This window comes from Ostrea edulis, chromosome 4 (genome assembly GCF_947568905.1).
Source record: "Ostrea edulis chromosome 4, xbOstEdul1.1, whole genome shotgun sequence".
In the NCBI taxonomy this organism is placed as follows: Eukaryota; Metazoa; Mollusca; class Bivalvia; order Ostreida; family Ostreidae; genus Ostrea; species Ostrea edulis.
In genome coordinates this window covers 51,036,965-51,109,053 of record NC_079167.1, presented here as the reverse complement: position 1 = coordinate 51,109,053, position 72,089 = coordinate 51,036,965, and the positions used below count along the sequence as shown (strand labels likewise).

The following is a 72,089-nucleotide window of genomic DNA, read 5'->3' as shown; positions in this document are numbered from 1 at the left end:
TTACCAGCTGCATCTCGCGCAATTTTCGACGAAAAGTTCGATATAATATGAGAATAGACCCCTACCGTTTATAAGAAACTCTGTCAAGGTCTTCCCTCTCGTATCGTCATGGTGAACTGGAAATAAAGTTTATTTATCGGCTATAATCAACCGTCAAACAATGTCTACTGCTACTGCTTCTCAAATGCGACAAATCGGGAAAGGGAGATCGGAAATTGACATAATTTTGGGATAGACCTTTTTTCATTGGTCGATAAAATCATAAGCATTTTCTCTCCCGAGCGTTTTTCTGTACATTACCGACTTGTTTGTAATATTGCGATTAGTATGTTGGGTTTTTTTTAATTTAATTTTTTTTTTGGCCTTCAAACAATCAGTCCTAATGGACAGGAATGCGGTTTACAGCATTCACCAAAGTGACATCGGGTTCGTTGAACGTGTGATAACGTTGATGACTCGCGAATAACGTTTCTAACGTTATTTGACGTGGTATGGGGAATTATCTTCATTGTGTTCAGAATTATCTTGTAAATCGAACAAATCAAAAACAGTATTGTGAGCTCTGCATCTCCCATGTAACTCAACAACTGACATTCAAATTTTTGCTGACCATTAGAATACCATCGTTAAGCATTCTAAACATCAACAAGAGGCCCACAGGCCTGATCAGTCACCAGAGTACTAGTGAAAAAGTATCACTACTCCCAAGGGCTATGAAATCTAGAAAACATTTCCTGTTCTGAATATCTAAGCTAAATTTTAACATTCAGAAAAAGTATAAGACAAGATGTGTTCTTACAACTTCAATGCCCCCATAAGTGCATACACTGATGAAAGGCTTCACATGATACAATAGGTGTATTAACATTAAAACGTTATAAGATATGACTAATTTAGACCCATCCTAGAGTCAAAACCCTGTTTTGTGAAATTCATTATTTTTTGTACATCTTTTTCTGCTATTCCTTAGTATGCATTTAGATTTTATACAGTATCAGCAAACTTGCACGTAAACACTATTTACTAAGTTTGGCCCCACCCTGGGTTCAGAACCCCTACCCTGGGGATCATGAAATTTACAATTTTGGTAGAGGTTTTCATGCTCTACATCACTATGCATTTAGTTTTTCTTACATGTGTGCGGTTCTTGAGAAGATTTTTGAAAATTGGTCAATTTTGGGCAGTTTTGCCCCGCCCCTAAAGCCCCAGGGGTGCTGGAGTCCTGAAATTTACAATTTAAGTCCCCCTTGTCCAGAAGATGCTTCATACCAAATTTGGAAAGAATTGGACTGGTAGTTATCAAGAAGAAATTAAAAATGTTCAATTGTTAACGCATGACGGACAACGACGGACGACAACCAATTGCAATAGGTCACCTGAGTTTACTCACGTGACCTTTAAAAAAAGGGGAGGGATGGATAAGATTTGAAAAATTTCATCTCAAATCGTGTCCATGCCCCTTTAAGCGAGATATCTGAAAATTGATGGAAAATTGAGGGGTATCTCGAATCAAAATGTAAAAATAGCTGATACATCAGAATGGATGGTACATCAAATGAATGAAGGTCTGAATTCAATCCGAATCATTTTCAAAGGAAACACACAGCTGAAAATGTTTATTAGTATTTTACATTCAACGTTAAGTAATTGAGGAAATTTCAGCATGAAGTTTAGAATTTCATAGGACCCCTCGCCATCTTTAGAAATAAACCTGGGCCGGGTTTCACAAAACTATCTTAAGATTGTCATAAGATAGATCGTAAGAGAGTCTTAAGATCTGACTTATGATAATCATAAGATACGGCAGAACCGTTTCACAAAACTATCTTAACTTCAAGAAATCTTAAGATAAATCTTAGGACGCTGTTACATGTACTTGTATACTCGTTACATTGTAAAATGCCGCGTTTCCTTTATAATTTTTTAACTGCATGGATGGATTTAAATGTTACATGTAAATGAGAGATTAAAGTATACAAAAATATAAATAGGAAGTTGAAATATTGCGATTTTAGACATTTGTAATTATCTAATATATTTATAAAATTTGATACATTGTACTTCTCTTTTTAAATCATGTGACTTACACTTTATTTCGTATTTCAAAAGTTACCATCGATTTGTGTACTATTTGATTTCAGAAATTGTGATACAAAAAATAAATATTGAATGATATTTTTGTAGAAACACTATATCAAAGTCTGATAGATAATCATATTCAAACTCAGTAACCTTTATCTGGTAGCTGGCTATCAGTAATTATAACCTTTATACATGTATCTTGTAGTAGCTGGCTACTAGTAGCCAAGTTTTCTTACTTTAAGTAGCTGGCTACTAGTTAATGGCTACAAGTAGCTAACTTTTCCTGGTTCAAGTAGCTGGCTACTAGGAACTAATTTTTCCTGATTCAAATGACTGGCTACTAGTAGCCAATTTTTCTCTTTTTTAAAAGTAGCCAGTTACTAGTAACTGGTTACTAACAGCTAACACTACCGATCTCTAATCACTAGTGTACCGGACCGGTGTTGTATAGCAGCCTTTCCCCCTAGCCATCTTTCCCCCCGGAAAAATGGCTATATAGTAGTTTTTTCCCTTGGAAAAATGGCTATATAGTAGATCTTCCCCCACGGAAATGTGGCTATATAGTAGGATTTCCCCCCTTTTATAGCCAGATGACCCCCACGGAAAACCTACTATATAGTAGATTTTCCCCCTTCTTTTCATTCTGGTTATGTTTACGGCGGACCATTCCCATACATATTCTTTCCATTCTGAAATTAATCCTTTTCTGGCTATTCATTTCTTTTATATCCTAAATGGATAGTTTTAAAATTTCCGAATTCCCTTGATTGGGATTTTTGGAAATATATATTAATTTAACAACCATCGTTTCATTCAGTCAAATGTTATGTAAAACAATCATATAAGTATTTAGAATGTAAAATCAGAATAGTTCGTGCTTTTAAAATAGCACCTATTTAGGCAACTCAGAATTGGTTAATTAAACGGATAAGTATTTATCGTTCGAGGAATCAAAATTGACTCTCTCCAATTGATAAACACAAAAACTTTTTCATACAGATAGTGGAGTAAACTTGAATTGTACAATTCTGTTGGTTGCCTACCCCTGATTCCAAATTCCCGCTACTAAGGAATCAACTCGCTCTCTCGCTAGACATGATTCTTCACACCTCATTTGGGGAAGTAGGGGAAGTAGGATTTTTCAATTGAATTAGATGTTTTGAGAGGACCCCCCCCCCCCCCCAACTGTTCTCGGGTCATTGGTGGATTAATAGATGTGAATATGTTATCGATATAATCGTAATTATTCCAGGCAGTGCAACTCAGTCCCAGCTGTACCGTCAGTACTTTGATTTATACATATTCGTTTACATAATTTCTCCATAGATGAATTTATTTTGAATCAGACAGATGGACAACGTCATCATAGAACATCACACAAGAAGATATTGAACATACATCACAAGATATTGAACATACATCACAAGATATCGAACATACATCACAAGATATCGAACATACATCACAAGATATTGAACATACATCACAAGATTATCGAATATACATCACAAGATATTGAACATACATAACAAGATATTGAACATACATCACAAGATATCGAACATACATCACAAGATATTGAACATACATCACAAGATATTGAACATACATCACAAGATATTGAACATACATCACAAGATATCGAATATACATCACAAGATATTGAACATACATCACAAGATTATCGAACATACATCACAAGATATTGAACATACATTACAAGATATTGAACATACATCACAAGATTATCGAACATACATCACAAGATATCGAACATACATCACAAGATATTGAACATACATCACAAGATATTGAACACATCACAAGATTATCGAATATAGCAACGTTTTACATGCCATAGTCCTGCACATACATTCATGTGCGTTTCTCTCTGATTTGTGGATTTTATTTAATTTTGTTAATATTCTTTTACAAATAAAATGAAAAAGTTACTATTCTTGAATGTTTCAAACTCATTTCTAGAATGCAACTGGAAATCCTATAAATATTCATCTAAAGCTGAATATAAGAGATTCGCTAATTTCTTCCCTATTTTGTCTCCTTGTAAAATGCTAATACCTTGATACTCGAGGAGCCGTTTTTAGAACATAAATTACGTAACTGCTCTCCGATACAGTTTAAAGTCTTAAATGAACTTACTATAACATCTTATAAATATCATTTATAATAAACATTTTAGGACACCTGGGTCACTCTGGTGACCTATTGCTATTGGTCTGCGTCAGTCGTCGTCCCTTGTCCATCGTCCGTCCAGTGTTAACAACTTCTCAAGAACTACTGCACCAATCTTTACCCAATTTCATATGTAACATCTGTAGGAGAAGGGAACCAGAAAATGTAAATTTCATGACCCACCATCCCAATGGGCCTATGTTGGGGTAAAAACTGTAAAATTTATGCAATTCTTTGAAAATCTTCTCTACTCCTAGGCATATGGCAGACTAACTGAATATATAGTAATGATGAGCCAGAAAGTCTCTACCAAAATTGTAAATTTCATGACCCCGGGGCAGGGGTTCCTGTGTTAGGGCGTGGCCATATTAGTCATATAGTGACAATTCCTTCAAACATCTTCTCTACCACTAGGCAAATAACAGACAAACTGAGCATATAGTAATGATGGGCAAGGAAACCTCTAACAAAATTGTAAATTTCATAATCTAACAAAATTGTTATTTTGTAAACCAAGTTGCAGGGTTTCAGGGGGGGGGGTGTTAAATGGTCAAAGAGAGTTAATGTTTATAATGCTTAAAACCTTATGTCTAGTTCTTTTGTTGTTATATGAAAACTAGATAAATAAAAAGATAAAAGATGAGGTGATCAAGATGATGCCTACCCGAGTAATACTTTTGGGGAAAGGCTTTGCTGGAGGGGGTGGTGGTGTCTGAAATTCCGTCAATTAATCTGCCAAAACATATTGAAATATTGAACACTGAATGCTTTTGTAAAGAGGTCACATAATGTAGTCTACCAAATGTTTCAATTGTAAAGGCTTTTGGGGGATTGTGCATATAAGAGCCTTTCAGACAGATCCATGCATGCTCAGGTGGCTGTTAAGGCCTATTGGCCTCTTGTTAATTCAAGATATCGATATTAAGACTGCAGAACATCTGATTTATTCTGATACATTGTAAGTGGGCTTACTCTTTGTTTTCCACAAAATGCTTTTTATGAATTTATATATAATTTCGCATGTTTTATACTTTCTTAGTAATACCGTTAACTATATCTCTAAAATGTATCTCTATGAAAATACATATATCTACATTCAAACTATCGGCAACATACACTCTTCAATACTCAGATCTATGCAATATCAATATTTGTTGTACAAAGCCTGATTGACTTTCTATAATCTGTTTTTTTAAATCAAAACCAAAACCGTGAGGGGGAAACCCTACTATGGGGGAAGATCTACTATATAGTAGACTTTCCCCCTAGGGGAAAAGGCTACTATATAGCCATTTTTCCAGGGGATAAAGCTACTATGGGAGAAAGGCTGCTATACAACACCGGTTCATCCCACAAGAAGTTAATGGATGACCAGACACACAATGTTCAGTTAAACACACAGAAACACTGCATACCATACCATGATACCAACCGTCTATGATGGTTATAGTTGAATTTAGATCCTAATTCCAATTTTGTTTATCCTAATACTCTTTTGTGCCTACTAAATTATCCCTGCAAGTTTGACCTTCACCGATGACATTGAGATCAAGAGGCCTCTTCCTTTATCATTGGAAATATATATATAAATACTGTTTTATCTGACCCACACAGAGTGTGGTTACACATGTGTGTCTTATTGAATATCAACCCGTCACGACAGAAGCAACGCATGATAAAACTATAAAAAACAAGAGGCCAAAGGGCCTAGAATCGCTCTTCTGATAAATTGTACAACCCAACCATTTCTATTCTTATCCTCTTAGTATTCTAAATCTTTAGTTAAATCCTAAGAATTCAAAAAAAGTAGGTCAATGTGACCTACTTTTTGGTTTACACATTTTGAGAACCCAAGAAATATCAACTGACAAAGTTTGATGATTTTAAGCCAATTAGTATCTGAATATTGAAATATAGCTGTCCAATTCCAAAAGTAGGTCATGATGACCTACTTTTTGGTCAGCGAACTCCGAACATGCAAGACCCATCAACTGACAAAGTTTGATGACTGTAGGTCAAATAGTATCTGAAATATATAAATATAGCCGTCCAATTCCAAAAGTAGGTTAAGGTGACCTACTTTTTGGTCGAAACCCTTCGAACATGCAAGACCCATCAACTGACAAAGTTTGATGACTGTAGGTCAAATAGTATCTGAAATATATAAATATAGCCGTCCAATTCCAAAAGTAGGTCAAGGTGACCTACTTTTTCGTCAACACCCTTCAAACATGCAAGACCCAACAACTGACAAAGTTTGATGACTGTAGGTCAAATAGTATCTGAATTATATAAATATAGCCGTCCAATTCCAAATGTAGGTCAAGGTGACCTACTTTTTGGTCGACACCCTTTGAACATGCAAGACGCATCAACTGACAAAGTTTGATGACTGTAGGTCAAATAGTATCTGAAATATATAAATATAGCCGTCCAATTCCAAAAGTAGGTCAAGGTGACCTACTTTTTGGTCGACACACTCCGAAGACTCAAGATGCATCAACTGACAAAGTTTGATGATTGTAGGTCAAATAGTGTCTGAAATATAGTAATTTAGCTGTCAAATACCAAAAGTAGGTCACGGTGACCTACTTTTTGGTCGACACAAACCGAAGACTGAAGACGCATCAACTGACAAAGTTTGATGATCCTAGGTTATACAGTGCCCAAAATATGCATTTAAAATTGAAAATGTGAAATTTGAATATCTGCAAAATTCAAAAAGTAGGTCACTGTGACCTACTTTTTTTTATAAATATGTTTCAAGGCCTCAAGATGCATCAACTTACAAGATTTGATGATTCTAAACCTCTCGGTATTTGAAATAACAACTTAAAATACATCTATAAATGATAAGCCATAAAATTCAGAAAGTAGGTCATGGTGACCTATTTTTCAGTTGACGCATTTCAAGGTCCCATGATCCACCAACTGACAAGTTTTGATGATCATAGGCTTCAAAGTGTCCAAGATATGCATCAAAATTAATTTTAAAATAAATACCTGCAAAATTCAAAAAGTAGGTCACCGTGACCTACTTTTGAGACAACTTGACACAAGGTCCTAAGATGCATCAACTGTCAAAATTTGATGATCCTAGTCCTTATAATGACTAAAATATCAAAGATTTAAGGAAATATAAATTTAGGTCAACTTTGAAGTGACCTTGAGACCACGCCCTTTGCCCCAGGGTAATGCCTTGAACAATTTTTAATCTACAACATATCCTCATCCTTATGTGTAAGTTTGGTGATAATCTGCCCAGTGGTTCTTGAGAAGAAGATTTTTTAGCAACCACTACTTTTGTTTGTATTTTCCTGATTATCTCCCCTTGTTAAAGGGTCACATCCCTCTATTTAGTATGTATGAAAGCCCTTGGGCCAATGATACCCTGTAACAAATTGGCCAAGGGGTTCTTGAGTTATAGCCCTTTTTCTAAAAAGTTTACGCACACCGCACAAATGGCTATAGCATTAGCTCTTTGAGCCTTTGGCTCAGAAGAGCTAAAAAAAACCCACAAAAGGTTGTCTTTTCGTAAGTCACTAAAATGCATGTAGATTTATGTATTAACTCATGGCAAAGTGCAGTAAATGTCCAAGCGCGATTTCTTTCATACATACCAGTATGATATATTGTAGGGGATACTAGTGCTATAAGAGAGAGCATATCTTACAATTCAGACACCGTGTTATTGCTGGAATACTAGAATTCAGGAAGCATGCCACGTGGACTGAGTTGCTGAAATAAGATAAACACCATAAATGTATCTAATTTTTTTAAATGTTAAAATTCCAAAATGAATGCAACTGAATCCTATCTATGTAGACATATGTAAATACACGAAGTACATAATGGTAAAAATATTTATAATAATAATATTCTTGTATTTACAGGGCGCCAAATGAGACTGTTGTGATTTTGTACTCGAAATCCAATTTTGTGCAGACAAAAGTGAGTTTTGTCCAACATGAATAAGTTCAATAAGGTAGTACTCTACATCGTCATAATGGCTGACTTCCTTTAAAAACATGGATGCAAAAATCGATATCAGCAATATTTGACTTTTCCTTTTCCAGTTAGATACCTAGCCGAGTAGCTCAGTAGGTTAGAATACCGACTGCTGACCTGTAGGTTGCAGGTTCGAGTCGAGCAGGGGTTTTAATTTTTTTTTCAGATTACCTTCTACTAAAACTGTATTTTTTGACAAAATAAAGTAAATTTGAAAATTTTCAACTTCAAAATATTTTTGTACATATCCTCCACTTTTCATCTACATCAAATTTCTCTGGTGTAGCACACCTCCTTAACAAAATTTATTACAAATCGCAAGATGTGTTTGTGAAACACTGATGCCCCCAGATTACAACATTTTGGTGAATAATTTTCAAAGTAAGTTATAGGTCAATTTCAAGGCCATAAGGTCAACAAATTTGGTAACAATGGAAAGGTCTTCTCACAAGAATGCACATGCTAAATATGAAAGCAGAGCCTTACAGTTCAAAAGATATGGCTTACATTAGAATTGTCTAGAAGTGTGTCAATGTAAAGATCACCAGGTCAAAGATTTTGGTGCTAACGGAAAGGTTTTGTCACAAGGAATACACATGCCAAATATGAGTAAAAAATATGACCAAAGTTATTTTTTTTAAAGAAGTGTTGCATATCTCATGTTAATTTCCCTAAAGGTGTTGCATGAAAGATCGATAAAATTAAGTTATTCAAATATATGATTAAACCAATTGGAACTTATGTGTTGATTCAAACATTTTTGAAAATAAGTTTAAAAGACGTGTATTGACTAAAATTAGCCAAAATAATCAAGCAATAAGCGATTTGTATGATTTTTAGTGTCAAAATGGAGGGGTATCCCCGGATTTCTGAAGGAAAAAAACTGCCTTTGTAAAACAAAATAGACTTAGCATGAACATGTTCTTCGAGCTTTTCGCTAAAAAAAAAAAAAAAACCCTGTCGCTTGTGATGAAATTTTGTTTCACGAGGGCATTTTTGTAAATTTCAAAAATCGAAACGGCTTCACTGATATTATTTTCAACTTCACCTGTACGTTATTTTTTCTTCATTTACGGTATACTGCGTGGTTCAGTGGGTAAGGTCAACGACTTTTATATGTAGGGATGGTTTTTTTTTTCTTCTTCTTAAAACGACCGGGTTCGAATCCCTCACGAACATAATTTTTTTTTCATATTACGTTTTCCATCAACATATACATATATTTTTTTTCTTCATTGAAACACACTTATAGTTTTTATGTCAGACCTCAGTCTATTACAATGTGCCATGGTTGAAATAAGCTTCCAACCTGGACACTGTTTAGTTTGTGAATAGGACTCACAACACATGCCGAATACAGCATGCAATAACCTGTGTTTTAATAGTCAAGGTTACTAACGAGAACTTGTATGGGTTTTTTCTGAGTGAAAGGTGTTAACAAAGGCATGGCACCTTTTACGAAAAACCGTAGTGAACTTCGCAAAGCTTTGGAAGAATTTTTTTAAGGCCAAACAAGGTCAATAACAGTTTGAGTGGATGGATGAGATGATATGTATTACAGTAGCAAATCGCTATGGAGAATCAAGTGTTTTCAGGTGCATGTACAACCAAACGCATTGAAGTGGTAAATTTTTTCGTTTGTACGGAATGTTACGAGCTTTCTATTGGACGTTTGATGTTAAGCAATGACACGACCATTTTCACAGAACTTTTGGTAAACAATCTTCGGATAGACCCCTTATATCACCAAAGACCACGTGAAATTTTATGAACATTCAAGTCAACGAGGAAATATGTACACATATATGTAACTGGCGTAATTCCAGTAATGCAGGGGTGAGGGTCTCAAGTCCCCTTTAATGTGTAGATAAGCGTATCGTTTCGCCCACCCCCTACTCATTTTGGTCTAAACAGTAAGTAAGGGATGTTAAATATGAAACTACGGAAGCCCATTAGTGCAAACCAAAACTAAATAAAAAACGAAATTATTAAATAAAAAACGAAATTATTATATAAAAAACGAAAACTAAATAAAAAACGAAATTATTATATAAAAAACGAAATTATTAAATAAAAAACGAAATTAATAAATAAAAACGAAAATATTAAATAAAAAACGAAATCAAGAACAGTTTTTAAGAATATAATGTGTGTGTGTCAGTGGAGCTTAACAAGGAGGGAAACATGGCTCCTAATTCTTTGATTTACTGCGATTTCATCATCGCCAATGGAGTTTTACAGAAATCTAATGACATTACAAATTAGCCAACTTATCCATTCACTACACGTTTATCTACTATGTTCGCTGAAAGGTCCCAAACCTCGTGTATCGGATTACAGGATTTCTCCAAAATTACTTCAACACTAGCCCCCATAAATCTAGTAAGAATATATATGGCTCCCATCAGCCACATACCTCAACAATCACTTGACTCTACACTAACTTTAAAGTGTTTCGGCGGTGTGAAAATTGAGCAAATTGATTGGATTGATCGATAGATTGAAGTTTAGCTGCATGCAGATCCGCCTCATCAGAAGTCTATTTGCACTTCACAATTATCATGCAAGTTGATTATTCTGAAATGAAGGTGTGAGCATTTCCCTTAAATTTTTATTGCGTTGGTATGAACCACACTATAGGTACAATGTAGAACAGAGAAAACGTCTTTGTCTCTCTGGAGGGTGTGCCATTAATTTAAAAGCTTTTGCTTTTTGGTGGGTTGTATTTGGTGATAAAAACAAGGGGTATACCCGGTTTTTTGCTTTTATATACACCCAATAACAGAGGTGGCTCGATCCTAGTTATCAAGTACCACTTGTACTTTTTTTATTGATTTAATTATCACTATAGCCCCTCTTTAGAGGGTTTGTTCTGAAATCTTTAAGAATTTCTTCAATCATTTCAATTAATTTATTCACTCAAATCATTCATACAATGGTACACGAGGTACATAAATATATAAGTTAGTATTTAAACAACATTGGCAAGGGTACAAGTATATAACTAATACATACACATGTATGTGCATTAGCACAAAATAAAGGTGGAGGACATAATGCATATAATTTAATATATATACATCTTAGGAAGGACAGCAGACTAACTTATGGATATACATAGTTGCTTTTTTTAAAAACTGTTTTAGGTTTCATGTTGTCATTAACTCTCTACATTTCAGTGTATTTGGTACATGACAATATCTAGGAACCCAAAATTCTTTCCGTAGAGCGGATAGTAATTTACATTCTAAGATAAAGTGGTATATTCGTCGGCTAATTTACCAGTAAATATGGCAAATAGTTTCACCTTTTATAAATCCCTTATAAACTGAAGGATAATGTGCACTTTTTCAGATCCGTAAAGTTGGCTACTAGTAACCAGCTACTAGTAACTGGCTACTTAAAAAGAGAAAAGTTGGTTACTAGTAGCCAGCTACTTGAACCAGGAAAAGTTAGCTACTAGTAGCCAGTTACTAGTAGCCAGTTACTAAAGGTAAGAAAAGTTAGCTACTCGTAGCCAGCTACAACAAAATATAAAAGTTATAATTACTGATAGCTCGCTACCAGATAAAGGTTAATGAGTTTGAAAATTATCATCTATCAGATTTATTTCTAAAGAGGACGAGGAGTCGTATGGAATTTCATGCTCAATTATCCCCAATTACATAACGTTGCAATGCAAAATACGAATACACTTTTTCAACTGAGTGTTTACTTTAAAAGTGATACGGATTGAATTCAGACCTTCAATCATTTGATATACCATCCATTTTGAGATATCTGCTACTTTTACAATTTCATTCGAGTTACCCTGAAATTCCAACATAAGTGTGAATACCGTAAGAAACTTTATATTTGTATTAGATATCTGACGAATTTACGACTATACATATGGCAAGAAGTGATACATGGTGTTTTGGTACGCCACGAATTTTCAGATATCGCTCTTTAGGAAATCAGTTACTTATACATTTTGATTACCGGTAAAATGAAATTTCAAGATCCGTGTGAATACCACAAGGACGTCCGTGTTTATATCATATATTTAACTAACTTACAACGGTACGTATGACGAGTAGTGATATTGGGGGTATCGTGATATGTCATCAATTTTCAAATATCACGCTTAAGGAAGTCAGCTACATATACCTTTTGATGGCAGGTAAACTGAAATTTCAAGTTTTTCGCAAATATCTTAAGGAACTCTGAGTTCGCATTAGATATCTGACTAATATACAATTATCAAAGTGAAGAAAAGTGATATTAGGTATCTTGACATGCCATAAATTTCCAGATATCACGCTTAAGGAAGTCAGCTACTTATACCTTTTGATTCCTGGTATTCTGAAATTTCAAGTTTTTCAAAAAATCTTAAACAACTCTGTATTTGTTTTAGATATCTGACTAATTTACAACTATCTACGTGAAGAAGTATCATATTAGGTATCTTGATATGCCAACAATTTTCGGATATCATACTTAACGAAGTCAGCTACTTATACCTTTTGATTCCAGGTAACATGAAATTTCAAGTTTTTTTTATAAATATCTTAAAGAACTGTGTATTTGTATTAGATATCTGACTAATTTACAACTATCTACGTGAAGAAGTATGATATTAGGTATCTTGATATGCCATCAATTTTCAGATATCACCCTTAAGGAAGTCAGCTACTTATACCTTTTGATTTTAGGTACCTGAAATTTCAAGTTTTTCATAAATATCTTAAAGAACTCCTTGTTTATATTAGATATCTGACTAATTTTCAACTATCTACGTGAAGAAGTATGATATTAGGTATCTTGATATGCCAACAATATTTGGATATCATACTTAACGAAGTCAGCTACTTATACCATTTGATTCTAGGTAGCCTGAAATTTCAAGTTTTTCATAAATATCTTGAAGAACTCTGTATTTGTATTAGATATCTGACTAATATTAAGTTTTCCGTACACATCTTAAGGAACTCTGCGTTTGTATTAGATTTATCATTAATTTACCAACTCACATATGACAGGGAGTGATAATACGTATCTTATTATGCCATCAATTTTAAGATATCACGTTTAAGGAAGTCAGCTACTTATACCTTTTGATTCCAGGTAACATAAGGTCACATGGATAGTTGTAAATTAGTCAGATATTGAATACAAACAAGGAGATCCTTAAGATATTTATGAAAAACTTGAAATTTCATGTTGTCAGGAATCAAAAGCTATAAGTAGCTGACTTCCTTACTCGTGATATCTGAAAATTGTTGGCATATCAAGATACCTAATATCATACTTCTTCACGTAGATAGTTGTAAATTAGTCAGATATCTAATACAAATACACAGTTCTTTAAGATATTTATGAAAAACTTGAAATTTCAGGTTACCTGGAATCAAAATGTATAAGTAGCTAAATTCCTTAAGGGTGATATCTGAAAATTGATGGCATATCAAGATACCTAATACCATTCCACTTCACATGGATAGTTGAAAATTAGTCAGATATCTAATATAAACAAGGAGTTCTTTAAGATATTTATGAAAAACTTGAAATTTCAGGTTACCTAAAATCAAAAGGTATAAGTAGCTGACTTCCTTAAGGGTGATATCTGAAAATTGATGGCATATCAAGATACCTAATACCATTACATTTCACATGGATTGTTGGAAATTAGTCAGATATCTAATACAAATACACAGTTCTTTAAGATATTTATGAAAAACTTGAAATTTCATGTTACCTGGAATCAAAAGGTATAAGTAGCTGACTTCCTTAAGGGTGATATCTGAAAACTGTTGGCATATCAAGATACCTAATATGATACTTCTTCACGTAGATAGTTGTAAATTAGTCAGATATCTAATACAAATACACAGTTCTTTAAGATATTTATGAAAAACTTGAAATTTCAGGTTACCTGGAATCAAAATGTATCAGTAGCTAAATTCCTTAAGGGTGATATCTGAAAATTGATGGCATATCAAGATACCTAATACCATTCCACTTCACATGGATAGTTGAAAATTAGTCAGATATCTAATACAAACAAGGAGTTCTTTAAGATATTTATGAAAAACTTGAAATTTCAGGTTACCTAAAATCAAAAGGTATAAGTAGCTGACTTCCTTAAGGGTGATATCTGAAAATTGATGGCATATCAAGATACCTAATACCATTCCACTTCACATGGATTGTTGAAAATTAGTCAGATATCTAATACAAATACATAGCTCTTTAAGATATTTATGAAAAATTTGAAATTTCAGGTTACCTGGAATCAAAATGTATAAGTAGCTGACTTCCTTAAGGGTGATATCTGAAAATTGATGGCATATCAAGATACCTAATACCATTCCACTTCACATGGATTGTTGAAAATTTGTCAGATATCTAATACAAATACAGAGTTCTTTAAGATTTTTTGAAAAACTTGAAATTTCAGGATACCAGGAATCAAAAGGTATAAGTAGCTGACTTCATTAAGTGTGATATCTGGAAATTTATGGCATGTCAAGATACCTAATATCACTTTTCTTCACTTTGATAATTGTATATTAGTCAGATATCTAATAAGAACTCAGAGTTCCTTAAGATATTTGCGAAAAACTTGAAATTTCAGTTTACCTGCCATCAAAAGGTATATGTAGCTGACTTTCTTAAGCGTGATATTTGAAAATTGATGACATATCACGATACCCCCAATATCACTACTCGTCATACGTATCGTTGTAAGTTAGTTAAATATATGATATAAACACGGACGTCCTTATGGTATTCACACGGATCTTGAAATTTCATTTTACCGGTAATCAAAATGTATAAGTAACTGATTTCCTAAAGAGCGATATCTGAAAATTCGTGGCGTACCAAAACACCATGTATCACTTCTTGCCATATGTATAGTCGTAAATTCGTCAGATATCTAATACAAACATAAAGTTTCTTACGGTATTCACACTTATATTGGAATTTCAGGGTAACTCGAATGAAATTGTAAAAGTAGCAGATATCTCAAAATGGATGGTATATCAAATGATTGAAGGTCTGAATTCAATCCGTATCACTTTTAAAGTAAACACTCAGTTGAAAAAGTGTATTCGTATTTTGCATTGCAACGTTATGTAATTGGGGATAATTGAGCATGAAATTCCATACGACTCCTCGTCCTCTTTAGAAATAAATCTGATAGATGATAATTTTCAAACTCATTAACCTTTATCTGGTAGCGAGCTATCAGTAATTATAACTTTTATATTTTGTAGTAGCTGGCTACGAGTAGCTAACTTTTCTTACCTTTAGTAGCTGGCTATTAGTAACTGGCTACTAGTAGCTAACTTTTCCTGGTTCAAGTAGCTGGCTACTAGTAACCAACTTTTCTCTTTTTAAGTAGCCAGTTACTAGTAGCTGGTTACTAGTAGCCAACTTTACCGATCTCACTTTTTCGTTCCAATTTGTAGGTTTGATGTACGTTTTCAAATCTAGAATGCGAGTTGCCTCAAATCACTTTCCTCTATACACCGTACTGTCCAAGAAATGCATTTTATTTACAGATATTTCACACGTGAATTTAAGCAGTTGATGAGCAGAATTTGCTATAGCGAATAAATCATGGCCGGATTTCTTTTTCTTCACCATGAACATAATAAAATAAAGCCATCGTCATGATAACGCACTTGGTACGTTATGCGATGTTTACCTGGAAATCCTTGGTTATCTGATGTAGTCGGATATCGCATACAGATGGGGAGCATTTAGACCCTTATAACACATCCAAATATCTTACCCCAAATTTCCTGAAAATTCCACAAAAATTGCTGAAATATACTCTTATATTAAGTAGTAAATGGAGAATTCTGCATACTTTTACTATATTATGAAACTTCCACTATATAGGTCCCCAATAAATAAAATAGCTATTACCCACCAAAAAGCAAAAGCTTTTAAATTAATGGCACACCCTCCAGAGAGACAAAGACGTTTTCTCTGTTCTACATTGTACCTATAGTGTGGTTCATACCAACGCAATAAAAATTTAAGGGAAATGCTCACACCTTCATTTCAGAATAATCAACTTGCATGATAATTGTGAAGTGCAATTAGACTTCTGATGAGGCGGATCTGCATGCAGCTAAACTTCAATCTATCCAATCAATTTGCTCAATTTTCACACCGCCGAAACACTTTAAAATTAGTGTAGAGTCAAGTGATTGTTGAGGTATGTGGCTGATGGGAGCCATATATATTCTTACTAGATTTATGGGGGCTAGTGTTGAAGTAATTTTGGAGAAATCCTGTAATCCGATACACGAGGTTTGGGACCTTTCAGCGAACATAGTAGATAAACGTGTAGTGAATGGATAAAGTTGGCTAATTTGTAATGTCATTAGATTTCTGTAAAACTCCATTGGCGATGATGAAATCGCAGTAAATCAAAGAATTAGGAGCCATGTTTCCTTCCTTGTTAAGCTCCACTGACACACACACATTATATTCTCAAAAACTGTTCTTGATTTCGTTTTTTATTTAATATTTTCGTTTTTATTTATTAATTTCGTTTTTTATTTAATAATTTCGTTTTTTATATAATAATTTCGTTTTTTATATAATTTCGTTTTTTATTTAGTTTTCGTTTTTTATATAATAATTTCGTTTTTTATATAATAATTTAGTTTTTTATTTAGTTTTCGTTTTTCATATAATAATTTCGTTTTTTATTTAGTTTTGGTTTGCACTAATGGGCTTCCGTATGAAACAGTTCTTTGTATGTTAAAAAACTCCCTAGCAAGCAAATTAACACGAGTTCTTCCCGAGCTGTTCTCCATCCCGCGAGTACCGCCCGGTGAATGCTCGTATTGAACATTATGAACGACTAGTGACATTCACACTTATTTGTCGTGTTTACAGTGTCTATCTTGCCCCGCTTTATCTGATGTATTGATGATTTCTTGTAACACACTCAATTGAAAACGGCGAAAATGGGTACTAACTCATCGCGGACGATTGAAAAACACAAATGAATACTTTTAGAAACGTTATGAAAGGAACTATATGCAATGGAGAATATGTTTATGTACAAGTGGATTGAAAATCAACTTGGCAAATTTCTTCTGTTTTTATTATAACAAATGAATAAAAATACTTAGTTTTGCTCATCACTTTCTAACAATTTGTATATTGAAAATTGGAATTTTTGTAATACTAGTTTTTTGTCAAACGCTTGTTTACAGGCAAATGCAATAGGCGGATACTAACTCATCGCTGACTCCTATTTCTAAGTATTTTACATGAAATTCGATATTGTTCCAGAAACACCTCGAATGTCAGATATACGCAAAATATCAAATATGATATTAGTTTTCTTTTTTTTAATGGGCAGATCATTTTGTTCTTCTTCGGCACGTGTTGCTGCGTGTAAAACTCTTAATAACGCATGCATTGAAAGAAATTTCAGAAAGCGATATCAAAGGGTTTTACCGTAACACCGGATATATCAACCTTACTTGACAATTCTGTATGCGCAGTGTTATATATATTTTTGCATGGAAATTCTATATTCCTTGTGTTTATTTATACTCTTTTCGATCACTTTCCTTATCAGCAAAACTCACGTACTTCCTGTGGTTTCAATCGGAAAAGTGGGCGTGTCATTACCAGCGCTCCAAGCGTTTCATACGATAGAATTTTTTTTACCACTTCAATGCGTTTGATTATACTTCGAATGATGTTGAACTTTAATAATGCGTATTAAACTTCCCATATATTTTGTTTTGTGGTCAGTCAAGTACAGTTGCTAATTGTTGGTTGTAGAAAATAATACATACGAGTATAAGAGCTTCTGGACTGTAGTAGTATAGAATATTAAATATTTGATACACTCGTAACATGTAACCGTATATTGTATCTGATACTCAGAAAAAAGAAGACAATTTAATTTTCACGATTTCAAAAATTATCTTTAGACTACATGTATAATGTATTGACACATAAAATGCATTAGGCTTGTCCCTAGTACCCGGGAATCCTTCAGGTATTTAAATGGCAAATACGCAATGAGTATAAATATGAAGGAAGGTCAGTTCTACGTCACGAGTACTGGCAAGGAGCTCCGATTTATGAAAATTCCCGCTTCGGTGCAACAACCTCTTTGTCGAAATTCGGACCAAACATCTTTAACCAACCAAATAGCATGATTTGAATTTGAATTCAACACCGTAATCCAAACATTACTAATTACGGTCAAATCACAATTACCTGCAATGTAAACAAGAGGCCCGGGGGGCCAAAACACTCACCTTGGCCATGTTGTTCTTCATCATCAGATTTTTACTCTCTTTAATCCAATAACAAAATTTGACACCATATTATGACCCCAACCTAGCCCCAAGGGGTTATGATTTTACTAAACTCAAGTCCACACAACACGGGGGTGTTTCAATATCAATCTGACTAACATGGTCTTGTTTTGGAAAAGATTTTTAGAGTACAATTTGATTCGCAATTTCAGCACCAGCCTAACGATAGAATATTTCCAGTCACAAAGTAGATAGCCCAAGTCTCATTAGGCATGACAAATTTGATCTCGATAACTTTGATGCACAAGTTTAATTCAAAAACTTTAAAAAAGCAATTACAATACTTTCTAAAGCAATTATAGTAGTTAAAAGTATTTTCCATGTATACTTCTACAAATACTATAAAATCCTGATGAACAAAAGATCAATCATTCACTTGGAGCAGTGCAATGTAGAGGTATGATGAAAATGATTATTAATAATTTTTACCACAATTATGTTCGAACAGACTAAACTGGAAATATAAGTCCGCAGACTATTTAAAGCAGACTACATTATATACAAATGACACCATGAACAATTAATATGATATAGAATATATTTAATATATAATATACAAAATTACTATAGATAGCATATTATAACACAGGTTTAGACGGCCTCTGTTTTCGGATTCTATCTTCCAAAATCAATTCATTCAATGTACTGATTCTCATAAACTGACGACACAGTACAGAAAAATTACAAAATAAGAATGTGAAATGACCTAGTTGAAAAGGGTCAATACACTCTGTACAAACAATGAACTAAACAGCCCAGTAAACAAATACTACCAAAACAGCAAAATAATCATTATAATACAAAATAATCATTACAATACAAAAATGTAAGTAAGAGGGAATAAAAGAGACATGAAAGCATTATAATAAATAAGTCTAGAATAAATCATTTAAAGCTATCAGTGGTGTATAAACACTATTATACATATGCAGGCATTGATAAGAAACCAGTGTAGTAAATCGCCTATATACATGTATATAGATTAGGTCAAGTGTATTCATATGCAATGATTAGCCTAATTCAAAAGTTGAAAGTTTACATGGCTTATGACATGTTAGCCCCTTTTGTTTCAGTTAGTTAGAAAGTTAGAGAGAAAATGTAGTGAATGTAAATGTGTATGAATATAATGCACATCAGCTAATTTCTACTGTGCTAGCAGAAATGACAGATTGTTAAAATGCTAGACATGGGATTCAAAATCGCCACATGTCGTTGATATTAAGATATGTACTGGTGTTTTCACTTACATGGGGATCTCCTGCTATTTTTACTTTCATTTTGAGGTATAATATGCTTGATTACCTTTCTCAAAATGATCTAACCCCCCCCCCCCCCCCCTATCTAGATAAAACTAAAAGATAAAGTCACTGTATACAAGTTTTATAATTTAAAAAAATGAATATTTCAATTTTTCATCACAAAAATTCATATAAACATGTAATAATAAGAAAAATGTTTCTCAAAAGAAATATTTGCTCTCAATAAAAACAGCATTTCCAAAACATAACTCACAGAATTCATGAAGTACTTACTAATATTTTAAAAAAAATAAAGTTTACAAGTGCTAAAGACTCTCTGTCCATACGACATTTCACATCATTATGATATGTAAACAATGATACGACAAAATATAATTCCCATGACAATCGTAGTACGCATTTACAAAACAGTGGCTACCGTCCGACTACAGAGGCTGAATAGACCTGTTAAGGAATGCACCTTGACTAGTGAGGGAGACGTGGAATGTTTTAGATGTCGGAATTCAATCATTCCAATGATATGGCATACATGTATATATATCAGAAATACAGAACATTTCTTCCGAGTGATACAATGGCATGAAAATATTTCTTTCCTTTTCAAAGATTAAAATATGTAGAATAAAAACACAAACATTTTGTTGTTTTCTTTTGAAAATTAAACAAGAGGCCCACAGGCCTTATTGGTCACCTGAGTAATAGTTAAAAGTATCACTAGCCTCAAAGGCTATGAAATCTATAATAATTTTCCTGTGCTGCATATCTAAGCAAAATTCTTATATTCAGCAGAGTATAAAAGAAGATGTGTTCTTATAACATAAATGCCCCGAAAAGTTCCCATACTGATGAAAGACTTCACATAATATATGTTATATTATCACTCTACAACTATTTTGGACCCACCTTAGAATCAGAACCCTGGGGCTGTGAAATTCACAATTTTGGTACCTCCCTTTTATTTCTTTTCCTAAATATGCATTTACACTGTAGTTTATATACAGCATCAGCAAAATTAAAGAAGTCTTTCAAATGATAAAGACAATAATCACTCTGATAATTTTGGCCCCATCCTGGAATCAAAACCCCTACCCTTGGAATCATGAAACTTACAATTTTGATAAAGGGCTATCTGCTCCTTCTAAATATCCATCTAGTTTCAATTTAGTATCCGTAACATTAATGAAGATTTTATTTAAATGTTTTAGACATATAAACACTATAATACCAAGTTTAGCCCTGCCCTGTAGTCAGAACCTCTACCCTAAGGATCATGAAATTTACCATTCTGGTAGAGGTATTTCTGCTCTACATGACAATGCATTAGTTTTTCTTACAGATGTGTGGTTGTATAGAAGATTTTAGAAAATTGGTCAATTTTCAGCAGATTTTGTCTTGCCCTGCCCCTACGACCCCAGGGATGCAAGATCTTGAAATTTACAATTTATGTCCCCCTTGTCCCAAAGACACTTCATAGCAAATTTCAAAAGAATTGGAATGGTAGCTATCAAGAAGAAGTTAAAAATATTCAATTGTTAATGCAAAAAGGGCGATGCATGATTAAAGATGCAGACCAATAGCAGCAGGTCATCTGAGCGACTCAGGTGACCTAATCAATGGAAAACATAAGCAATCACTTATATCAGCTGACATCAGCTTTCCTATTCTGAACACAGTTCATCTCCTTCATTTTTTGTCTTTCTTATTTTTCTTTTTCTTTTTCTTCTCTGCTCTTTTATCTTCTTTAGAATCTTTTATCTTCTCTGTGGAATTTTCTGGTGGTGTTTTCTTGCAGAACTCTAATTGCATATAATTAAAACTATTCAAAGAAAAATCCTTTGGATAATGTCTAACAATTTAATAACACTAAAATAAGTAAATCGTTTAAAATTACCCTGAAGGGCAAACAAGGTTTTGGAGTTTTTGTTCGTTGTTTAACATCCCATTTGAGTATAATGTGTTTATATGTAGGTCAAAATTTGAGGCGCTTCATCGATAGCTGGTGACATCTTTACATGAGTGCGAAATTCTCAATTCGGATGTTAAGCAATATTCAAGGAAACAAATATACACAAAAATATTCCACAGGAATCTAAGCCCATATGGCTCTTTGGATTGTTGATGGTGCTTTGATTGACAACATGAGGTTTTTGAGAGAATTTTTGAAATACTAACTATTTAAACAAATGGTTGGCTTGAATAGAGTATAGAAAACATTAGATATTTAAGAAATAGTGATGCTGATTTACAACTTAATGGATGCCCTACAATTCCTTATCATGTCTAAGTAGGGAAATTTATACTTAGTTGCTTTTTAAAAAAAAAAAAATTGTTTTTCATTATTTGACCTTTTTTAATCATTTGAAAGAAAAAAACCTTGAATCCCCTTTACCCAAGGATGATTTGTACCAAGTTTGATTGAAATTGGCCCAGTGGTTCTGGAGAAGATGAAAATGTGAAAAGTTTATCGATAGACAGACGGATATCAGAAAAGATCAGATGAGCTAAAAACATCAAAGCCTAGAAATGATACCTAGTTGGCCATCTTTGTTTACAACTAGAGTGCAAGACCTGGTCATCAGTGATTAGAGACAAGAGTTTTTGTTTAGCACATGACTGAGTAATTTAGAACATTAAAACCAGCTACCAGATGGTGTGTTTAAGTATTCAATTAGGCACCACATAGCTACAATGTTTAAATGAGGATATTTGCATTAAAGAAAGCTCCAACACTTCCTGATATTTTCCTATAAAAATATGTTCTGAAATCTAGGACATCAATACATTAAGACTAATTCTGCTTTAGAGTAAATCAAAGTGGAGTGATTTTTCCAAACCAAATCAATTACTGTTTTCATGTAAGTAATTCATTTTAGATTTACTACATGACAGTGTTTAAATATGTATCCACATTGCTCTTAAAACAAGTTTCAACAAATTTTCCTATACATTACTATGTAACACTCTAAAGTTCCCTTTGTTAACCTGCCCCTGGAGTCATGATCATAACAAACTTTCATCTATACTTCATAAGGGTATATCAATTTGACAATTCACCAAACCTAACATGGCTACATAAACGAGCATAATTCTATGAAGCTTTGAGTTTTCAGTTTGAATAAGGAATTTAATATTGTGTGAAGAAATGTCTTGACACAAGTGTAGTTGGAAATACAATTTTTTTTAATAAATCAAAATTCTGAGGCAAAGACCTGAACTGTGCACAGAAAAGTTGTACTGTAATAGGAAGGTTTTTATAAGAAGTGGATCTACAGCTGTCTGGTCAATCCCAATTTGTCCTTGAGAGCTACAGTTCTGCAGCCAATTGTGGCCTTGTGTATCATAGTTCCAAGTCTTTTTGTTGTTGTTATAATGCCTATTCAATTTTTTTTCACTCATACTAAGACATCACCAGCTGTAGGTGAAGTGTCACAAATTTAGACCTATGCTTAGCGCTCAGGGTCGTACCAGTGAGGTTTTTTTTTTATCATGCCAATGCCTGCTGCAGCACAGGATCTTAGTTTTAAAGACCGTGACTATCACTTTGTCTTCTAATGTTGAGCTACCTTTGATAAACATCTCTGACAAAGCAAAGACATGAGCAGGGCTTGAACCCATATCCTAAATTTACACCAATTGACAAAATGGGCTTCCCAAGTAGGCATGATTTGAACAAAACTGAATACCGATATGCATTATATTCCACACATGTAGATGTTCTGAATACCAATATGCTTTATATTCCACACATGTAGATGTTCGAACATCTTCAGCAGAAGATTTTTGAAATGTCCAACTTTATTTTTACCATTTTAAAATCATATTCCCATAAATGGTAGCATGGCCCTTCAATTAAACAAAACTGAATAGCCTTTACCAAAACAAAGCTTTGTATCATGCCACGAGGTCCAGTTGTAATCGGCCACGAGGTCCAGTAGAAGAAGATGAAAATGTGAAAAGTTATCTAATAAGATGTCATAGTCAGATGCTAGACAGACAACTGACAATATTTTTCCAAAAGAATGAACTTTCAGCTACTTCATTCAGAATAAAAATTATTTCCACACATTTCATATAAATTATGATTAATAAGCTGTATCCTATATCAAATTAATTAATTACCTTTCGTTGCTAAAATTTCAGCTATATCACGATCTTCCTCCTCATATCTGCAGAGAAAAACCAATAATATGGTAAAAGATGCAGAATTGTATGTAAGGCCAATTAAAATTAATTGATAGATTATCATCCCTGCCCGCCCCTCAAAAAAGGGAACACCCCCATTTTTTTTTTATTTTCACAAAAATTACGATTTCAAACAAACTTGCTTCCCAGTGACAGTAGTGAATGCTTAAATAAGTCACAGAATGTTGGTTTTATATCTTCTACCAAGGATTCTTTGAATGTTAACTTGATTAACACTTTATGTGATGCCTTTTGTCATTAATTTTTTTTTCTCAGGAAATAAAAATTAAAAAATAAAATCCTCCCACCCGCCTCATATTTTTTGTGACCCCGGATGATAATCTAGCTACTAGTTAAGTTGAATTGGCCTAACTAAAAACTATTATTCAAGGTCACAAATGATTTATCCTGGCTGACCAATAGAGATTGTATAGCCAGTGGAAGGTTTACCTGATGCGGTCCTCGTCCTGAGAGTCCACAATCACACTTCTCTGATTGACCACGTCCACTAGGCGTTGCAGAAGTGCCTCCTCCTGGTGTTTGTCCTCTTCTGTCTTCGTGTTGTCTGTCAAAAGAACATCACACATTAGTGTTAATGAAGCTGTGATCACCACTGTGTTCAGTAGAAAAACTTGCATCAAATCTCATTATCTCGATCTCAATGGGGAAGAGAAAAAAAAACTTTTGAGATATCCAAGGGTTCAAGATATGAGATTAAAGTCAAAAGAAAGAAAATGTATTTGGGATATCCAACTCACTTCGACATCCATGGTATTCAAGATACCAAAGTTCAATTGTATCCTATATATACCTTGTACATATACTGGTGATTTGAGACAACTTGTACATATACTGGTGATTTGAGACGACTTGCACATATACTGTAGATTAGAAACACCTTGTACATATATACTGGAGATTAGAGATGACTTGTACATATACTGGAGATTAGAGACACCTTGTACATATACTGGAGATTAGAGATGACTTGTACATATACTGGTGATTAGAGATGACTTGTACATATACTGGTGATTTGAGACGACTTGTACATATACTGTTGATTAAAGACGATTTGTACATATACTGGAGATTAGAGATGACTTGTACATTTTCTGGTGATTTGAGACAACTTGTACATATACTGGAGATTAGAGACAACTTGTACATATATTGTTGATTAGAGACGATTTGTACATATACTGGAGATTAGAGATGACTTGTACATATACTGGTGATTAGAGACGACTTGTACATATACTGGTGATTTGAGACAACTTGTACATATACTGGAGATTAGAGACAACTTGTACATATACTGGTGATTTGAGACGACTTGTACATATACTGTTGATTAAAGACGATTTGTACATATACTGGAGATTAGAGATGACTTGTACATTTTCTGGTGATTTGAGACGACTTGTACATATACTGTTGATTAAAGACGATTTGTACATATACTGTTGATTAAAGACGATTTGTACATATACTGGTGATTAGAGACGACTTGTACATATACTGTTGATTAGATACGACTTGTACATATACTGGTGATTTGAGATGACTAGAAGTTCAATCTCTGAAGTAAGGTCCAAGAACCACATTAAAATAAGAACTAAGTTCACTTTTAGGTTAATTTGGCTCTAAATTTAAAACTTCTTAAAACTTAAGTACTGTAAAACCAAAAAATTTGGTGTATATGTATCTTAGTGCAAATTCAAGACATTGGCAGTCACGTAATAAGCTCATATTTCCCCCATATGTATAGTCATAAATATTTGATATAATATATTATTATACATTTATAGATAGCTTTATCTAATTAAGACAATTACCCTAAAGCGGTTAGCCTGTAAAACAATAAAAACAAACTACAACAAAGAACAATAAATACATAGAAAAAGGCATAAATAATACTAAATCTGAGGTGTTTTTTTAAATAACTGTATACATAAATATCAAATTACATATTAAATGCAAGTTTAAAAAAGATATGTTTTAAGCTTGTTTTTAAAAACAGCAAATGAATCAACACCAAGATCCAACGGGAGGCAATTCCATAAAGTTGATGAAGAAACATCAAACCGTCTTTTGCCATACAGTTTAGTACGAGCGCATGGCTTTATATTATATTCAGTTACCGCATATTTTCCCCCCACGCGTAATGTTGGATGTGGAAAAACGCGTACTTAACCCCAAGCGTAAACAACCACTTTTACAGAATTTTATCTCCATGGTCAGTCGAGTGTTTACTCAATAGCTTTGATTTCTAACTCAAGTAAAAGTATTCAGGTAAACAAATAATGCTAAGGTGCATTGAATAAGGAATTCCAAGTTTGGTACGCTGATTTCATTCTCAGAAAGCAGATGACAGTGTGTCTTCCGTATCTCTTAAACTCACCGTCCTGAACTCAGTCTATGTCATGTGGCTTGTCCACACGAAATCAAAGGCAGAATGGACTTGTTAAACCTGTCAAAGTCATTTGAAAACACTGGAATTCTAAATGGTTTGTTGTAGATTTTAAAAGTAGTTTTTACGAGGGTATAGTTCTGTTTGTGTTTAATTCAATATTCTCTTGCAGATTTTTAGTAAGTGACAATACATTTTTTAATATCTCTGTTTTGAACATATTTAATTGATCAAATCAAAAGGATTGGGAACAAGTTCTAACAACTTACTAGTGCCTCTCCTAAAAGTATTACAATATGTCATATGAGATAATGATTAATAGGTAAAATGTACAATACTTAAATGAATCTAATAGTTTCATCTATAAATCTCTCTGTTAATATGTCTTGAACATATGGTCAAATAGATGATTGTGCACTTGCAATTTTTTAAACACCGTTTTGTTTGGAGTAAATAGAAAATTGTAGAGGTAATATAGGTACATCTATCTGTACATCTTCACTCGTTGTCAGATGGATAATTAACACGCTTCATGGTATACGTTTTGACCTTGAGGCACTAAAGTGAAGGTCATATTGAGGAGTTAAAGCTTTGTAGGTGTAAATGATGAGTACGCAATCACACCTCAGTAAATTAGTTCATCCTTGTTAATTTAGCAACAATATTCAAATGTTTAAAAACAATCACTGTTCACCTGTGTTAGTGTGTATACAAAATACCTTGACCCTTCGACAATATGTAAGCGGATGCTTCTGGTATAGGAGTCAACAACAGAATTACCTGAAACTTTTTGAAAAATACTTTTCAAAATGGAGGAATATTGTTGGTGCACTTCTAATTTGGTGCAAAGGTCACTTGCACTAAATTCAATAGCACGCCAAAGTTTTTAGTTTTACAATATACAAAACTAATTCGGATTCAATTATTGCTTCAAATATTAAAGCTATCTACAAATTTTTTAGTATGTTTAAATTTCCTGTTCCAAATTTATGAGTCTTTATCCCTGTATCAGAATTGAAAGGTGACTCATGTGAGCTTTACCCTCTCATTTCATTGCATAATAATTTTAATAATAATAATTTCAATGATAATAATAATTTTAATAATTATAATAATAACAACATATATAGACAGCAATACATTAATTTCCTGTTTTTTGCAGGCGGTATCCAAAAGAATACAGGCTGTAAACACTTTCTGCCTATACTTTAGGTGATTTTTCAAAAGTAATCATCTAGGAATCCAATGTCTTGAAGTCAATCACGCAAGCAAGAAGTTTTGTCTCCAGTACTTGACATTGATAAACAGTGTAACCAATTCAAAAGGTTGAAATAATTTTTTTTTCATGCATACCAAAGAATGGAACATGCAAAAGTTCTTAAAAACATCTTTCCCCCTTGTAAAGCAACAAAATTATTACAGCGAATATAGGTACGGTACATAGGGAAATATTCCCTTGGACGTATTTTGGACTGGGAGAATTCCTATTATTTGATTTTCTCCCTTTTAATACAACTGCATATGGACGAATTCAACACAGAGTGACACCATTAGCAAGTGTAGACAGGCAAAAATAAAACAAAACAAACAAAAAAACCAGTGAAAATAACCCTGGATACAGTATTCAATTCTATCTGAAACAAAAAGACATAGGATATGTCCACCCAGACAAAAACAGTTGTGAGGTAGTAACACACACACTCCATTTGATGTTTCCTTGCAGTGTCCGGCACCCAAAGTCGAGGATAGGAGACATCTACATGTATTTGAAATCCAGGGATGGTAGAACAATGTTCTCTGGGATAGCAATGAATGTGATATATCAAAATCTATCAGTGTCATCGCCAGTAAGGAAAATCAGGAAAGAGGCCATAGATTTATAGTCAATGAACTAGTGTAAAACTACACAGAGAAGTTTGGAAACTTTACAAGAAAATATACTGAGGCAGGCTACTGCCAAATATGCTGATGTTATAGAAGTTTCAGAAGTCACCTTTAACATCAGCATTTTGCAAATCCTATGGTCAAGATAAAGGGCTCATAGCGGATGTGACCAGTCAACAGGGGATGCTTACTCCTCCTAGGCACCTCATCCCACCTCTGGTATTTATATGGGTCTATGTTTGCCTTACTCTCAATTTTAACTTCTTTATAGGATTTATGAGATTGATCATTCATTGTTATTTTCACTTTTTTCACTCTATTTCTTAGCCACGCTCATCCCACTAACAGGAACTTAGTGCACAGATCAAGAAGGCAAGCAGACTACAGAATCTATGGAGGACGGGATTTCTTGAAGCCAGGAAAAAATCTATCAAAATACCTAGAGGAAGACCACAAAAACACAGAAAGTGTTGTCAACAGAAGATATGGAGGGGATCATCTCAGGAACAGACGGTTTGAAATAATGAGAGAACTTACTGGACAGATGCAAAGCAAGAAATAATCTGTCTCTTGTGCTTATTTTTTAAATTTCACAAAAATGTGAATACCTATGTGTGACTCCAATATGTATCACCATCCATTCAAAAGTAAAGGCCAAGGTTAAAGTTTGTGTGGACAGACAGACCAAAAACTATATTTGTCCCTGAATCTCCTATCACAGGGGTATAAAAAAGACATCTACATAACTTTTACATGATACATACATTACATATGATTTACCAGTAGTAGGAATATAGGCTCCAGAGGGTTTGAAATTCTATGTAATAACAATTTGGAGTATAAAGTACATGTAGTACGTGTATATTGCACATACATTTGTATTACAGTACTGATGATGAGCTAGGCAATTTTCTATCAGGTTACATAACTTTAGAAAAATTGAAGTTTTTATCGGTATATAATGGACCAAATACCGACTCAGACATTGTTTTATAAGATTCTGGAATTATTTTAATTCTTGGAATTTACAAAAACATAATTTGGCCTATTATAGGATTAAACATTCTTTTTGAAGAATTTATCGATGGAAGCACTTTTATGTTAAGTTTGTGAGTAAAATGTCCGGAGTTTACACATTGATAAATTTTTCAAAACGAATGTTTGATGCTTATAATTCCAAATTTGTTCCTTGTATTATTAATTTCAAAAAATTTAATAGTTCCCCCACACTATGTTATTTGTTTTCCAGCGCGTATGTATACATAGCATTTTTGGATTTATTGATGTATAGATTCTCATTTAGCTTTATTTTTGTCCAATCAAAACAATTGTAATAAATAACATTGGAATTTTAATTTGATATCATTGTTAGCTAGTTGTGACTAATGACCTTTCCATGATTTCTACAAGAAAGTTTCAGAAAATATAGAAAGTTCTGATGGAGAATTCATTGTTATAGGTGGCGAGTTAAAATCATGTACAAGATATACATGTGGACTACTTTAATCACAAACATACATGAAACCCAAAAAGCAGGACAAGTTACTCTCGAAATCAAAAATCACCTGCAGCTCTTCAAAAGACTATGTGTTAAATATGAAGCATGATATATTTTGATTGAGATGGAAATTTCTTTACAATATTGTTGGAAGACTAAATGGAGTTTTTTTTTGTTACATAATACTGAAAATGTATATATGTATAATACAATTTTATATATGCATATACCTACCATGTGTATAAGTGGAGTGAGTATGTATCTATGCTGTTTTTCTATATCTGTAAAGTATTCATTTATTCCATAAAATTTGTATTAAAAAACATAACCAATATATTGTAATTAGTCGTATTAGGAGGCTTTGTAAATATAACATATGAGTTGAAAATATATTCATAATTTAACACTACAACAAAACGACTGCTTCCAAAGGGAATTTCAAAGTATTGATAATCATAATGATATACATTTATTTTGTGAGGAAGATATGAAGATCTATGACTCAAGAAAAATCATATTCCCTGAAAGACAACAAAATGCCATCAAAATTGCAACCAAAAAATTGATATACAAGGCCTATCCCAAAAATTTGTGGACATACACTATTTTTCTCTTTAGGTCTGTCGTGATGACTGTGGCGATTTTGTGAAATGATATTTTGATATAAACCATGAGAATATAGATATACAAAAATATACAGAGCAATGCAAAAGTGTTAGTGCATTATAACCATAAATACGAGTCCAGCCCTACATCAAGCCAGATTGATGTTTCTGTAAAGTTGCAATCATATGTAGCCTTCATAATAATGCTTTATTCTTTGACATAGTCACCTTGCAAACACTTCTGACATCTCTTTAGACATGAATCAAATAAACTAGAATGCCGTGATATAATAACCATTAATTTCTTGTGTTTCTTTTCTCCCTGAATGCTGATTACTTACATAGTCCGTGTATAAACCAAAATCAGGTGATTACAATGTGTAGCAGACACTTGTAATCCCACCCCATGTGCACCTTACGAAGTACATGTATGGGAGTATACTTACAAGAAATGACTCAGATATTGTGACATCAAAATCTTGATGTACAGTTTATGAAAAATGTAAGAGATGGAATATGATCAGAAAATATTTTGGGGAACATATGAAGTTTTATTCTCTCTTGCAGGTGTGCCGGTGAGACAAGTTCAATCACCAGTGGCCAGATAAAAATAATCATTTCCAAGGTGACTTAAAAACACCATCCCGAATACATACACATCATGTATTCTGAGATATATTTAGACAATTCAAATTAATATCTTCAAACAGAAGGATAGAATATGTCAATAATATCTATACAACAAATTTGACTAGATAGCAAAGACACTGTTATTATCAATTATAGATGAATTATTGGCTCATATAAGCTAATACCCCTCTAAAGTCACACATATCAGAAATCATTATCATGAAGAAAAAACACTGATATGAGATAGGTGTGTTAAAACTGTTCACCTGGTTTACTGAGGAGTTCTCAAAGTTAAAAATGTTTACCTGGTTTACTGAGGAGTTCTCGAAGTTGTCTGTCTATGCTGTGTTGCTCGTCCTCAAGTTCTTGTGCTTTAGATCTACAATGACAACATCTAAATAAGGAATTTTTGTTAAAAAGCAAACTTCATAACTTCTGAATGTGTTTGACTTTTAACATGTAAACATTCACATTTCTGGCCTCTGGTGACTTAATTATCAGATTATGGCATACAAGTTTTCATGTAAATTGACATCTAAGTTTTCAATATAACCAATATCATAACTTTGGGTGTTCCATATAAAAAAAAATTCTTCAGCTACCATGTAGTCATACAGACCATAAAGCCTACTATTACAATAAAAGTATGCTGAATAAATATTGAACAGTTTCATAACAAATGCTTTTGATTGGTGATGGAACGGTTTGAATAGAACATTTCTTGACAAGAACAGAATTACCCCTATTGAGGATAGAATGTTTGGAGATAGAGAACAAACAATTTGGATTGAGAATACAAAGGTTTAGGCTATGATGTGAATGAAGTTTTGCCTCCACTTGAAATTCTGATATTCAAACTCTTTCAGCCTTTATGTATTTATAAGATCAGTTAAGACACTTGCTTTGCAACTGGGAAATCCAGTTCAATTCTAAATTACAGCGCAGCATCATACCGAAGACATTTAACAAAGGTAGAGACTAATCCTTCACCAAGTGGCTGGCATTAGAAGCGAAAGTCACAAGTCTTTCTGACATGACCTTAACAAGAGCAACGCCAACGTGGCATAATACGCCCGTAGATTTTGCTCAAGGAAAACATATTTTAGTGGGATTCATATTTTAGTGAAGTTAGCACTGTCCTCTGTGAGCTAATTCATTATTACGCTTGTAGAAATGGATATCAAGATATAAAGAGGGATAGCCTTAGAATGCACTACTTCATAAATATGCTAACGGTTCAATTTGTATCCTGCCCACAAGGTTTTCCTAATAAGAGATACTACGACCTTGAGCTTTGACCTTGAAAAACAATAGGCACCTTCCTCTCATCATGATGATCAAATATACCAAGTTATAATATCCTGGAGCTTACAGTTTGGTTTGTATCCTGCCCACTAAGTTTTCCTAATAAAAGATACTACGACCTTGACCTTTGACCTTGAAAAACAATAGGCATCTTCCTCTCACCATGATGATCAAATATACCAAGTTATAATATCCTGGCGCTTACGGTTCGGTATGTATCCTGCCCACAAGGTTTTCCTAATAAGTGATACTACGACCTTGACCTTTGACCTTGAAAAACAATAGACAACTTCCTCTCATCATGATGATCAAATATACCAAGTTACAATATCCTGGAGCTTACAGTTCGGTTTGCATCCTGCCCACAAGGTTTTCCTAAAAAGTGATACTACGACCTTGACCTTTGACCTCTGATCTTGAAAAACAATAGGCATCTTCCTCTCATCATGGTGATCAAATGTACCAAGTTATAATATCCTGAAGCTTATGGTTCGGTTTGTATCCTGCCCACAAGGTTTTCCTAAAAAGTGATACTACGACCTTGACCTTTGACCTTGAAAAACAATAGGCATCTTCCTCTCATCATGGTGATCAAATGTACCAAGTTATAATATCCTGAAGCTTACGGTTCGGTTTGTATCCTGCCCACAAGGTTTTCCTAAAAAGTGATACGACCTTGACCTTTGACCTTGAAAAACAATAGGCATCTTCCTCTCATCATGGTGATCAAATGTACCAAGTTATAATATCCTGAAGCTTACGGTTCGGTTTGTATCCTGCCCACAAGGTTTTCCTAAAAAGTGATACGACCTTGACCTTTGACCTTGAAAAACAATAGGCATCTTCCTCTCATCATGGTGATCAAATGTACCAAGTTGTAAAGTCCTAGGACTTATGGTTCAGTCTGTATCCTGCCCACAAGGTACGGACAGACAGACGGACGACGCCATACCATAATACGTCCCGTCTTCGACGGGCGTATAAAAATGGATGTGCTGTGTTAAGGTAAGCATTGGCATAATAAAGAACCTTCATTGCTAGGACTATGAACGCCATCCATAGGTCAAAATTTGTGGCACTTCACCTAGAGCTGAATATATAATCACAAAATTCTCGAATGGAAGATAAAACAACAAACAAACAATTTTCACAGACATCAGATGTTGTAAATCTACAAAAAAGTACAATTTTGTTGATAAGTAGTGAATATCTATCATTTAAAACTCCTTGGTTGTTCATTTGATTTCATGGTCTTGTTCAACCATAAAAATTGGTGTTCAACACAAAATGATGTACATTTATCCTTGTAGCTCTTGATTGATGTGACTGGTATTGGTAAACCGGCCTTTTTTTTACAGTCCGACAGCTGCCCAGAATTGAGAAGTTTCATTGTGTAAGGAAGCTTTTGTACAAAATCTGGCTTTTCAGTGGTTCTTGAAAAATTCTAACAGTTTTATTCTATTTCCTAGCCATGACCCCTTACAGGGGGACATATCCATTAATTTGAATAAATTATTTCTTGTTATTCCTTTATTGAAATAGGCTACACTGCTCTTGATAAGAAGTTGAGAAAGTTAAAAGTTAATGACAATGAGAAATGCAACATAAATTTTAATCACATTTAAAAGAAGATATATTTACATTTTCAATGCTTTTGCCTTTGGTATCTCTACAAATTGTAATGATAGCCATTTTCTCATGAATGCATTGCAGTTGTAAACAATGTACACATGATTACAGAAAAGTATAGTACTTCTACTTTAACTGCTGAGAATTCTGACATGTTCCATGAAATATGTGGGTGTGAAGTGTCACAGTTCATACCCTCATGTATTTTCAAAAATAAAATTGATTTCTTTAATATACTGCACTCTAACAAATGATATAGTGCATTTGTTACCGGACAGGCTGGCTGTGCATGCATATATTCCCAGCAATTATCTTCAACAATGCATACTCACATGTACATGAGATCCCCCTCTGTTCGAATAAGATCATTCTTGTCATTGACAAGTTTGAACCACTCTATCATTAACCCTTCATCATCATCTTCACCGTCATCTACAAAAATAAAAGTCACAATGCAGAGTCTGCTACAGAGTCCTGAATATACAGTCAAGTTAAAGGTGACTCATTATCATCACTGTTTGTCAAAGAAAATCATAATAATAACTGGTCTGCAATAATACTGTTCTCTGATAAAAGTTGTACTATACCTCACCCTTTTTAAAACACATAACAGTTCAATTTTTTGTAAGTAATTTTGCTCCTAAAATGGAGTTGATTTAAAAAAAAAGAAATTCTCTTGCTTTGCAAATAAATTATCTTAGCATTATATTTAATGACTTTAATAGATACAGGTGAATTTTAAGAACGCCTCCCTCTTTGTATCACTCCATCTTGTTAACCTCATTGGACTACCAGATAAATTAATACCAGTAGTTCATGTATTAAACATTTCTTTTAATTTGTAAACAAAATCTCAAAAATTTTCAAATTTTATTACTCATAAAATTTCTAAGTGTGTGTCCATCAATTCTTAACCACAGTAGCATTTTTCTGTTATAATAACATGTAGTTTGTAAAATATCCAGAAACTTGCTTTATTCAGATTCTATATAACAATTTTTTTCCATAAAGAAATATGAAGAATGTAGCCAGGGCTTAAAAAAAAAAAACTTTACTATATCCATAATTTGCTGTACCCGTGTTTGGTGTTTGTACTAAATGGGTTCACTGCATACACAGTATTTCTTAGGAATCTAAGGAAGAACACCACAAACAAATTTGTAAAAGTTCTTGATTCTTGTGAGAATTCTAATACATGTACCACATTTTGACAAGCATTACAAAAACTCTAAATATAAGTTCATCCCTTGATCCAAAAACTAAATGTTGTGCATAAAGTATCAATAATAGGTCAATTAACGGGTATATAATTATAAAAATTAGATTGCAGGTTGTGTTCTGCACACAGTTTTGAACAATGCCCAATATATTTATGACAGTTTTGAATGATTATTTGACAAAATAGATGTAATGACATACTTTGTAATGTCACCCTGTTAAAGCTATAATGAAAATTATGTCATAATCATAGATTTTTCATCATGACACGTCCTCTAAATATTCCGTATGCTAAAATCCTCAACTTTGAATTTTTTGAAGATTCACAGAGACAATTAAGGCCATACATGAACCACTGAATCATGATACTATATGCGAGGAACCATCACATGACTTAGTGAGAAACATTACTCATGAAATAGAATTATTTGCATTTATCTTTAAATTGCTTGATCAAAAGACCACTCACAAATTCATGTTCTAAAGATTTCACGTCTGTAAGTCATTTGAGTTATTAAGTACCAAGAAATCTACAATATGCATTTCTATTTTAGTTGAATAATGGTTCAAAGGAGAAATCATACACCACCATTTTTTCAGGGAGTACATCCCTTAACCTGTAGAAATAGAAAAGAATGCATATGTGAGGTATTAACCCTTTCTGATGGACTCCTCCAGTTGTCTGCCCCTGGTTTCAAGGTCTGTCAAGCTGGCGTCGATATCAGCTAGCTGCTGTTGGATTTCTTGTGGTGACAACCTCTTCATATCTCCCTACAATATTTCAAAACATGTCGTTCACAATATTCATTCACATTAATTAAATGCATTTAATGATACAAAAACTCAACTTTCTGTTATCACTTGTGCAAAAGAATTGCAATCTATAAAACTAGAAAATATATGATATCTGATGCAACAGTAATGTCCTTCAATATGACTTCATATGAACTGGTGATATTTTTCTAAAGGAGTTCCAATTTTACACATTTGCAACATTCTGAGAAATTAAGCAGGACATCGAAACAACATTTTGTAAGCAGGGGCGTAGCTAGGGGAGAGCTACCAGTAATGAACACACAAATTAAGCCAGGAGGTTTGGAGGCTGCCTCCCTCTCCCCTCATGAGTCATGGGGAGAAGGCCAGTAGGCTGGTGAATTTTCAGCATTTCTGGTTCAAAGCTAAATATAAATACTTACACATAACATATTAGAATTTTTGCTCCAAAATCTCCATTTTCATCCTAAATTTAACTGTAGTGAATTGTAATGTAAGCAAAAATACAGAATTTAGAAGTTATCTTTATGGACATTGTCATCTACAATTTATCAAAAACAAGTTCCTGTATATTCATACTGTTCATAAAACATTGTCATACTGGCTCAAAGATTTTGACACATTAGTTAATACCCTGCAAGCAGAATCTAACTCTCATTTCCTGGTTCAAGATAAACTCCATGCAGGCCATTTAATGCATTTACACTACAGTCCCATCCTTGGGCCTGAACCCCTAATTTCACAAGTTTCAGCCCAATCCATAAGGCCCCAAAAAGGGTAGGGACCATAGAATTCACACTGTTTGTTCCCCTATCCCAAAAGATATTCCATAGCAATTTTGGCAAAAATTGGATGTTTATGAGAAGATGTCAAAATTGTTCAAAAGTTAACAATGCACAAGGACATACAAACTTGTTCAAAAGTTAACAATGCACAAGGACATACAAACTTGTTCAAAAGTTAACAATGCACAAGGACAAACAAACTTGGATAGCAGAATAGATCACCTGTGTGATTCAAATGACCTATAATTTTTTTTAACCCTTTTTTAGTTTTTTAATGGTGGCATACTTTTGTATTGAATGAATTATCTATCAAAGATAAAGAACTTTCAAATCTATGCAAATTTGTTATGCAATACCACTTGATATGAAAACTTACAAAGGTTTTGATCTCTGATCTGGGCATGGCTGGCCTTGGAGGTGTAGGTGCTGGGCTTTTCTTGGTGGAAGCTAGTTTATTGGAAACAGCAGGAGAGAGTCCATGATGGAAATTTTGGCCCAATGGGGGACTCATTGGAGGAGGTCGTGGGGGCTTGTCTGTGATTTTCTTCTTTTCATTATCCTCCAACTTGAATTCAAACCTTTTTCCAACAGAAATTTTCTTTTTCTCTGGCTCAGATATTTTTTCTGAAGTTGATTTGACCTCTGGAGGTACTCCTGGGATAATGTGACGTTTTGTAACTTCTGTTTTGATGGAATCCTCTGAAGAACTATCTTTTGTTTTGAATTTAAAACCTTGTTCAAGTTTCAATTTCTCTGGATCCACAAATCCACCTTGTTGAGCTGCCTTCCGCTTTTCAACCTCAATTTGCCATGCTGGTTTTTCATCTTTATCTTTCATCATATCCATGGAAACTACACGTCTTGTATCACTTGCACTCTTTTTGTCTGAAAGCAAATCTGCAGACTTTCTTTTTTCTTCTTTCTTTTTCTTTTGGTCTGCCAATGCTTTCTTCCAAGCTGGTTCCTTGTCACTGTCGTCTGTCTTTATTGGGAATGTCAGTCTCGGTTCATCAGATTCTCTTTTATCACTTAATGATTTTTTCTGACTGAGAAAATCCACTGATTTGGCCTTATCTGCTCTTGTCACAGGCTCTCTAGTCGCTTCTTTAGATTCTAGACTCTTCAATTCCTTTCTGTTGTTACTTGCTGTTTTATCAGACTTCCATTCTGAATTTTTACTCTGTTCATCTGCAAGCTTTGGGGAGGTCACTCGTTTATTTACCTCAGCCTTAGAATCCTTCTTTTGACGAACGTTTGCCAGCTGTTTTAATAATCCACCCAAGACTTTTGGATCATGTGGTTCAGGACTCACTGGACTCACTAGTACTGCTACTGGCTCAGAGGTGCCATTTGTCTTTGTTGAAACATCACTCACACCCTGTAATTTGGAAGTTTCTGGGTTTTTTAAGGCACGGAATTCCTGTTTTGTACTGCCACTAGTAAAGGGTTCAGAGACCCTACTTTTAGAAGAAACATCCTCATGTATACCCTGGCTGTTTTGACTGTCTTTCTCCAATAGTTCAGAGAGTCTGTCTTGTTTTGAAGATTTTTCACCAAATGCTGAAGATTTAACAGATGATGGTGACACAGTTGAATTCTCTGTAACTCGGGAATCTTTCTTGGAAGTTGCAGGCAAGTGTGGTTGCAAATCTTTAGGCAAAGGAGGGGGAGATTCTGATCCATCAAGGTGTGGATGTGTTGACTTCAGAAGTTGTGGAGATTCACTTAGTCGAGATGGCTTTGGTGGAGCAGAATGTCTCATTGTCGGTTGTAGTTCTGAATTGTCTGTATCAATCTTGGACACAATACATGCCTTTGGGGCAGTTGAAACAATTTTACTCCTGAACTCGAATTTTGGCACAGATATACGTTTATCCGATTCCTTTGAATTGTTATCATATGTATTAATAGTATCTCTGGGTGACATTAGATTTCCAGCTTTAGATACAGGTCTGTTGGAATTAGAGCCAGCCTTTGTTTCAACTTTGGGATCAATATATGGAGAGGAAATATCCATTTTTTCATCTTGCCTTTGTGAGACTACATTGAGTTTAGACTTGTTTTCATCTTTACCAATTTCTGTAAAATTTTGAGACTTGGCTTTATTTGTTTTTACTGTCTCCTGTTTGTCTTCCAGTTCCTCCGCTCTTTTTGTTTCTTCTCTTTTAATTTGTTCATTTTTTTTGGCATCAGTCCTCCTCCTCCAGAAGTCTGGTTTCTCTTCATCTTTAGATACGTGTTGACCCGAGTCAGTTTTTGGGAGCTTTTTGGAGGATGGAGAAACCTCATTTTTTCGAAAACAAGTTCTGTGATAAAGCTTCCCATTTTCAATATGTCTCTCCAGTAAATAGACTTTGTTGTTACATATTCCACAATTATCTCCCATAGACACTTGTCTTTGTTTGATCTTTAAAGAGAAATGTGGAAGTGGTAGATATAAGCAGTGGTTTCACAACGTATATTTGACATTGATAAAATCTACAAATTTTGCTGAAGTACCGACTGAGCTGTTTGTCTTACCAAGGGGTCATTTACTGCGGTCAGAGTCTGACGCTTGGCTGTTGGTCCAGACTTGTCTGGTTCCTGCTGCCTCTTCACAGACTTTTTCACTCCTGGTCCACCCACTACAATACACAGTCAAATACCAAGCAAACTAAAATCATTACCAACATATATTTACTTTCGTTTTGAATGAGAAGATTTTCAGAATGCAGTATTGTTAGACTACGTTGTTACAATAATTTTCTGATTATTACAAAGAAACTCATTGACAGTGATATTGGAGAGTGCACACTAGTGATAAAACAATTCATAGAGGCTGATAATCAAAGAATTGTCACCACACGGTCATGCAGCCATGCCTACAATCAATAGATGAACATTGACATCAACAGTCGCTGACTAATCAAATCTTACTTCAACCAGTAGTCTATGTTGAGACTATAAGTCATCCACTTTAGAAATTCAAAGAAAAATATCCAAACTAAATCAGTGACATCACAAATATTTGCTGATAATTAAAATGTAGAAGTAATAAAATACATTTATTTCAGTCTTAAGATGCACTGTTGAGGGGGCATTTTTCAACAATGCCTTGCAATTTGCTGACTGTTTGGCATCAATTTTGTAATTGTGTTAAATGAACCTAAATTGACCAATCAGAGAGCTTATATTGATAGGAAATGTGTATCAAATTTTTTAACCGAATCCAATATATCATTGATCCTCAATGAATGAAACATCCAATCAAAGACCCTGAATCATGATTCAACTGCATCACGATATATCATTTCACCCCAAATAAATGATGGATGCATCCCACCTACAGTTCTGCAGCTAAAAGAAAATGTATCTTTTAATTAAAAACTCCTTAAATCACAAAATATGATGGCTTGTTTCAAATACTGCAAACTTTGAAATTACATAAAAATTTCAACTGGATAGGGTTGAGTGATTTATAAATTTATAAAGATATCATACATCTGGATCAATAGAATAAGCATCTAGTAACTACACATCTTCCCAAGTCCATGCAGGGTTTCTGATCCGCTCCACAGATGGTTTACGTGGAAGAGAGCGAATCAGAAACACTCAACTTGAAAAGATGGCAACTACATTAATAGTTTCCTGTGTGTTTAAAAGCAAACTTCCTTAAACATCCTACTCTACCCTGTTCTCTTTATTTCCCTATAATATCCACATGGAATGGGGAATGAACTTTGACTTGAATAAACTTGAAGTCAAAGATATTTTGTACCAAGTTTGGTTGAAATTAACAAAGTGGTTTTTGAGAAAAAAATTCAAAATGTGAAAAGCTAAATGACACAGACAATAGCTTATTTGGGCATGTGGATCAGATGAGCTAAATGAAGTAATTCTGTAGTACAATAACAACTGCCAGACTTACATGATGGCTTGTTGTGGAAGTAGTTGTAATACTGGGAGACATAAGTCACCACGCTAAGTTTGTCAGGAACTCTAATGGCCACCATATCAGGCGCATCCAGTAGTGCTGGAATACCCAATTCCCTATCTGCCACTTCAAATGCCTGTTATATTCCAATCAAAGCAAGAAAAACTCACATCACTGACAACTGATTCTGTATTAAATCTACATGGCTATAGTTTATATGATATTGCAAGTGCATGCCATCATAGTAATTTGTATTTAAGTACAAACCAAGGTATTATTCTCCAGGACATTTTCTTTAGAGAGAGCATCATAGTCACTGAAAGAAAGATAAAAATGCATTACTTTCCTTAGAAAGATACAATGGAGTGTTCACAGCAACCTTGTTTGCAAAGGCTATTGGCATGAACTTTAAAAATTTGTTTGCTATATGTTCAAGAATAAAAAAGATCCTTAAAAATTCATTAGTTTTTATTTCTTTAGATGACCCATATAGCCCTACCCTGGGGGCATGAACTCTTGAACCAGAGACCAGAAATGCCGGTTTTTGTAGATACCTCAAACCCATTACAATAGTAACTATGCAGTCAGACTGTGCTAGATGTTCAGTTTAGCTGTTTGGAGTTCAGGCCCATGGGACATAAAACTTATAGTGCTCATTTTTCAGCTAAGTCTCATTTTTATAAAAGAAACAAATACTGCAAAGTGAGCTCATTTACGTTTTAAGGCCACACGGCCAGGACTTTAAGAAGAATTCTGAAGAAATACAGTAAAACCTAGTTATTTTGAATACTATGGAGCCAAGACAAAACTTTGAAATATCTGTAGGTTCAAAGATATTGAGGATAAAAAACATTCAGATATGTAATTGGGACTTCCAACACACTTCGACATATCCATGCTATTTGAAATATCAATGTTCAAGATAATGAACTTCAACTGTATTGCATATGAACCATAAAGCCCCGCAGAGCCTTAACATCAAAGTCCCTGACCATGGGGACATGAATAATAGAGGCTCTTCTCCTTCATTATCACTATGTACCAAGTTTGATTGTTTGATGTCTAAGAGTTGATCAAAAAGACAATGAGCTAGATATAAGGCTGTCTTGCCCTACCACAATAAAACCTAACCCAAGAGGTCATGAATTTTACAGTTTACATAGAGGCTTCTCTCGACATTGTTATCATGTAATCGGTTTGGTTGCTTGATGTCCAAGAGTCAAAATTAAAAAATACATTTTCACTATATGGGCCATGTAGCCCACCCAGATCTCAGATCCAGGGGCCATGAAATTCACAATTTTGGGGGAGCCATTCTTGCTCATCATGATTATACACATAGTTCATTTGCTAGATAATCACAAAAGACAAAAATATCTAAAGATTGCAATATATTTTAAGGTTTTTATCACACACTCATACCTCAGGGGTGAAATGACCGTGAAATTCATGAAGCTCTCCTTAACCCCAATGTTCCATACAAAATTTGATAAAAAATGGCTACGTACTTTCAAAGAAAAAGTTGATTATGTTCAAATATTAACAAACAATGACGGACAACCATCAATCACATTAGGTCAACTGAGTTACTCAAGTGACCTAAAATGGTAAAGACAGGTTGAAAATTACTTTCCTTAAATGTTCATGTGGAAATTGCTAAACTTATGTCAATAGTGGGTACAAGTATATGGGATATGGATCATCTCTACTGAAACAAAATATGTTTGTTAAACACTGATGGCCCCATATAGCAGCAAAGTCATTCAGGTGCAAAAAGAAAGGTCTTGTCACAAGGATACATGTGAAATATGAAAGCCCTATCACTTTTTGAAAAAGGTTCATTTTTTTTTTTTTCAACGTAGGTCAAATTATTCAAAGGTTAAGATCATGATGTAAAATATTTTGGTACCAAAAAGAGAGATCTTGTCACAAGGAATACATATGCGAAATATGAAAGTCTTAACAGGAACTGTTCAAAAGTTATGCCAATTAAGGTTAAAGTTTTTGCAGACACACAGACAGACCATAAAGTATATGCCCCCGAAAATGAGGGCATAAAAAGTAAAAGATTCAGTATTTTTAATGCTGCTGTATCAATGGCATTAAATACATATTTATCCTCATGTTCAAATAGGCTGTCTAATTTAATGGAGAAAGTTGTATTTACAATTGTAAGTTAATGAATACAAATGTTTATGTATTGGTACAAAATTTATGTACATGCTTACCTACTCAATATTTCATTGTATAAATATATATATTTCTCAGTCTAAACTATTTTATGGATATGTTTCATTTATATCAGAACTGGAACCCAACGATATTGTCAGAAAACACCCCCCCCCCCCCCCCCCCTTTTCAGTATTGTATTATTAAAAAAAAATTATTTCCTCATTTCCAATCATTTTATTTTTTGTTGTTATTCACGCACTATATTCGTCACGCTTTGTTATAACTGACCTATGATCACTGGAGAGAGTCTTTTTAGGAATTGTATTTCCTGCCTAATCATATTTATGTACACATTATCTAGATGTAAATACATGAATAAAATACTGTTCAAATCAAATCATATCTATAGTGATTTGGGGTAAAATGGTAAAATTTGTCTGACAATTTGTGTCTGATTAAGAAGTTTTAAAAGCTATTACTTGCTGAATTATCTTAAACTTACTTCAACAGTGACAAGCATCGTCTATAATTTGGGGGTCAAAAGGTCAGAGGTACCACAGCTCTAGTTTATTCTTGTATGGCAACTTGTATTTTATATAATACACTATAAGATCACCATACCAATTCCTGAGTACTATAAGCTTATATGAGAGAAATTTATTCATATTTTCAAAGAAAGTCCTCACCTTCTCCTTTATGTGGAAACAAAATTAAACAATGATGGTATATAATGTACGTTTGTTTTATGGTGTCATATTCTGTGTTAATTATTCCCAAATTCTTAAAACTGAGTAAATATATGCCAACTTTCTTTGGCTTTTTACAAAATGTGCCCTAACCTCCAATCGAATTTTTTTAACAATAGACAAAGGAGCATTGATAGGAGACTGATAATCAGTAAATACTTCTTTGTATCGTGGGCTAGGGTGATATCGATAGTGACTGATACAGTATCGGGAAATATTTGCTTGTTTGGAACAAAATTCTGTAACTCAATGGGTGAAATTTTAGATATGCGTGTATATAGATTAAACCCCCATCTTACATAACTCATGTCAAAAAAAAATTCAATAAAACCTGACTGCAAATTTATGTCATTTCTGAACATACATCCCACAAAGGTTTAGTCTGCATATTACCTGCTGAATCAAATACACAGCCAACAACCAGGACATTCTCAGATGTAAATTAATTAGAACAATACATGAAATATATGTCTGTTGTAACTTACATGAGGTCTGGGCGATATCGATGAATGATGGCACAGAAAGCCAGACCATTTTTCCAGGAAGATGTCATGTTGACTACATTCACATCACGGTACCCCTCTGTCTGCTTTTTGCACCACTGCTGCAGGGCCTGTACCTTTGTCCCCATGATGAAGGGGGGGGGGGGGGTCTCAAAACCCTGTTATCTTATCCAATGAGCGCCTATTGTAGCATTCTTCTCCTTCAATGAAATACAGCTTAAATGGATGGTATTATTGGAAATTCTCAATTAATATGCTGTCACCTCAAGAAGAGGCCCATAGGCCACATCACTCATCTGAGCACTTGCATTTTCCCTTGTAATAAAATACATCCCTGGCCTAGTATAAATAAAGCATGTAATTGATTGATTGTATATTGTTTAATGTTCCACTCGAGAATTTTTCACTCATATGGAGACATCACCATTGTCGGTGAAGGGCTGTAAAATTTAGGCCTATATGTTCAGCGCTTACGGCCTTTGAGCAGGAAGGGATCTTTATCATGCCACACCTGCCTTGAATTTTGCAGTTTCATCTGAATTTAGTCACCACCTCCTACGACAAGCAAGGGGTACTGAGGACCTATTCTAACCCAGATCCCTATGGGAATATAAAGCATGCAAACAAACTAGAAGCTACACTACAAAATGACTCTTGCATATCAATTCATCATAATGTTTCTATCTAATTAAAATCAGATCCTTTGATCCCCTCACTTAGATCGCTACACTTTATACCAACATATCAATATCGTGGAGCTTATAAGAATACAAGATATTATTTGAATTAGATTGACGATTTTCAAAGAACTTTCAAAAATATTCATATATAGAATGTGACACCCCTTCTATTGTTCCACACGGGTCAAAGTGTGATCAAACACTATGCTTTTACTAATTATACCCATGTTCTTCTGAGAAGAATATTTTTAAAAGAATTTTCTTTAATATTCCTATGTAAAAGTAAAAACCCATCTTCAAGACCCTGGGCATTGTGGTGTGAGTCTACACTACATTAGGATTCTTGTATATCAACTTTGCATCTCTTCTGGTTCTTGAGAGGAAGTTTTCTTTTTTTAAAATCCTTATATAAATTCCTACTTCACAGTTTGAACCCCCTACTGTGTCCCCAACCTCTTGGGGGTAATGGGGTGAATACAGTTGATTCTACTTCGATATATGATGTTTGCATATTAATCTGACAAACAGTGCCCCAGCAGTTCTTGTGGAGAACATTTTGACAGAAGTTTCCTACATACATCTATACAAAATTTTAAAAACCCATTGTGGTCTTGCTCTGGCTCCTGAGCTCACAGATAGTACAAACATGCCTTGTCAATAAGGAACCCTTTAATTACATGTTATGTCTTTTCTGATCTAGTGGCCATTCAGAAGATTTTTCAATCATCTCTCTCTATTTTCACAATTTCTTAATCATCTCCTCTAAGAAGGAAACATAGACTCCTTCATTTGAATCTCCTTCACCCAAGCAAGCTCTGTACTGAGTTTGGTTGGCCCTGTGGTTTTAGAAAAGCGAAAAGTTCACATCAAAATCGATGACAATGATCTGACAGACATTCTTTTATCAGAAAAGCTTACACAAGCCTTTAATTAAGTAAGCTTAAACTGAAAAACTACAGAAACCAAACTTCTTTCCATCTTAGTAGCAACAGATAAGATTTATTAACTACACAAATTTACTCTAAAAACATTTCTTAAAACTGCTGGTTTATCCAACTGACAGTCAGTACTAGTTCTACAAGTATGCATCCAGAGTCGGATGCTAATAAATGTATATCCAAAATAATACATGCATGTACATGTATCTTTAATTCCTAAATCTTATCTAACATCCATGGATTTCCCCCAGAATTCTTTTTTGCATTTTTAGCATGCCCAGTTTCAGTAAATTTCTCACCAAATACGCATTACCTCTCTGTTTCACAGAATTTTTAATCCAGTCATCCATTGTATTCAGGCAGAATCACTCTAATTGATCGTCAAATTTGTTTATTGTCTACTCTCAGAGAGAAAAGAAGTAGAGAGAGATGCATATCTATATACATTATACATGTACAAATGAAATGATAGTAATGACTGTAATTGATCTATTGATACGATAGTGCCTCAGGTAACAAAAATTTACCTTATGAATTGATATATTGTCCACACTGTCAAGATTCATATTACCACAACGGCAAAGGCCATAAGAGAGTTGGAATAATGATATTCACAGTGTACTCACTGTATTAGTTGTGAAATCATGCAATATACTGGTCATCAAGATATAAAATCACTGACAATTAACAGACCTCAGTAACTGCATGTGACTTTGTACAGGAATATTTTACACATTCTGAATCTAGAGCAAAAATATAGAACACATGGAGAATATCAAGTTTTATATTAAAACAGTCTCCTTACCACTATCCCTGGTCCAGCTTTTTCAATTAAAACCTACAACAGATGGTGATTTTTGAATACTGTAATCAATAGATCCACCAGATGCAAAACAGCAATACATTCAAATAAAGTAAAATCAAGAGGTCCATGGGTCACACTGTTCACCTGAGCATATACACATGTAAATATTTTTCCATGTAAATCATTACATGTAAATTCCAATTGTGACAACACCCCCACCCTCATGCACCTGCAACCATGGGGACATGGTAATTCTATACTACCTGAAGATGCTTAACATTTTGTACTCTAACTGTGAGGGTTGTAACTTGAACAATTATTTTTAACGTTTTTGAATTGCTAGAGATATCATTGGTCAAAAGTCCTTTGTTCAGCACCAAAACTTAGCAACCTCTGAGCCAAGTACAAACTTCTATTATACCCATGCATCCATTATAAAGTTTTGATCCTTTTGACAAAAAATATATATATTTGAGCCCATGCATGAGAAAGTTTGACATAAAAATTAGAAAATTCCCTGTGGGGCTACAATATTTGAAACATTGTATAGATGAAGACAAGAAAGACACAAATTTTAACATTTTTAATTTACGTTTCACCTGATTACAAGTTAGTCGGGCTATACTTAATTCCTTAGTGTAACATTATGTACTCTGGCTTGAGATCATATCTCGTCATTTTAACAGTAAATGCGAAAACTTAATCGGAGGGGTAGTTATTATATATAACCAAATCATACATGTTCACATATCAACTACTACTGTATACAAATTTTGCCAACATATTATTGATATTGGATTAGAACAACAATAAATGTTAAAAAATCATTTGAATAATCATTGTCCTAAACTACATGTACAAAGTAAAAAGTTATTTAAGTTCAATTAAATCTGAACTCTGTGATGCCCTTGATTCTTTGACTACACTTTTCATGACAATTAGTCACAAGCCAGTACATGTGACTCTGGTCAAACAGCTGATCACTGTCCATACAAATCAATGAATTAAGAAATCTTATGTCAATTAATTAACATACACATGTACCTGAATTTCAACAATCACAAATGGCAATAACATGAAATATTACAGGTTTTAAATAAGAATGTACTTAAGGGCAAACATAGAACAAGTCTGTGAAAATGGAAATATCAGAGTGTAGCAGGAAATTCAAACAAAACAAAAAACATCTTGTGATGTGACATATAAGCACCCATTTGTCATACACTGGCTCATATATTATATTTATTGGTTAATTGAAAAATGACCTTTGTTTCAAGTAATGATACACTGTCTATTCATAATTGAAAAAAAATGTTCTATCTATTGGGGACTTTGGTATTCTTCTCCTTCATTACAAGAGGATTGTACATAACCAAAAGAATCCTAGCCACAATGTTAGACATGTGTTATTCAAATTTCAAATACTCTGAAACTGTATGCATTCTATTCCTTAAAATTGTTCTAAATGTTTATCCTGATGATATATATCTGTGTACATTTAATGTACGCCAAACTGTACAGCCACTCTGTGCAGTGCTCGCTCAATATATCCACCCCCCCCCCCCCCCACCCCCCCCCGTTATAATGCCATATGCCACTGATTTTCACACGCAAATGGTCAAATTTTAAAATTTGATAGGGTTTACCCTTGATAATAATGCCAATTACCTACCACCCATCAGTAATCACACCTGTACTTTGATAGCGTTGTGGTGAAGTGTGACAGTTTGGACAAGGTATTTAGGTCAGGCCAGGTTAATTGCTAATAATTGCGGAATTAAACTCGAGATAACTTAAATGTTTAAATATACAGAATGGAGCACATATTGCCATCCCCCGCTTTATTGCCCAAATTCGTCTTGATCAAAAGTTGGCAATATATCGAGGGATAATTTTAAAAGCAAAATGTTTCCAAACTGCCAAATGGTAAGATGCCTGTTGGATCTGTACTCTGTAGTTTAAATCGATAAGTTCATCAAAATTATTATTTTCGTCAGACTCAAGGCAAACAACAGTTTGAACTTTATTGGACTTTATTTTGTCACTCATACGGGTATTTTAGAAAATAAGTACACTGGCCAAGCCTGATGTATTTTACTGAACCCGTTTGTAATTACCATATCGAACCGAAAATCGAGGTAATGAATCGAACATTGAATCATGCGTTTATGTTGAACAGTACCAATATTTCAGTGAATCATTTCAGCCCTAATTTAAAGTCAGTACAAATCCCCTGTCCAAAAACACTTAGATGTCTTTAAAGTATGAACCTCTAATATCTCTGTGTTACAAATTTATGACAGACAAGTATTTTCTTAAATATTTTTCTAGAGACCTTCATCTTTGCCAAATGACCTTTGGTCAAGATCACAATCCACGATCTTGTAAAAATTATTCCTTGTACTAAGTACCATATGTAGTCTGTAATGTTTATCCATACAGGGTTTTTTAAGGTCTTGATTTTAAGGGCCTGGGGGAAATGTTTCAAACAAACAAATACGGTAGGGAGAAAACCAATCCAGAGTGCATTAAGGTATAATTGCACTACTTTTGACTTTCAATTTGGTCAAAGCTTACCTCATTCAAATAAGCAGAAGCCAAAAAATTAGGTTTACTTAACAATTTTGAAGCGAAAATTGTAATCTATGGGCCTGTGAAGAAGATTTATGAATGATTAAGCTACCCTGCTTGATTTGTTTTCATTATTTGGGAATTTCAAAGCAAAAATTGGGGAAAATACCTGCTTTCCAGCATTTGGAATGGGGCCTTATCTCAACTCCCTACAGACCCTTAAAAAATCCCTGCCATATAACTATAATTTATGGCCCCGACAAGAATTTCAACTGTTTTTATTTGTGTGACCTTGAGCTTGGTCAATGACCTTGAAACAAGGTCATAACATTATCATGGCTACAATCATTCCTTGTATACATTATCTGTATCAAATGTCTTTCCATTACAAAGTTATGGCTTAAGACAATAATTAAATTTTTAAAAATGGTGACCTTCTCCATAGCCAAATGACCTTTAAAGTTGGTGTGGAATTACTACACATCAGATGGCTATAAGCATTCAATGCAATGTATCTACTATGAACCACTAGTGTCTTTCCATAAATTTATGATAGCATGACTATAGCATGACTACGTTGGACCAACATTTAGCAAAGGGTTGTACTGTTGGCCGATGGCTGGCGTCGGACTTACAACATTGGACCAACGTCGGGCCAACGTTAGCATGTTTGCGTAAGTGATACTTAAAAGATGAGTTGGGAACACAACGTTGGCCCAATGCTGCAATCAGCCTGAACAAACCAACCTGTCATCTGCCAATGTTGGAATAACTTTTTATATTTTAACGCTATGTGGCACAATGTTAGGAAAACATAACAGACAGTTGGTTTGCTGACATTGGCCCAATGTTGGCCCTTCATTAATTTGAACACATTTGATGTTGTTTTAATGTACGCCTTTCTACAGTGTTCTAACATGCCTATATGTTGGGCCAACATTAGCCCAACATGTTGGGCAAACGAAGGGCCACAACACACTTAGATGTTGGCCCAACGAAAGTGTACAACACTGGGACAACGTTCGGCCAACAGAGTCATGCTATCTGGGTAATGGCTCTCTATTACTTACTTATGGCTGAAAAATAGAACTTTCTTAATTTTATTTAATAGTGACCTTCACTTTTACCATTTGACCTAGGAACAACACCACTTACATCATATATCATCTGGCCATAAACACTATATATAAGAAGTATGAACTGTGAATGCCTCAGTCTTCATTACAAATCCATAACCTTGACAAGAATTGCCTCCTTTTTTTTTTAACCAGTGTCCTTGACTTAGGCCCTATGCTCTTTTTTTCGAGTTCACGACACACCATGCATTTGACCACAAGCATCCATTGTACCAAATATGAGTTTCTAATGTCAATACATTACTAAAGTAATAATCAGTACAATTATTGAAGTGTCAATAAAGCCATGCAGTAGCTTTTCTCTGGGACAATGACAAGAACAATTTAAGATATACATTACATCATAACATGAAGAAGCCTCTTTATCAGTTTGGTAAAACCAGATCAGCTGTTCTTAAGATTTTGATGGCAGTAAACTGCATCTAATTCACACAGGAAACTACACATTACTGGGAGTGACAAGTCGAGTCTTTATCAAGATGTCCCTGATACATATAACCTACTGTATCATCCGGAAAAAAAATGATTTCCAAATAGAGAATGTGTCACAGTTCATTTAAATAATTCAAGTCTAACACTGTGGCGGCTAGAATCGTTACGGTATGTACAATCCACCATCTGATTTGAGCCATATGGTACGTGCTAACGTGGGTGCCTGTGCATTCTTGTGACATGACAAACATTTCCTTTATGATAAATACTAGATCTAACAAATAGTTTTAGAAAAACCTGGTTCTAGAAAACCCATGTCATTTTGAAATGGGCGAAACCTTTAAACAATGTTTGGGACAGGAGGCGAAGTGATAATTTAAGGACATAGTATCTTCCGGAATTCATATTTTTAAATTTAAGATGGAGAGGACAGTCATGTGTAGTGTCACCCGACAGATAGGCCTAGCCAAACTGATTTCTCCGCGCCAAAAATTTTAATAACCACAATCTGATATATTCCCTTAATAGACTCATACTGAACTTACCGTCTGGGGTCCAAAAATATTTTAACTTTGAACTAAGTTTAGTATAAAACACTAGCCGAAACTGAAAACAAATGTTTACCTTAGGCAAGCGGTAAATGTAGTGTAATTGGAAGCCGAAATGCCGACATTTATTTCCGGATTGCGGTGCGGTTCAAAGGTAAAAGGAGGAATTTTTTTCATATGCAATCATTGGGAGTTTTGTACGGAAGCCCCTTTAGGACCTATCAAAAATATATTTCTAATTTGAAATAACGAATTGCAGAATTCGTTATTTCGATTTTAATTCGTTATTTCAAACATTAAAATTCGTTTTAACGGATTACATCAACAAAGTTTTAAAAACTTGTACAGATGAAAAGGTGAAGACAACGAACAGTCATCAATTTCATAACTCCTATAAAGAATACAAAATTAAGAGTTGGGCAAACACGGACCCGTAAATATACTAGAGGTGGGATCAGGTGCCTGATCTTGCGACATGTTCATCCGACTACATTTTATTAACTACTCGTTTTAACAAATTGAATTAATTTGTTTTGATGAATCAAAATCTGATTTAATGAATTGAAAAATCTATAATTTCAAATTATTTATTATATTCTTAATAATCACCAATTATTTACTAATTTGATGTTAATGATTCTATAAATTGTTATATCGAATTTGACAATTTGATATAACCATTTCTTAAATTCGTGTTTTCAAATTTAATTCGTTAATATATATTTTGAAATTTGTTATAACAAATTCAACAAATTTGTTATAACAAATTTAATCCGTTATAACGAATTTAAAAGTTTAAAATAACAAATTAAATCTGTAATAACGAATTCTGGAATTCGTTTTTTAAAATTCAAAAATATTTTTGATAGGTCCTAAATGGGCTTCCGTATTTTTAAATTACTACGGAAGCATATTAGGGCCGCAGCAGTATCTTTTTTTAGTTTGTTATAACAAATTAATAATTTGTTATAACAGATAAATTAGATAAACCTTCAATTAATTGTTTTTAATTTACAGATTATTATCTTAGAATAAGGATTTGAGTAAGAAAATCATATGTTGACGTATTATTTTAGAAGCTATCAGCTCCACAACAAGTACACACACACCCCTAAAATCTTGAAAACTTATACATTATCATATCTTCGAAAGACATGTGAAGTTTGAGCATATTTACAACCTTGGATAATATTTTGAACTATGTTAAACTATAACTATTATAAGATACATGTGGTTTACAATTAAATTTTACATTTTAATATCTGGAAACAAATATTCTAGAGAAGGTTTTACACAATGTAAATGTAAAACGAAAGTAACACACTGAATTTTGATGATTTTGCTTATATGATTAATGCATACGTGTAATGTGTGATATATCTTATATCCTGAGACAAAGTTTTATATGAATCTCTACAGGTCATGAAATCATTTCAGGGGCGGATCCAGGAATTACGGTTACGGGGGGCGCCACTTTATGAGGCAGGGGGTCTGGGGCCGCCTTAAGGTGGGGGGCCCAGGGGGCAAAGCCCCCAGAAGCTCCTGGATTTTCCATTTTTTATAGGGCTTGAAATATGTCTCCTGTTTATTCATTTGTTCTACTTTCTATCATTTTTTATAAGGTTAAATTAATAAAATGACGCATATTTTAAGGGTTTTTCGAAAAAATTAAGTTTTCCCAATAAAGTAATTCAAGAAATCAAAAGATTTTGTCATTTACTTCTCCGAGAGTGTAAGAAATTATTGGTTCTTTTATCGTTTAGTACATTTTTCTAAACAAGATACCACGATTTACCTTAAATTTGAAAATTTTAGGAGTGGGGGGGGGGCGCCTCCCCCCCCCCCCTTAAATCCGCCACTGCATTTACATGTAGGCCTTCATAAATTGGATGTATGTACACGTACACCACTTACGCCGGTCTATGTAGATGCAATCTCAATAAGGAACTTAGTAATAGATGCCGCCCCAAAAATTTTGAAAAAGGAGAGAGGATGAGGAAAATTAAAAATTCATGACGGTCGGTGAAATAAAACAAATCATTTGCAGCTGATCTTTGAAGCTTGCGTCAATATCTAAAACATTGTAGCAGCGAACACAACTATGATATCTGTGGTCACTGGAGCAGCGAAATGTGAACCTTTCTTTTTTCACGAGCTTGTTGATGATAATTTGGAACCTACTCTAACCCGGAACCTCACAAAAGAAATATTATCATGATGCTCATGAAAATCTGAATTTAGTCTGACCTCCCACTTTCCCATCTGTCTCCCCCACTTTCTGATGCCCCGCACATTCCATATGTTGAACATTTGGATTATAGTAAAACTTTTACATACATAGTCAATGTGCACTGAATGCCTCACGGACATGTACAATGTAATTGACACACCCGCATCCACCAAATTGTTGTTTCTTCTCCAACCGATTTTTTTTAAAAAGCTATAATCATCTCTATCTCCCCCCTCCCCCTTCACCCCCCCCCCCCCCTTCACCCCCAAACCCCACCACAAAATCTCAACTTTAAATTTGACTGATAAGATAAGAACACCCAGGAAGGAATTGATATCGGATATTCATATCTCGTATCGCCATGTAAATTCAATGGATATCGTTAAAATATCCCATTTCGGAAAACAGAAACGTGGTTCCGCATTTACATTTGATTGTGACGTAGGCCAAGTATAGGTTTACTTTAACTTTAAAACTGCAACGGTGTGTGCGTACAAATTCAATAACGCGCGTTTAAAATAATAACCGGTAATTTTGTCTTTGTGATTGTGCGATGATAACAGTAGGGCAATCGGATGACGCTCGTTATTATCCGTAACCGGTGGGGGGTTCCCCTAGGGAAAGCTCATTAAGAACGCCAAGTACGGCTTCAGCATACCCATTCCATGATCATACACTTTGACGCAATGTATATTTCAGAAAGTATCTGTTCTTCATAAAATTATACCAAACTGAATTTTTTTTATCATAAATAGTAGTACAGAACTCGGCATAGATTTAAGGATTTTCTGAATACTGTGTGATAATACTAAGTGACGATCTGTTAGCGTTAAAGCTTGAGGCCACAACGAGTGCAATTTAAGACGTTTTTGCCAAAACGCTTTTTTAAAAAAAATAATTTTGATGTTAAACATTAGAAATATGACGCATTTAAAGTTGACAACCAAAATGATTCTAAGGACTTTCGAGGTACGGATCCACTCTGACTTTTATCGCGCGTCGAACGTAAACTGTAGGGCAAGTCACTTCCGGATTACAATAACAACTAAGTAAACAAGCATGGAATACTTCAATTGCTATCAAATTCCTGCATGTAAATGCTATCTTTGAAAGAAAGGAATCACAACAACCATTTTATAGGAAATTCATTTGATTAAATTATGTGAGTTGGCAAGTGAAATAAATCTAGGGAATATCTTGAGGATATCGGTAAAACTTAACGTCTTTCACACCCAGGTACTAAGCACCAATAAGTGACTTGGATCATCATCGTACCGTCGGACTGTGCATAGTTCTTTACGGACCGTCTGCTAGCGCAACACTATTTGTATCAATATCAACTTTCAGTTACTTTGCCCTACAATTGGTTATTATCACGTGACCGTGGTGTATAAACGTCAAATGTAATCGGTCGTTCTGGCACATCCCGAAAGTTCCGTATTCAAAGCATGCTAATTTTGCACAGACACAAATCTAACTTTTAAATGGCTCATTTTACCTTAAGAATGCTTCAAAATATATAACCCCATATATTTGCAAAACTTTGCAGACAATAAAATTCATGAACTTCAATCTTTGTTTACACAACAAATAGTGAGCTTCTGTCATAATGTATAACCTTGCCTTTAACATTAGACAATATATTTTGAATTAAAAGTGAAAAACAAAATTTTGTGGGAAATCGTGAATCGGTCCCTCTAGGATAACGAACAGTGATTAATCTTATAAATCCTATAAAATACAAAATCAAGAGAAGGACAAACAGGTACCTTGGATAAAACTATGGTGGGATCAGGTACCTTTCCTCTTAGGAGTAAACACCCGCTGTTGCCTCTCTCTCTCTCTCTCTCTCTCTCTCTCTCTCTCTCTCTAACAAAGACCCTTTTCTTGTCTCTGCAGCTGCTATGGAGACCATGTCAAAACTGAGTCCTGTTGTCTTGAGGACTTTGTCCACAGTTCGCCCCCAAGTCTCCATTGGCCGCCCTCTGTCTCTCCTCCCCTGGGGTGTCCATCGTAGGGCTGTTCTGGGGAACGAGTTGGATGGCATGTGGTAGACGTTTCTCGGCCATCGCCAACACCTTTCCTGAGTCCTTTCCACCATGTTGGCCATCCATGTACTGTCTCACAGGTCTTCTTAGGAGGTGATGACATTTGACCAGAATATCCGGAGGATGCGCCGCAGGCATTTGTTTTGGAATATTTTCATCTTCATTTCGATGGCAGTAGAGGTTTTCCAGCACTCTGAACAGTACAGAGGGACGTTGAGGACATTGCTTTAGAAGGTCCTGACGTTTGTGTGGATGCTAAGGCTGGTGGATCTCCAGATGGTATTGAGCATAGCGAAGACTTGGCTGACTTTCGTGATCCGGTGTTAATTTACTGATCACAGCCACCGTCTATCGTCATCTTGTTTCCCATGTATACAAATTCTCTCACATCCTCCGATGGCCTCCCTCTGAATGTGATCGGGTCGTTGGTTGGGACGTTCTTCCGTAGTACCTGAGTTTTCCTGTCTTGACCTTGAATTCTATGATGCTGACTGTATCACTGATGCACTCTGTCTTTCGCTATATATCCTGTTAGACATCAATCCAAGGTCGTTCGCATATTCCAGATTCTCTAAGACTGGGGTCATGGTTCATTGTATACAAAAGTACTTTGTCTCTTGTCCTCGGTGACACGTTTCATAAGCCAGTCAAGTACCAAGTAGAACAGCATTGGTGACAGGATACATCCTTGCCTGACACCGGTGTCCAAGTCAGCTGGTTGTTGTAGATGACTTTGCGCTAGAAATTTTCATAAAGAGATTCGATGATGCCTACCAACTCTATGGAATGCCACAGTGTCGGAGGATCTTCCAGAGTGAGGCCCGATGCAAGCTGTCTAATGTCTCAAATCCTTCTCAATGTCAACAAATACCACATACAGCGGAGTGTTCCATTCATGTGACTGGTCGAGGATCTGCTGATGGACAAAGATGTGGTCGATACATGAACGCTCTTTCCGGAAGCCTGCTTGTTGTTGGCGCAATAAGAAGTCAGCAATTGTTGCAATGTGCTTGAGGAGGATGCGGCTGAAGACCTTGCAGGTGAGGGACAGAAGCGTGATGTTTCTCCAGTTGTGTCACTCCCAGGTCGCCTTTTTCAGCAGCTTTACGATAATTCCCTTCTCCCATTCATCTAGTATGTCTTCCTTGTCCCAAACGTTCTTGTGGATATTCTGAAGAATGCGTATCGAAGCTTCCAGCTGGTGATCTGATAAAAAGTGTTCAAGTATTTCTGCTAAGCAGCTGCCTCAGCCATCTCTTCAAGTCGTTCGACATACTGTTGCATATCTTGTCTTCATCTCTCTGACTTTCTCCCTGTATTGGTCTTTCTCTCTCTCTCTCTCTCTCTCGCTCTCGCTCTAGGTAACTTGGTGTCCAGAAGCTTCTTCTTCAGCTGCCCCCTCTTCCCTATTGTTCTCCATGTGTCTGTAGATATCCATTCAGCCTTTACACTCCTCCTGTCTCCTTTGCTGCTTCAGTCATGGCTTTGTTGAAACTGTCAATACTAGTAGTAGTCAGTGCTGCTTCGTCTTGGAGGATGCTGAATCTGTTCCTCAATGCGATGTTGAATTCTTCCTTGATGACTTGTCCCTTTAGCTTGGCAACATCAAGACACCCCGATCTTCGGCTTTCTCAACTTCAGCCTCATCTTGGCCACTAACAGACTGTAATCGCTACATCTGGTGATTTCCAGGTCAGTTTGTAAATTTTGCCGCCAAGACAAAGTAAGTATCTTCACAGAGACTGATAAGCTTTTCATTGGTGTCAGTGAGGTCCCCTGCTCCGTGCTGCCCCGTGAGAGTCCCTGGTGTTACTGCCAACTCTCGCATTGAAATCTCCCACTCGAAGCATGACGTCGTGTCCAGGGATGTCGTCCAGAACTGCTTGGAGCGTAATGTAGACTGGTCTTCTCTCTCTTCATCGGCGTTATTGATGGGTGAATAGGCGACAATAACCGAGAGCTTGGGTACTTTGATTGTATATTGTTTAACGTCCCTCTCGAGAATATTTCACTAATATGGAGAAGTTGGTGTACTTTGAATTCAGCGCCACGTAGAGCAGGTGTTCACTGATGGGTCTCCACTGCAACAAAGCACTGGTCTGCCGATAACGAGAGCAACCCCTGCCTAGTGGTTGTTGTCCTGCCTTCCTGACCAAACGATGACCTCCCCAGAATTCAGTCTTTACCTCCTGGTCTCTATCCATCTTAAGGTAACTCCATACTCACAGTTTTATCTGATACAAGTTTGAAAAATGTATTTATTTCCACTCATTACAGTTAAAACTAACAAATTATCGAATAAAATACATAGGTCATCTCACTTTTTAAGATACGAGACGTACATATAAAGAATCATATATCACCGTCAGAAAATTGCAATTTTCCTTAAACAGCGTTATCAAAATTTCATACAAACTGGTTGTGACCATATAGTAGCATTCATAACAATTTTATGAAACTGTATCTTCACCAAAATACATGTATATAAAATATCTATAAAAAAAAATAAAGGAAATCTATCGCATAATAGACAGGATAAAGAAATCAATAAAAACAGAGTTATTGCCCTTGGATCCAATATTTTGAAATATATCTTTGATTATTTATCTATAACTTAGAATTTTGAAATAGTTTATTTTTGACAAGAATTTTTACAATAACTATCATAAAAGATTCCAACAAAATTTATGTTCCTATCATGCATAAATCTAAATAAATCATTGAATTTGCAAAATCTGATGACATCACAGGAGGGTGGAATTACTTTAACTCAGTCACTCCTAGCATGGTGAGGTTGTATCTGTTCATCTCTTTCACTGCTTGTTGCTCGTGACAATCTTCCCACTTGGAACAAAGTCCTCACATTCCAGCACCCAACTCAAATGTGTTCTTTCGGCGTCAGGAGATCCGCTATCGGATTGGAGACGTCCTTTCAGCTTTGGACCTCAACCACCATAAGTGCAGTTTCCTGGTCTACTTCACTCCCTTGGCCAGGTAAAGTTGGTTCCCTTACTGTCATGTCCGTAGCAAGCTGGTTTGTACGAGGTGGGGTTGCTAGCCCCACCCACAATCATCCTTTCTCATTCGGGCTTGGGACCATACATGGCAGAGTTGGTACCTGTACAAGATATTTAAATCATTGTTGAAATGTAATTAGAAAATCAATGACTTATCTCGCTGGAAAGGCTGTATCGAAACGCCCTTTTTACCAGGAGCCAAAACGTCCTTGTGTTGAACTTGCGGGAGGCGGGTTGTTTAGTTTCAACAATATGTTCACCCGGGATTGTTTCGCTTTCCAGTGGTTTCGCCTCGGTCTCTTGGTTTGTTGGTTTGTTTTACGTCCCTTCGAGAATTTTTAACTCAGGACACCACCAGTTGTAGGTAAAGTACCACAAATTCAGAGTTTTAGACACATGGCTGTAGCAGTAAGGGTTTTTAGCTCACCTGAACCGAAGGTTCAAGTGAGCTTTTCTGATCGCTATTTGTCCGTCGTCTGTTTGTCTGTCTGCCTGCCTGTCTGTCTGTCCGTCTGTCTGTTAAACTTTTCACATTTTCGACTTCTTCTCCAGAACCACTGGGCCAATTTCAACCAAACATGGCCAAAAGCATCATTGGGTGAAGGGCTTTCAAGTTTGTTCAAATGAAGGGCCATGTCCCTTTCAAAGGAGAAATAATCACAAAAATGCAAAAATAGGGTGGGGTCATTTAAAAATCTTCTTCTCAAGAACCACCGGGCCAGAAGAGCTGAAATTTACCTGAAAGCTTTCTGACATATTGCAGATTCAAGTTTCTTCAAATCATGGCCCCCGGTGGTAGGATGGGGCCACAAGGGGAGATCAAAGTTTCGCACACAAATATATAGGGAAAAACTTTAAAAATCTTCTCAAGAACCACTAAGCCAGAAAAGCTGAGATTTACATGAAAGCTTCCTGACATAATGCAGATTCAAGTTTGTTCAAATAATGGGCCCCGGGGGTTGGATGGGGCCACAATAGGGGATCAAAGTTTTACATACAAATATATAGGAAAAATCTTTAAAAATCTTCTTCTCAAGAACCACTGAGCCAGAAAAGCTGATTTTCACATGAAAACTTTCTGACATAGTGCAGATTCAAGTTTGTTCAAATCATGGTCCCCGGGGGTAGGATGGAGCCACAAGGGGGGATCAAAGTTTTACATACAAATATATAGGGGAAAACTTTAAAAATCTTCTTCTCAAGAACCACTAAGCCAGAAAAGCTGAGATTTACATGAAAGCTTCCTGACATAATGCAGATTTAAGTTTGTCCAAATCATGGGCTCCGGGGGTTGGATGCCCGGGGCCACAAGGGGGATCAAAGTTTTACATACAAATATATAGTTAAAATCTTCTTCTCAAGAACCACTAAGCCAGAAAAGCTGACATTTACATGAAAGCTTCCTGACATAATGCAGATTCAAGTTTGTTCAAATCATGGGCCCCAGGGGTTGGATGGGGCCACAATAGGGGATCAAAGTTTTACATACAAATATATAGGAAAAATCTTTAAAAATCTTCTTCTCAAGAACCACTGAGCCAGAAAAGCTGATTTTTACATGAAAACTTTCTGACATAGTGCAGATTCAAGTTTGTTCAAATCATGGTCCCCGGGGGTAGGATGGAGCCACAAGGGGGGATCAAAGTTTTACAGACAAATATATAGGGAAAAACTTTAAAAATCTTCTTCTCAAGAACCACTAAGCCAGAAAAGCTGAGATTTACATGAAAGCTTCCTGACATAATGCAGATTCAAGTTTGTTCAAATCATGGGCTCAGGGGGTTGGATGCCTGGGGCCACAAGGGGGATCAAAGTTTTACATACAAATATATAGGAAAAATCTTTTTCTCAAGAATCACTGGGCCAGAAAAGCTGATTTTTACATGAACACTTTCTGACATAGTGCAGATTCAAGTTTGTTCAAATCATGGCCCCCGGGGGTAGGACGGGACCACAAGGGGAGATCAAAGTTTTACATACAAATATATAGGGAAAAACTTTAAAAATCTTCTTCTCAAGAACCACTAAGCCAGAAAAGCTGAGATTTACATGAAAGCTTCCTGACATAATACAGATTCAAGTTTGTTCAAATCATGGGCTCCGAGGGTTGGATGGGGCCACAATAGGAGATCAAAGTTTTACATACAAATATATAGGAAAAATCTTCTTCTCAAGAACCACTGAGTCAGAAAAGCTGATTTTTACATGAAAACTTTCTGACATAGTGCAGATTCAAGTTTGTTCAAATCATGGCCCCCGGGGGTAGGATGGGGCCACAAGGGGGGATCAAAGTTTTACATACAAATACATGTATATAGTTAAAATCTTTTTCTCAATAACCACTGAGTCAGAAAAGCTGATATTTACAAGAAAACTGTCTGACATAGTGCAGATTCAAGTTTGTCCAAATCATGGCCCCCCGGGGGTAGGATGGGGCCACAAGTGGGGGGGTCAAAGTTTTACATACAAATATAGGAAAAAGCTTTTAAAATCTTCTTCTCAAGAACCATTGGGCCAAAGAAGTTGACATTTACATGAAAGCTTTCTGACATAGTGTAGATTCAAGTTTGCAAAGGGTAGTTTGGGCCATAATAGGGACTAAGGTTTTACATGCAAATATATATGGAAAGTCTTCAGATATGGGCCAAGGTGACTCAGGTGAGCGATGTGGCCCATGGGCCTCTTGTTTAACGTACCTACGCCTGCCGCGACATGGGACCTCCGTTTTTAAGGTCATATCCTAAAAGGTTGTTGAAGCATAACCCTCCCCCATATAGAATCCTCCCACCCGGAAAAATGGGCCTAGGTTATACATTCTCCCCGGGGGGAGGGGACACCATAGTTTATTATTTCCCACATTGAACAACGCCTTTGTTTCCGGATATTGTACCCAGTTTATGATGATAAGTTATGATACAAATCTCATACAAAGGAAAAAAAACTTTTATGTGCCACTTCATGTTCATTTACAGGATAAGTATGTCATATTTACATGTATTATTTATAAACATTACAGGATAAGTATGTCATATTTACATGTATTATATATAAACATTACAGGATGAGTATGTCATATTTACATGTATTATTTATAAACAGTACAGGATAAGTATTTATAGGTTATAGACTTTGTATGGGAAAATATGACGACCGAGTTTTTTGGCGTGCAGACGGACCGAGCTTACCTTGTTGTCTTCATAGAAGTGGATAGGCATACTGGATGTAGGCTATATGCCTGTCCACTTCTCTAAAGAGAATATATAAGTTTTTGTGAGTAAAATACTGATTAAATTAATAAAACAATGAAGCCAAATAAACTAAAATGAAATATATGTAATTATGTGCCTTAAAAGCATCTTTATGAGTATAAGAAAATACATGTGCTTTTAGATAGTGACGATTTAGATAATGCAGTACGACATGGATATAACAATATTCTAAAACATTTGAAATAATCAAAATATTTAAAGGCTGGTGATAAGAAATTATATGCCTGCTTTGTTGATTTTCGCAAGGCATTTGATAAAGTCATTCATGTTGGCATTATGTGTAAACTACAATCATATGATATCAGCGGGTATTTTTACAGAATTCTTAAATCTATGTATAAAAATGATCGATTGTGTGTGAAAGTAAATGATAAAAGGACAGATTTTTTCACATCTAGGGTTGGAGTTTGACAAGGTGATGTCCTTAGCCCATCTTTATTTAAACTCTTTATAAATGACCTCCCAAGTATTCCAGATGACAGCTCTGTTCCTGTTACTCTAGATAATGAAAAGATTTCATGTCTTCTGTATGCCGATGACCTTGTACTATTATCCAATACCAAGTCAGACCTCCAACATAAACTAAGTATCCTTCATGAAGTAAACATTAAAAAACAAAAGCAATAATTTTCAACAACTCGGGTAGACTACTGAAGGAAAAATTTGGCCTTGGTAATGATACTATAGAATGTGTAAAACAATACAAATATCTGGGTTTAACTCTTGAAAACAATGGAAAGTTTATTGAAGCAAAGAAACAGTTATATCAAAAAAGCTTAAAGGTATGCTTCGAATTTTACAGAGATGTAAAAACTGCTCTATAAATACTTTTCTACATATATTTGATCATTGTATTAAACCCATAGTATTGTATGGTTGCTAGAACTGGAGCATTATTAATGTTACCCCAAAAAGAAGAAACCTCGCACTTTTTGATATATTCAAAGAGTGGGAGGTGGAAAAGCTAAATATGAAATTCTGTAAATATATTATGGGGGGGGGGGGGTCTAAAACTTGTACAAATATAGGGATCTATTCTGAACTGGGCAGGTATCCATTATACATTGATATGCTAAAGCAAACATTTATGTACTGGTATAGACTAGAACACTCAACTTCAAACCTATTACAGGCTGCTTTCAACGAGTGCAGGTCTAACACCATTAACAGTGACTGGTATTCTAGTATATCATTTTACAGTGAAAAACTAAATATCAATTTACCCCACTGCCAAAAATTATGTGAAAATAAATTTAAATTGTACATAAAAAAGCAACTGCGTAACAATTTCTCAAACTTTTGGGAAAATATCCGTACCTACGAAAGCCTATTACTATCATGTAAAAAAAAAATAAATTCACATTGCATTATCTCGTAATTACGAGAAAAGATCTCGTAATTACGAGAACAGATCTCGTAATTACGAGACAATTATCTCCAAATTACGAAAGAAAAAAATCTCGTAATTACGAGATAAATATTTATATAAAGCCGAGCTGCACAACTTATGGATAATCTTGGAAACGTTTGATACTATTTCCCTCTTTGTTGATTGATCTTTTCTCGTAATTTTTTTAGGGGGGGGGGGGAGAAATGTTTAATTAAGTTTTCGCAATAAAAGTATTTCAGTAAATCAAAAGATTTTGTCATTTATTTCTCCGAGATTGGAATAAATTATAATTTTCTAAACAAGAGACCACGATTTACCTTAAATTTGAAAATTGGGGGGGGGGGGGGGGGGGGGGGGGGGGGGCTTAAATCCACCACTTCTTTCAACTGACAAAATCACCGGTTCCTGTGCAATTACACATAACAGAATATGTCGGTAAAAATTTTGTCGAATATGTTACCCCCCCCCTCTCTCTCTCTCTCTCTCTCTCTCTCTCTCTCTCTCTCTCTCTCTCTCTCGTCGACCAAACCTACTAAGGAAAAACTTTTTTTTTTGGTCCTCATAGTGCAATTCTGTCCTCACAACTTCTGTCCATTGGTTGAAATTTGTCCTCTGTTTACACGTTTTACTGCCCCCCCCCTCCCTCCCTCTCTCTCTCTCTCTCTATGGTCGCCTTTATTCGGTACGAAACAACTCGGAGCGAAGTGTGAACTACACAATCCATCATGGCTGCGCCCAGTGAGGACGACTCGGAGCACACTGATTACGGGTCTGCAACAAGACCTTGTAAAGCCAGGACATGCTTTGACTTTTCTACATTTATGAAAATGCAAGGAAAAACTATTAAAGTAAGGGGAAATTTTGTAACTTTTGGGTACTCATCCGCAACTCTTTATACTCGTATTCTCGCCTATAGATACACCGGCACCATGATGCAATAACCGAAATGACGCCTCTAAACATGAATGACACATAAAATGAGTGAAATGACGCCTATGTTGATGACTTAAAACAAGAATTGTGATAAGAATAAGAACAACTATCAACAATTTCTGTGATTGTTATGGTAATTCGTACATGTTAATTACAGCCCGAATATCCTCTACATCGGTACATAGAATCACCGAAATTACCGCTAATCACCGAAATTACCAAAGCAATGACAGAAATTACCAATAAAGGGGCCGAACTTACCTCAGTGTATGTTTATCTATATACTATCTAGTCACACATTAAATTTCATGAAGATTGGTAACAATTTAAAGGAGTTACGGTTAATGTGAAGCGTAAATTTATACGAGTTATTTCCCATGTTATATATATCGTATTCATGGTATTGATTTATACAATGTGTGATAAATAGATAAAATAAAATATTTGTCCTGAATTTTAGGCTATTCATAGTTCGATTACTGAGTACCTATCGGTAAAGGGAAGTAACTCAGATTCACACGTCACAATAATCGGTTTTATGGAAACAATTCCTTCAAATCGTTACCAATCTTCATGAAATTTGATGTGTGACTAGATGGTATATAGATGAACATATACTGAGGTAATTTCGGCCCCTTCATTGGTAATTTCGGTCATTTCTTTGGTAATTTTGGTGATTAGCGGTAATTTCGGTGATTCTATGCACCCCTCTACATATAATAAATGCACAAAACTAATAATGTGTAAACCATCCCTATTCACGCATACTTCATTTCCAAAATGCATGCAATACGCAAAGCATCATCTTGTATAGATATCCCGACCTCACTAACCTGGATCTGCTGCAAATTATGAATGGAACATATTGTCATGAGTATGCTGATCATAATACATCTTCAATCTTGTGTCTGCTCCAACACGACTGTTTTTTAAACATCCCATAGAGAATTTTTCACTCATATTGAGACATCACCAGTTGTAAGTGAAGAACCACAAACTTAGACCTTAGCCAGGGATTTATCTAGGTTGTTTTTACTACCGGTAAAAGGTACCTTTCCCCTTTGGCAACAAATGGATATTTCCCCTTTTACAGATTAAAAAATCCCCATCATTTGTAGAAACTTCACAAAATTGTATAAGAATTTTCAGCAAAAATCATTTTTTTTTATATTCTAAGTCATTTTCTATAATTGTCAGACTTACAATATAGATAAAATGAGTATTTAATCACTTTATATGGCTGTTATAATCTGTGGATATTATATGCTATGGATGTCCCTCAACCCCATCCCCTTGAAACTCATGGCTGGATTTCTCGAAAATTCCCCTTAAATATAAAATGGGTAGTAACATCTAAATGCTGGATAAAACCCTGCTAGCTCAGGGCTGTAGCAGTGAGGGTTTTTAAAAACCTATACATGTCATGACCTGGGACCTCCATTTTTAAGCTCATGTCTGAAAGACCCGTGATTCTCACTTCTAAATGTCAAGCTTTTGGCAAAGCAACAATCACTACCTATATTTATGTCTTAGGTATGAATTAGAATTCCAAAATGTTTGTTATCACTACATTTGACCATAATTAAATTGAATTACATATTTCATAAGTTAATAAATTATATTAGTATTTCATATGATAAATTAGAAATTTATATTAAATTCATTTTCAATCAAACCAATGACACCAAGTAAAGATGTAAATTCAGATATTTGGGGGAGGTCTAATCTTAATTAGATCGTAAAGATACATGTAATATAGTGGAAACACAATTATTCCTTTCTCTGAAAATCTTTGTTTTTTTAGTCTGAATAACAAACGAAAAAAGAGAGTGTATTGTAATACATGCATGTAATAAGAAAAGAAGTTTCTACCAAAATTGTGAAACTTGTGGCCTGAGGCCCCAGAAAAGGACACCACATTGTGAAAATGCCCTTAATTTTGAAATATCTTCCTTTCTAATGTTAAAAGTCTAACTCAGAAATGGGTGCACAATTATAATGAGCATGAGCTTTTTACCTCAATTGTAAAATTCATATCCCTGGATTAATTAATGGTTCTGGCCACAAGGTGGGGGTTCTATAGCTCATAAACTGAAAATGCATTATATCTTTTAAAAAGCTCTCTACTCCTAAACATATAGCTCATACTTTGCTTACGGCTGGACAGTGTGTCATGACCCTGAACTAAGGTCAAGGCCATTATTTTAAAAAGTTGTTACAACATTTTCCCACATCCTTTTCTGAATATTGAATGATGATAAATTGTATATTGGTAAATACAAATAAAAAATATAAACTAAAAAACAAAAGAGATGTTCGGGGTTTTTTTTTGGGGGGGGGGGGGGGGGTTACACTTTTGCATTTGAGAGATATTAGTGGGTCATACTTGGCACAAAGGTGACTTATGATGAGAATAAAAGAAATTAAACATCCATTTGAACTATTACACCATTCAATTCCCGGGAGTTTTGAGGATGCACTTTTGCATCATCTGCACACAACACTTCAATTTTTTGTTCTATGTTGTGTAATACTCAAGTGACTGTTAAGGCCCATGGGCCTCTTATTTTAGCCAAGACTGCACTGATACTGCCTACAGTTTTAATGCATATGGTTTTGTTTGTGTAGCTGATGGGTGTTTGCTGAAAGTACATTGTCATTTGGTATTTCATTGTAGAACAAAATGGAAAACGAGAAACAAAATGAGAAAGAGGAACAAAGACCATGTCCACTGGACAAAGACAGTTTGGGTCAAAACACATGGTCATTTCTTCATACAATGGCAGCATACTATCCAAACAAACCCACTGAAACTCAACAGAGGGACATGTCCCAATTCATCCATCTTTTCTCCAAGTTTTATCCCTGTGACTACTGTGCTGAGGATCTCCGTAAAGAGTATGATTTCATGTTTCTTTGAAAAGTTTGGAATGCATTAGCAATACACAGCTTTAATGAATGTTGTTCTCTGACATATTTTTATGTCACCTTAGTATTGCCTTCTGTTACCATCCGTTGTCCATCATTTGATTTGAACACTTTTTACTTCTTATAAAGTGCATTGCCAATTTTCACTAAAATATCTTCTATAGTAGAACAATTTCCGGGAAAGACACATGAAAATTATAGATTCCATGGTCTCTATCCCTTTTGTGGCACTAGGGATAGGATTGAAGCCTGTAAATTTAGTACAGTCTTTAAACATTTTTGATTGTGGGGATTTATCAGAAATCTCGGTCATTATTTAAAAGTTCAAATGCTCAATTTTATGTTATAAAAATATCAATACTACAGTATTCTACAAATAGAATGAATATGAAAACTCTGTTAAATATGCATTTAAAAAAAAACCCGATGGTTTCAGCCAGAGATATAAATGAAAAATGTTTCAAAATATTACCCGTGTTTTTGACACATTTTCTTTCCAAAATGAGCCAAGTGCAGTCCATATGACTATCTTATTCACATACTGCATGTTATTTCTCCACCAATTCTTGGATTTAACTACCTTAATCTAGCTCAGATTAATGTAGAATATAGGCTTTCATTACATATAGAGACAAGCACCAGGATGCAGGTCTATACTGATGTCTTCATGAGTCATGACATCTTCTAGTTACTTGTTTTTCACATTATAGCTTGCGGACAGACAAGCCACAAACTGCCTCACGTGAGGAGCTCTCTCAGTGGATGTGTAGATTACACAACAAAGTCAACGAAAAGACCGGAAAGCCTCAGTTTGACTGTAGTTTAGTGGACGAAAGGTGGCGAGATGGGTGGAAGGATGGGAGTTGCGGCTGAACTCCAGACACTTCAAAACATTCAAGGAAAAGCAACTGTGATTTAAAAAATGGGGTGTTTTTTATTTTACCTCCTTGACTAAAGTAGGGGCATATTGTTTTACTTCTGTCTGTCTGTCAGTCCCACATCCAGGCGACTTTCGATAACACGAAGTTCAAGGAACCATGATAAAACTTCTCAAGTTCTCAAAATTGAAGGTTGTGTCAAATCCCAAAACTAAAGGTCAGACAAATTGGTTCAGATTTTATAGTAACCAGATTTCATATTCAAACATATCCAGGGAATGTATTGACTCATTGTTCTTTATATCTTTAGGTAATTAAATTGATTTCATCAACACAGAACTTTTTTTTCTTTGGTGTAAAGATGTTTTAATGTTTATATATTTGTTTTTGCTGAGAAACAATTTCCAATCTGACTGTCCCCTTGGTTGATTAGGTCCTTAGTATTGCTGTTCAGTTCTTGATAAATGTTGTTGTGCAGTAGTTGCTATACAAGTACAGGTGACTCACGATGACTCAAACTTCGATCTCTATACAAGTACAGGTGACTCACGATGACTCAAACTTCGATCTCTCAAAGTTCTCTCGAAGTGATATCATGGTCACTGGGATTGTTATAAAACCTGCAACATTAATAATTTATGAGAATTCATTGGCTATATCTAAATTATTTTAGAACTTAAAATTTACTGTCTCATTGTCAAGTCAAAATAAAATGTATATTTTATTTCTAGTCATTTAGCTCAAACAAAACAAGGGTATAGGGTTAAAACCAACCAATTAACTATCCACCCCTTAAAGAAACAAAGGCAATGTGGGACCGATGTAAACATCTAATTCATATGGCCAAGCACCGTTATCCGGGCAACCATGGTCCAAGCAGAACCAGTTATACGCTTGATTGATGGTGTGTATATGCTGTCACAACTTCTTCAACAGTCTCGATTGAAGTCAGCATTTAAAGACAATCTAATTAAAATTAGATGTTAGATCCGCTCACATACTTGCTACTCAAACATCTAACAACATCCCATAGAGGGTCACGTCAGAGGTCAAATTTGCATGAAAAATTAACCAATCGCTACAAAGATGGAATGTCATCGACATCCAATGAAACTCCTCATTATATACTGTATTTGGTTACTTATCAAAGATGGCAACCGATGAAGAAACGGAAGCGATTAAAACCGCTTTGAAGATATTTGATCTCGAGGCCTTGAAAATGAACAAGAACAGTTACTTAAATGTCATCTTTGTTGAAGTATACATGAAAAGATCCCCCGATGTCGCCATAGTTTAACATTTAAACAAAACACGCGATAAATAAGTCACGATCGTGGGTGCCACCATTTTTTTCTTTTCCTTGCGTAAACAATACATGGAATTGTGGGATAATACCCTATCGATATGAAGGAGGAAATTTGATTGGCTGTTGCAAATTTGACCTGTGACGTGACCCTCTATGGGATGTTGTTAGATGTTTATGTAGCGAATATATGAGTGGATCTAACATCTAATTTTAATTAGATTGCATTTAAAGACAGCATTTCACAAATGCTATTGTCGTTATAATGATCTAGTTTGCCAATACAACCTACCACTTGGTCAAATGCTGTCCAACATGTTTCATACTGATTGTTCAGCCGTTCTTGGAGTTCTAATTTTGACTACAGATCATTCTGTTTATCTGATCAAGATATAGGGCTCACGGCAGGTGTGACCAGTTGACAGGGGATGCTTACTCCTCCTAGGCACCTGATCCCACCTCTGGTATGTCAAGGGGTTCGTATTTGCCCAACTCTCTATTTTGTATTCCTTATAGGAGTTATGAGATTGATCACTTGTTCGTCATCTTCACCTTTCATGAATATGCAAGCATCCTATGAAAATTTACTCCTTTGTATCAGATAATTGAAACTAGTGTGCAAAAATGTTCTTTTTTTGTAGAGTCCGTAGCCCTATTTTTAGTAAGGATGGTTTTGAAAACATTAATTGATGAAATAGAATATATTTTCTTTTTCCATTCTTCAAGAATTGGGAAAAGTAATATTTCAAAGAGTTTATTAGAAAACTGGTGAACAGTAAAATATCAGGAACATAATTACAATACTGTGTACAGAGTAGAGTCCGTAGCCCTATACAATTAAATGAATGAATTACAATATTGTGTACAGAGTAGTCTGTAGCCCTATACAATTAAATGAATGAATTACAATATTGTGTACAGAGTAGAGTCTGTAGCCCTATACAATTAAATGAATGATTTACACTATTGTGTACAGAGTAGTCTGTAGCCCTATACAATTAAATGAATGAATTACACTATTGTGTAAAGAGTAGTCTGTAGCCTTATACAATTAAATGAATGATTTACAATATTGTGTACAGAGTAGTCTGTAGCCCTATACAATTAAATGAATGAATTACAATATTGTGTAAAGAGTAGTCTGTAGCCCTATACAATTAAATAAATGATTTACAATATTGTGTACAGAGTAGTCTGTAGCCCTATACAATTAAATGAATGAATTACACTATTGTGTAAAGAGTAGTCTGTAGCCCTATACAATTAAATGAATGAAAATTACAATATTGTGTACAGAGTAGAGTCTGTAGCCCTATACAATTAAATGAATGAATTACACTATTGTGTAAAGAGTAGTCTGTAGCCCTATACAATTAAATGAATGAAAATTACAATATTGTGTACAGAGTAGAGTCTGTAGCCCTATACAATTGAATGAATGATTTACAATATTGTGTACAGAGTAGTCTGTAGCCCTATACAATTAAATGAATGAATTACACTATTGTGTAAAGAGTAGTCTGTAGCCCTATACAATTAAATGAATGAAAATTACAATATTGTGTACAGAGTAGAGTCTGTAGCCCTATACAATTAAATGAATGAATTACACTCAATATTGTGTACAGAGTAGAGTCTGTAGCCCTATACAATTGAATGAATGAATTACACTGTTGTGTACAAAGTAGTCTGTAGCCCTATACAATTAAATGAATGAAAATTACAATATTGTGTACAGAGTAGAGTCTGTAGCCCTATACAATTAAATGAATGAATTACACTATTGTGTAAAGAGTAGTCTGTAGCCCTATACAATTAAATGAATGAAAATTACAATATTGTGTACAGAGTAGTCTGTAGCCCTATACAATTAAATGAATGAATTACAATATTGTGTACAAAGTAGTCTGTAGCCCTATACAATTAAATGAATGAATTACACTATTGTGTACAGAGTAGTCTGTAGCCTTATACAATTAAATGAATGAATTACAATACTGTGTACAGAGTAGTCTGTAGCCCTATACAATTAAATGAATGATTTACAATATTGTGTACAGAGTAGAGTCTGTAGCCCTATACAATTAAATGAATGAATTACAATATTGTGTAAAGAGTAGTCTGTAGCCCTATACAATTAAATGAATGATTTACAATATTGTGTACAGAGTAGTCTGTATCCCTATACAATTAAATGAATGAATTACACTATTGTGTACAGAGTAGTCTGTAGCCCTATACAATTAAATGAATGATTTACAATATTGTGTACAGAGTAGTCTGTAGCCCTATACAATTAAATGAATGAATTATAATATTGTGTACAGAGTAGTGTCTGTAGCCCTATACAATTAGATGAATGAATTACAATATTGTGTACAGAGTAGAGTCTGTAGCCCTATACAATTAAATGAATGAATTACAATATTGTGTACAGAGTAGTGTCTGTAGCCCTATACAATTAGATGAATGAATTACAATATTGTGTACAGAGTAGAGTCTGTAGCCCTATACAATTAAATGAATGAATTACAATATTGTGTACAGAGTAGTGTCTGTAGCCCTATACAATTAGATGAATGATTTACAATATTGTGTACAGAATAGAGTCTGTAGCCCTATACAATTAAATGAATGAATTACAATATTGTGTACAGAGTAGAGTCTGTAGCCCTATACAATTAGATGAATGAATTACAATATTGTGTACAGAGTAGAGTCTGTAGCCCTATACAATTGAATAAATTACAATATTGTGTACAGAGTAGTCTGTAGCCCTATACAATTAAAATGAATTACACTATTGTGTAAAGAGTAGTCTGTAGCCCTATACAA

General features: G+C 34.8%; 2 protein-coding genes across 6 annotated transcripts; one reads left to right on the top strand and one right to left on the bottom strand.

Annotated features, from left to right (window-relative positions):
* Positions 1-19,156: 19,156 nt before the first annotated feature.
* LOC125669518 (MICAL-like protein 1) lies at positions 19,157-51,437 on the bottom strand. Of its 5 annotated transcripts, none has more exons than XM_048904070.2 (13): positions 51,335-51,437; positions 46,572-46,604; positions 44,131-44,348; positions 40,995-41,043; positions 40,722-40,863; positions 39,335-39,438; positions 37,191-39,221; positions 35,912-36,026; positions 34,370-34,469; positions 31,409-31,482; positions 24,524-24,638; positions 24,011-24,057; positions 19,157-21,687 (listed from the first exon to the last, which is right to left on the bottom strand). In XM_048904070.2, the coding sequence occupies exons 3-13, from the start codon at positions 44,274-44,276 to the stop codon at positions 21,575-21,577; spliced, it is 3,036 nt and encodes a 1,011-aa protein (XP_048760027.2). In that variant the 5' UTR covers positions 44,277-44,348; positions 46,572-46,604; positions 51,335-51,437; the 3' UTR covers positions 19,157-21,574. The 5 variants fall into 5 exon arrangements, 4 of the variants coding, with proteins under 4 accessions (XP_048760027.2, XP_048760025.2, XP_048760026.2 ...); XM_048904068.2 differs by having other exon boundaries at positions 51,256-51,378; XM_048904069.2 differs by having other exon boundaries at positions 50,619-51,351.
* Positions 51,438-63,913: 12,476 nt separating this feature from the next.
* On the top strand, positions 63,914-68,287 carry LOC125672103 (FAD-linked sulfhydryl oxidase ALR-like). Its single transcript, XM_048908214.2, has 3 exons — positions 63,914-64,060; positions 66,823-67,043; positions 67,784-68,287. The coding sequence occupies exons 1-3, from the start codon at positions 63,938-63,940 to the stop codon at positions 67,944-67,946; spliced, it is 507 nt and encodes a 168-aa protein (XP_048764171.1). The 5' UTR covers positions 63,914-63,937; the 3' UTR covers positions 67,947-68,287.
* Positions 68,288-72,089: the final 3,802 nt, after the last annotated feature.

Excerpts from the sequence above, each read along its gene's own strand:
- LOC125669518 (XM_048904070.2), bottom strand. The coding sequence starts at position 44,276 with ATGGGGACAAAGGTACAGGCCCTGCAGCAGTGGTGCAAAAAGCAGACA. Across the intron at positions 39,439-40,721 it reads CTTCCACAACAAGCCATCAT|TGGGTGGACCAGGAGTGAAA; the intron begins GTAAGTCTGGCA and ends TGTGTATTGTAG. Across the intron at positions 34,470-35,911 it reads GGAGGAGTCCATCAGAAAGG|ATGACGGTGAAGATGATGAT; the intron begins GTTAATACCTCA and ends TTATTTTTGTAG.
- LOC125672103 (XM_048908214.2), top strand. The coding sequence starts at position 63,938 with ATGGCTGCGCCCAGTGAGGACGACTCGGAGCACACTGATTACGGGTCT. Across the intron at positions 64,061-66,822 it reads TGCAAGGAAAAACTATTAAA|AACAAAATGGAAAACGAGAA; the intron begins GTAAGGGGAAAT and ends ATTTCATTGTAG. Across the intron at positions 67,044-67,783 it reads GCTGAGGATCTCCGTAAAGA|CTTGCGGACAGACAAGCCAC; the intron begins GTATGATTTCAT and ends TTCACATTATAG.